Source organism: Mytilus edulis, chromosome 6 (assembly GCF_963676685.1).
Source record: "Mytilus edulis chromosome 6, xbMytEdul2.2, whole genome shotgun sequence".
Taxonomy (NCBI): domain Eukaryota; kingdom Metazoa; phylum Mollusca; class Bivalvia; order Mytilida; family Mytilidae; genus Mytilus; species Mytilus edulis.
The window spans coordinates 67,443,627-67,515,715 of NC_092349.1; the positions used below are offsets into that span (position 1 = coordinate 67,443,627).

Here is a 72,089-nt window from a genome sequence, read left to right on the forward strand (position 1 = left end):
TTTAGAGTTTTAACCGTTGTTATTCAATTTTGATTATTACATTAAAACGTTTGAATTAAATATAAACTTTGGAAGCAGTGACACTAATGTTATGAAAAGGAAACCTGCATTAACCATCACATGGATTTTAAATGGAGAAATATCAAAAGCGACTTTCTATAAGAATTGTATTACCAGTGTAAATGTCAAGAGGATATCAAAATAAATCTATGACGTACTTATATTAAACTGGATGTGTACCGATTGCTATTCTTGTCTAGGAAAACAAAGCTATTTGAATAATTTGAAATTTGGCTTTGAAATAACTTTCAGCAACTACAAGTACTCTTAGTGATCACCCATTTAACCTCCATTTAACCTCCAAAGGAGAATATGAAGGTTTTTTTATTTTGTAAAACCTTTTTTGTGCGCAAAACGCTAACATTTTTTTTTCCGACGCTATCAAATTGGTTTTTTTTTCAAAATCTAACTCCAAAAGGTCAGGGGAAAATCTGGATTCAGAATATATTTTTTGTTATCTGCTTTTCCACAATATTTTTTTCATCAAATGAGGGATCAAAATATATTTAGGAAAAAACATACCTCATCCCTGTTTCATGGTGAAAGATCGTTCCCTTATATCGTAAATGTGTGTCTTTTGTCTTTTGTCTCTGTTAATTGTTAATTAGGACTTTTTAATTTTCTGCTCTTATTTTGTGATGTTGCACCATTCTTCTAGTTAAAAAGAGAGTTAAGATAAAGGTAAAAAAAAATAACCAAATTACAACAAAACTCGAATTAGACACCAACATAAAAAACAAAACCAAAACATGTAAAAACAAGGCTATTATATTACTGCAATATTTTCATCATGCCAAGGTTTTTATGAAGCAAATAGGTTGGAGGACAAGTTGGCCATCCTGCACAACATTCATATTTATTTGGTGTTTACTTTTTATTTTAGGATTAAATATCAATGTTATAAGAAAATACGACAAGTATTTCTTTGTGTGTCCCTTTGGGACGACTCTGAAGACGAGAAATAGAGTTCATTCATACTTTCCAAGGAAAAAGCTAAGAGCTTATTAATGTTCGATTTTTTAAATATGAAAACTTAGATCCAGATGTAGATCTTAACTTTCCATTGATTTGATAAATTTCAAATTTCGTGATGAGATCACATCATTTTTGCGCCAACTGTATACTATATGTACATATTATTAGTTTGAAAAAAAAATGCAAGATAAGAGTCATGAATATATTCTGTCATTCTGGTAACTAATTGGTCCCTCTGGTATCTTTCGTCCCTCTGTTACATCTAGGGAAAAAAAATACATTAATTGACATGGATTTACCAAAATTACTAAAAATCACATCTTTCTTATTGAATGAATCATTTCCCTTAGAATTTTATTATGATAACATGAGGGAAAACAGAAATACCAAATTTATGAGTTAAGCAAAAACCAAAAACACATATATCATGTATAGAAAACGTTTCCTTCACATATCGAATCAGATTGTATGACCCACCAAATAGAAATAAAGTGTTCAGTAAAAACATCTGTAGGTACCCCCAAAAAAGGGAATTAGCAACCTCGAACTGGTACCAGTTCGAGCAAGATAGTTAACCATTTTTTTAGGCCAGCCGATATCCTTTTTCAGACTTTTGGTGAACAATTACCATTATGTTTTTTTGGAATTCCCATTCCTTTTTCACACTGTGGAATTGCTATGAGAATATTACACCAAATGCCAGCTTCCTCTAATATTTTGTTCTAATTGTCAATCCTTAGTTTATCTATACATTTTGATGCGTAAGTTCACAGTTCTCTGTTTCAATTTCTTGTTCATTTGAACGAAAACAAAACAAAAAAATTATATGTTCCATAATGATCTTCACCATTTGTTTTACATGAACCACAAATAACATGTTCTGTAGATTTACAAATAGGACATGACTATACACTTGACGCTGGCTTTTTAAAATAAACAAATAATACATGTAAAGTTATAGCTATAATGGGAATCTTGATATTATTAATTTTGAAGTCTTCAACTTTATCTGAAACCCTGTGTTTAAAAGCTAAACTTTTTCATCTGGCAAGGAATATGAAAGTAAAATGATAATTTGTCTATACTTTTTTTTAATAAACAAAGGATCCTTAAATTATTCACTATCCCTGAAATTATATTAGGGAATTTGTAGAATAATTATTAAAATGTTCAGTGATTATGTAAAATCACTGGTCATTTTCAGGGATTATATATAATTACTAATGATTTTAGTGATTCTACATATTCCCTGAAAAATCAGGGATTCTACATAATCCCTGATTATACAAATTCACTGTGACATATATACTGAATACTATATACAGGTAAGATAAAAGCCAGACATCACAGTGAGTTGGGTCTATATAGCTATTTATCACGTTGGAAACCCTTAATCAAATATCCAGAATAGACTGTGTATTCTTAATTATATGTGCAATTTTATTAATAATCAAATTATTTTTAACAACAACTTACATGACATTTAATAAACCACATTTAAGAAACATACAATTTTAAATACGACTTGGTAGAATCAGCTGATCTCGTTATATTTTATCATAACATTTTGTAGCACACAAGGGATGCATCAAGAAACCGTCAATAAAATAATGTCATTGAGTCCTGCGAGAATATGTTGACTATACATGGACTACAAATATACTTTAATTCGCAATTTCTTAATTGTACAATAACTAAACGTTTCATTTGCAAGACTAGGAGAATAAATTAACACAATTGGGTTTTTTTACAGCACTTTCATTACTAGTGACACTTTCCTTCCTTGATATTTAAGAACTTTAAAGCAAGAGTAACAAATAATGTGTTGGTAAATTAATAATTATGTCTTCATTTTAATCTGTGCGATGCACATATACTATATAAGCATATTTAGAAGTCAAAGAGTAGGTAGGTAGATAGTCCCCATAGGTAAAATGCTCCATACATATGCTGAGGATGATGAAGAAGAATTATTGAGGCGACATATGTTAATTTCATTCAACATTAATATTGAAAATTCAAAGTATCGGCAAACAGGAAGTGATGATTTAGACAGGTATATAAAAAAGTGCTCATAGATTTCAAGTAATAACCTTCACTCTCTGCTGTCAAAATGTGCAGTCGGTCTGTTTGATCTCTCTAGAGAAGGATGTGACTGAAGCACTTGCTGAACGAACGGACGAGCTTATTGCAAATTAGCACCAACTTTGATTATGTACTACTTTAACAAATTTTAAAAGTGTACGACATTACTATTGAGTAATACCAAACTTCACTGAATTCGCATATATTATTCAGTAGTATACACGATTCGTAAATATATCCATCCGTTTGTACTGATACTGACATAATATGTACATGCGATATCAATTACAGGGTTGCAAATTATCGTAATTAAGTCAGATCTTCTTAAAGCACATTGATGTTTCCTTTCAAAAGGAAAAACACTGGCATGATGTAATTTCTGTGCAGACGCTGCGTTTTTTATGAACCGTTACAAAAGTCAATTAGTTCCGTTTGACAATAACTCCATCTATTCAAACTTCGTTAACCCTCTCAGTCAAATAGTTTCATTCACAAAACTATAGACTTGGACGTGTTTTGGTAATATAAATATTGCAAGAGTATTTATTTTCTGTTAACAACAGGGAACTCCTACACAGCTTATTTGTTTAATCGTTGTTTTTCAATTTTGATTATGATACATGTAATTACAATATTTGGAAAATATTAAGCTATTCATGGTGTTAAATATAAAAAAAAAAGCAATAACTAAGAAATACGAAAACACAAAAATGTATTAGTGGTAAAGCAGCAAATATAAATTTTCTTTGGGTGTACTCATCAAGGGTTCAACGAACGAACGTAGTCATCTTCTGCTCTTGGAGCAAATCCGCAACAGTTAGACCACAATGTCATGCTAATAGAATACGAATGAAATACTAATACGTCATAAAGAGTAATAGTTTTAAAAATAGAAGGGAGAAGTGTAATCTTGTCACAAATATTGTTTGACAGGCTGAATCCCATTGATTTAAATATCATACTGACTTCTTCAAATAATAAAATACCACTAGAAACCTATTCTACAAATTTATAAAAGCATATGTCCCACGGCTCTAGTGTTAGATGAAAACAATGAACGGACATTTATATATCAGAAATCAAGTCAGACATACATCAATAATACAGAATATTTCTTGTTTGTTATGTATCGGTCAGCATCTCGTATGGTCATTTGAAACACATACAACATAACAGATTTCAACTAATTGATTTCCATTACATTACTAAATAGTTCATTTTCCAACAAACACGAGGGAATTCCTGGAACTATCAACCAGATTTATGTTAATTAAAACCGTTTCCGTGTATTTAATACAATAATTTCAATAATGCTAGCAGTATTATGAGTACAGTGTTTAAATAAAACAAAAATACCATGAAATTGAAAACTTATTGATGTAGAGAGCAGCGATGAACAAACTTGACAAGCAATACAATCAATCTGACAGAGGCTTCTACACATAATGACTCAATTACATCTAGTGGTGTTCACTGTAAATTGTCTGGTAAGTTATTTTTTGTTTTGTCATAATTTTAGATATATGTTATGCTTTCTGTAAGTATTATTTTTTAATCTAAAACTAGAAAACTTTTTAAATTGTGTATTGTTGCATCGCTTATTTACCTTTACATACTCTGAAAAGGGACAATACATGTACAATGTTTTGTTCAGTTGTAATAATAGGTTGGTCTTTTCAAAAATTATCCTACCGACGTAATTATACTTTTCTTCGACCATTCCCATTTAGTTTTAAACAAAAAAATGTAGTGTTTAAGATGCTTTACGATTTTTAGGTAAAATGATGAGCTGTAAAAATATAAGATTAATCATAAATTGAAGAACGACGGACACACATTTGACCAAATTGAAAAATTGAAAATAATTTCTCGATCCAAATATGTCATTACAGTCATATTTATAAAACAATTAGCGTTTTCGCAATACAAATTCACTTAAACTGTGGTAAACTAATTGAATGTTCGTGTGTCTTACTGTCTGTCCAACATCTCTGTATGTCTGTCATTTTGCTCATGACAATTTGAAATACGACAACTCGTATTGAGTTCTAGCTGCGGACCGTAGATTTTATGGATCTTATGATATATATTTTTACAATTTGAAGATCAAAGATTCCTAACATTCATATCCCATTCAACAAATGGACTATTATAACGGACCTATTATTTATATTTTTTATCCAGATTGCCGCTTCGATTTTTACGATGTTTGTCTCTAGTTGTATTTGAAGAAAAAATGTCTTCGTGTTTGTGTTTCTTTCGTTCTTTTAATTTCTCTTTTTCTTGACTTCCACTTAGATTTGTATTTTGATCCTTTTGAACTGGTTATGCTGTGGTGAGCTCTGACGTGCAGGTCCAAAAAGTATAAGAACCCATATCCTGTCATTTGTTGCTTGGCTATAACTTCTTCCTTTCTGGATAAAAAAAAATGAATTAACAAATCGAAATATCCGTCAAATTATTTTCATGTAAAACTAAAAACCCCAGATTTCAAACGTAATCAAGAATTCAGAGCTCGAAGTGATTTTTTTTAACGACATATTCAAATTTTTGTGTTTATCAAAAAATATTTTCAATAAATTTCTACAAATCATGTATGCATACTTAAATTTTCTCAACCCCACATCCTGTTTTTTTCGGCTGAAACGTGCACCATTTCTTCCTAAAATCACATATACTTCACATAAAGGCAACAGTAGTATACCGCGCGCTGTTCGAAATTCATAAATCGATAGAGAAAAAACAAATCCGGGCTACAAACTAAAACTGAGGGAAACGTATCAAATATGAGATAACTACGACACAACAGAAACACAACACTAAAATGTAACACACACACAGAAACGAACTAAAATGAAACAATAGCCATTTTCCTGACTAAGTACAGGGCATTTTAAAATACTCTATTGTTTCAGGGAGTATTGTAATATATACCTCTCTCTATAAGTAAATGGTGAGCAGATATGCTACATCTTGTAAGACTTCGTTCTGATCTTTTATAGTATTTAATCATTGCTTTAATCATGTTTAAATAGAATGGCAGTCTCCTAACTCATTTAACACTGCAAAGTTAGTACATTTTATAGCTAAATATACAGAATTTGGTTTGAGTTTTTTTTTAGCAGAGTAAATATTGTTAAATACAAAAACTATCCCAGGTAGACATTGGGTTAAAGGCACCCCATATCTTAGATGGCTTGATGGTATGATCAAAAACATGCATGCTTGTTTTGAATGAAGGATGCAATGATAAATATTACATGTAATCAAATCACTACAAACCAGTAAAAGTATGAAATGGCCCATATCTTTACTCAACTGTACAAATTTATACTCGACTCGACCAGTCTGAATTGGTCTGAATTTTACTTGATGTTATTCGACCCCAATCTTAACTATACGGTCCGAGACCACAATTGTCGTCCCTTGATTTTCGTGATTTTTTTCGTGATTTTCGTTGTTCACGAATATAGTCCCTAGTGTTTACAGTGGGTTACTTTCTATTAATTTTTATACCCCTTCCAAATTTATTTCCCCATGTTTAATGCTTCAAATTGCAAGAAGGGGTGTGAAATTACACTTTAAAGAAATTTGGGTCCCGAATTTTTAAGGAAAGAAGTGATTAGGTCCAGCTGAAAAAGGTTAAAAATTAGCACTTCGGAAGCTGTCAAAAGATTTCAAGACGCCCTAAACATAAAATTGTCAATATGTTGAGTTAGAGCCGATGAAGTTTAGAACTTTGATATAATGTGTCCCAAAAGTAGTACAACACACTGTAAAATATCATTGAGAAAGTGCAGGTGGGAATTTTTTTGTTTTCATTTTATATGTTCTAAAAGAAATGCACTACGAAATAATTGTGGTCTCGGACCATACGCTACCATGTACTTGATCCTTATCTTTCCTATTGAAAATAGTCTGAACTATAATATATTACTCGACCAGTCTGAAACAGTCTTAACCCATTGTCGACTAATACTTGACCAGTTCTCGACCTATTTTTTCAGTCTGAACCATACTCGGTCAAAGGTCGGAACAATACTCGACCAGTCAGAATCATACTTAACCAAATGACCGCAATTATTTATTTTTTTTAATTCTGACTGTTAAAATAACTTACAATTGACATGACAAAAGCCACAATAAAACAGATGTTTTACAACACTCGTAAATTTCGGTTTAACGATCAAACCGTATTCTGTTGTCATAAAATTAGTTTGTCATATCTAAAGCTTAGGTAAATGCTTCGATTACATACACTTTTTAGAAGTGTTTACACTGTAATCATAAAACTAAATTGCAATGAAATCACGATTATTCTATTTTACTGCGGAAAGTATCGAAAAAAAACACCATCTAAATGGCGATAGATTGAAAAGTTATAAAATTAAAACGCAAACGTAGATTTTCAATAAGGGGAACAAATAAGCTAACGGATAAATCAAAATTGCCGGTAATCGTCAGAAAATAAAGTTACCATTTATTTATTCAGATGAAGAAAAAAATATAACTGTGTTTGTGGCATAAAGAAAAGGTGTGGATTTCCTTTGCATTTTGTAATAATTTGTACGCTTTAAGGTATTGTGTCACACACAAAAGAGGTTAATACCTTATAACTCCTTAACCATGAATATGAATGTTTTAATCTGCAGACAAATATAACTTCTAAAACTTTATATAAGGTGTCGCAATATTGTTTTTTCATATTGTTAATTTAACGTCAACACAGCGCTTTTTACGGTTTTGCAAAGATTGTAATTCTAAAGAGAAATCTTGTCTCAATATGCGAGTTTGGATTCAAGATTCAAATGGACTCGCCTTAGTGAGAACCCTGGGCTTTTTAAGCTGCCATTCTGGAAGTTAAATGCGTTTTGTTGTTATATTAATGTGTATACATCATAGCATAACCATAATCTATTGCTAGAAGTGACGCGGATGAAAATGTTTAACAGATATGCTTACCTCTGGGGGACTGCTTCCTATAATCGAGTTGATAGAATGTGCCGCTGGAAAAGAGGGTCGAAAGATACCAGAGTGACAGTCAAACTCATAAATCGACAATAAACTGACAACGCCGTTGCTAAAAATGAAAGGACATGTCACTTTTTCCTGAAAATATGTGATAAGGTGAGGGGGAAATATCAGAAATATGTGATAATGTCAATTAAGTTTCCAATATTTTTTATATGAAGATCTCTGTATTTCCCCAGCCGTGAGAGTGGCCGTAAGTAAACAATAGGTGAACTGAATTTTAATGTGCGTATTGTTATGCGTTTACTTTTCTACATTGGCTAGAGGTTTAGAGGAAGGGTTGAGATCTCATAAACATGTTTAACCCCGCCGCATTTTTGCGCCTGTCCCAAGTCAGTAGCCTCTGGCCTTTGTTAGTCTTGTATTATTTTTAATTTTAGTTTCTTGTGTACAATTTGGACTTTATTCTCAATTTTATTTAGTATGGCGGTCATTATCACTGAACTAGTGTATATATATATATATGTTTAGGGGTCAGCTAAAGGACCCCTCCGGGTGCGGGAATTTCTCGCTCCATTGAAGACCAGCTGTTGGTGACCTTCTGCTGTTGTCTGTTCTATGGTCGGGTTGTTGTCTCTTTGACACATTCCCCATTTCCATTCTCAATTTTAGATAAGAAATGTTAGTCTTAGATCTGATCTCCGACCAAAGGTGATATTTTTTCGATTGTGCCGGAATGTGATTATTCTCGGAAATATGGGATAAGGTTACAATTTGTCCTATGCAATATCTGAAAAGGCATACATTTCAAAATAAAAAAAAATTAAAGAATGCGATAAACAGCAGATCCCCCTATCAATTAATTTTCGTCCCAACGAGATGCTTACAAATTGGCAAATTACGGTTCGCTTGCTCTCACCAGCTCCACGTCAAATAAATCGAAAAAGGAAAAAACAAATATGGCATTCATTTCTACTAAATAATTGAAGCAATAGATATAAACATTATCTCATTCCGGTTAATTTCATGAGCGTGCTAATTTTGTTTAAAATGATAAATGGAGACATTTATTATCTTTTAGATCTAACGTTTGTAGAGGCTATCGAGATCGGGTATTTTCATTAATGAGCCTAACAATAGTTAACATTGCAGAAATTTGTGAGCAAATATTGAAAAATCTATAAAACGAACATAAATATTTGATATTTATTGAATTTCTCATCAAAACATACTAAAACAATGCAAATATGAAACTATTGTTATTGTTTATGATTTGAAATGATGTATCCTAGATTAATTTACTAGACAGTTGGATTAAAAGTAACGCGTAATATAACATAGTCAGCTGGGAATCAGTACTTCGTAATTTCCTCTAAAGGATGCTACGCTTTTCTATCAATTTCAATGTACAAAGCTAGCCGTAATTATAACGTTTTGCATTATCATTACTGAACTATTTGCAATCAATTTTTAAGGAAATCATACACCAGCGCAGGGATGTTATAAATTACACGTGGGCTATAAATAAAATTTCATTATTGTTTCTCATGTTAATGTTCCATTGTATAAAATTCCCGTAAACAATCTGCGTTTTAGATGAGTACTGGAGCATATCGATACATCAAGACACAAAAGCATGAATTTGAAAACTTTTGGTTTATTGCTTCAGTTCACAGTTTGCTTGGTAAGACTACTATTTTAGTAATTTATAATTAAAGTACTTTTTTATGTACTGATAATAGAACCAAGTAGTTCTGTCAACGTAATTAGGGGTGAGTTATTACAGAATTTCTGTTAGAATGATCATTTTGGATCTGACCTTAAATGTTAATTGCCTAGTGACGGAATTCTATTAGATTTTGACAGAAATGTTACATTATAGAAATATATGTACAAGAACCTATCGTAAATTGTGTCATTAATGAATATTGACGGTCCTATATTCTTTTCGTTTCTTTCCCAGAGGCTTGATGACAACAATATAACTAATAGTTAAACAAAATCAATTATGTTTCCGAAAAAAAGATACATATAGTTTAACTTCAACCATGTCATATTATTTCAATGTTTATTTCACTCATAATTATGTTTCAACAGTTTAAACAAGTAACATTACTTTGCACACGATGATTATATTGATTAATTGTTGTTTGCTTAATGTCTAGTAGCAGATAGTTCACTCATGTACCGAAAGACACGACAGTGTAAGACATTTTGGTATTTAAAACCGTTTACATTGGTACAAATAATGAAATAATAATATACAGTATTTAACAAGATAAGAGGACATGTAGTTCCTATAACAGGATCCGTCTATAAAAGATTTTTCAAAGACGGTCAAAGCCAAAACCCGCGTTGTGTTTTATCAAAAAAGTTTAAAAGGTCAACTTGATAGTACAAAGTACAAAATATATAGCACTTAGGACCCGAAATTTCAATCTGAATATCTCTAGTCAGTGTATTAATCTATAATAAAGTACTAGCTCATATAGAATCTGATTTATTATCATGCAGATCAAGCAGTGGATTTTTTTTTAATTTTTGGTTTTAACTCACATATACATGTATCTCAAAGAAAAATGTGTCTTGTTGTCTCCTTTGGGCTAATCCTCACCAGACAAGAAACAAAGCGGGTGGTATTTAGTGATGGGAGAGTCTACCTCTGTCTCGCTTTTGTATTCGTACTAGACTGCACCTGAAACGCTTCACAGAAATAAGAAAATACTATAACACAATCTTCTTTTGCATTTTTTTCTTTTTATAGTTTGGGGTTTAAAATTTACTTTGAAATGACATTGACACTGTCATATTTGCATTCATCCGTTTACATAAAGCACATTTGTATCCACTCAGATTTTTAACCATACTATGCCATTGTTAATCTTTTGATTTGTTATTCGTCCATTTATTGTTATGGGTTCCTCTTACCAAAAATCATAAACCTTGACATTGCTTTGTTTAAAGGTACATGAATTCACTTTGTATTTTAATTCACAGCTTTTCGAGAACCACATATCCTAATCAAAATTTGTTAACGCTATATATATCTCTCAGAATCTTCACAATACAATGTCATTTTGCACATCTAATTTTATTTTGTATCTAAGTCTATTTATTGTTACCCTTATCAAAGCATCGCCTTTGCAAAGGGGCAATGGATCTGAGTACATCTAAAGAAGATATTGCGTTCCTTTTGGAGGCATGCACAGATCTCTTTTGCGTTTCAACACAGCTAGCTTACATAAACTAGGTCGGGACCTTTCTAAAATATCTTATTATACGGTATATGAGTTTTTCCCATCGTCGAAGGCCAGACGTTGACATATTATGGCTTTTATCTTGTACATTTAGCCCTTGTGAAAAGATCACATTGTGTTTTATAGACTATCAGCAACATCTCCATACTTATATAAAGTTCTATTAATTTAGTGTGATTGTAACATTAGAAAGCAGTGGATACTATTGAGTGTTTGATCTTTGTTTAATAAAATATTGCGTCAAGCTCTTACATTTATCGACAAATGTTTGTTTGATTACGAGTATTTACATTGTTAAAACGTAAATATATTTCTGAATTATATGACGTAGAACGGTTCTATTTAATTTAAAAAAAAAAAGAGTCTGCGTTTGTTTTTGCAAATAAACGAAATTGAAGTTCAAATTTATATATTTGAAGCCTCTGGCTATGCGGTGAAATCAATACTGTGTGATGTTAAATAACTGTAATTTGTTTCGCTGTGATCATGATGACATTTTTAAAATCAATTATACACTGTAATGTTAGCGAAATGTAGTACACTCCGGTTTTTCTAATAATAGCAAAATAATAGCAAAATATAGCAAAATATGTGCAAACCAAACTTTTCTTGGAACAGGTTGTTATCACACATTTGGTCTATATCCTTTTATACGCCCGTCAAAATTTTGACGGGACGTATTATGGTATACAACTGTCCGGTGTCCGTCCGTCTGTCCGTATGTCCGTCCGTATATGTATGTCCGTCTGTCTGTCCGGCGTAAACATGTCGCACCGTAACTTGAGAACGACGTATCCAAATTTTATGAAACTTAATTTAGTTGTTTCTTATGATGGTCAAATGATCTGTATACTTTTTGGTGAAAATAAAATTAAAACTTTTTGAGTTACGGCACTTTGTAACTAAAACAGGGGTTGGGTTTTTTCACATGTCGCACTGTATCTCAAAAACGATTTTTGATTATTGCTTAAAACTTTACACACTTCTTAGTTATATTAATCCTATGATCTGCATACTTTTTGGTGATGATTCAAAATTTCATATTTTAATAATTGAGTATTTTGTAAAAAAAGGGGGAGGTTTTTTTTACATTTCGCGCCATATCTCAAAAATGATTATGGTTATTGCTTAAAAATTTACACACTTCTTTGTTATATCAATCTAAAGATCTGTATACTTTTTGGTGATGATTAAAAATTTTGTTTTTGAGTTATTGAGTATTTTGTATAAAAGGGGGAGGGTTTTTTTTCATGTCGCGCCGTATCTCAAAAATGATTTATGGTTATTGCTTAAAACTTTACACACTTCTTTGTTATATTAATCTAAAGATCTGTATACTTTTTGGTTTTGATTCAAAATTTTATTTTAGTGATATTTAGTTTTTTTGTTTTTTTTTTTAAAGAGAGGGGGTTTCACATTTCCAGCCGTATCTCAAAAACAATATATGGTTATTGCTTAAAACTTTCTCAAAAACTATTTATGATTATTGCATTAAACTTCCGTACCAGACGTCGGGCGTATCATGCGCTCATGGCGCAGCTGTTTATTTTTTTTATTTATATCAAAGAACATATTTAGTACTCGTATAATGTAATTTGTTATACAGCCTTTCTCGTGTCAAATGAAAAATATTAAAAATGAAAACAGCAGTTATTATAAATTTCAAGCAAAGTGAACTTCTGTATTTATGTGTATCAAGTACGTTTAAACTCGAACATTGGAAAGCCATTGGCCTATAGACCGAAACAGTGGAACAGCTGTAGGCCTATATGACCAAAAAGGACATAAAATAATAGCGAAATCCAACTAAGGTCTCTTTGCATTTCGAGTTTGAAATTTGCATTTCGAAAATTAATATCTCGATCACATTCTATTTAGATGTAACTATTAATTATTTAAGCTAGTTTTTATTAAAGAATACTAGTAGATTACCTTAGCCATATTTGGCACAACTTTTTGAAATTTTGGGACCTCAATGCTCTTCAACTTTGTATACGTACTTGTTTGGCTTTGTAAATATTTTGATCTGAGCGTTTATGATGTAGACGAAACGTGCGTCTGGCGTATTAAATTGTAATCCTGGTACCTTTGATGACTATTTATTTCAAAGTCAAATTAATACCGTACTTTCAATTCGTTAATATATGGAAAAGAAAACCAATATTGACTTATTATAAATGATTTTCCCCTGTCTTTTACTACACTGTCTCTCATAATGTCTGTAATATTGCACTGATAACTGATATATCGGTTTAATATCATTATTTGTAATACAGCATCGTTAATGGGCAGACGTAAATAAGAGCTATCATTTGTAATGTGCTGTCAATCTTCGACCATTTCTTTATATAAGTTCCCGCGACCATCAAGATAAGTTAACGGGGTGTATCAGATTTTGCAACATTACGTCTAAATCAAATATCACAGGACGTTAACCAAACTGACCAATCAATCAGCAAATATAACTTGATATAATTTTAAAATTAAGATGTACAACAAATCTACCGACCATCCTGGTATTTATTTAGGGAGATATTTCAGTAGAATTGGTAAAATGTGTGTTTACTTAGATCAAAATATTTGCATGGTTGAATTAAGTGTTGTTTAATAAAGATTATCTGACCAGTTGTGAGTCTATCAAAATTTGACTTTACATTATATTATTTTTACTTCAGGAAATAGAAACCAGCATTGAAAACTTTCTTAGTAATGTTATCAGTTAATGCTTAAATATAAAATCGAATTGATTGCCGCTTTGATTACATATTCAAACATTTAGTCCAAAAACAAACTCAATAACAAACACTCCACCCTTCAAGGGTATTTAAAGAAGTGTGAAATTAATAATCAATGTCTCAGCATATGTACATACAAGTCAAAATATGACTAGGATAATTTCGTGAATTGTCGTTTCTTAAAATTGCAGTTTCCGCCTTTGTCGTTTTACATCGTGATATCTAACGTTACGTCGATTCGAGTTTCAACTAAAATTGATCAACGTTTTATTCAACCTATTACAATCCTCTCAGTTTTTAATTATTCTGTCAGTATGTCGTCGATGAATAAATTGCTGTTGTTCGTATTGTATTACAAACCAGTGATAATAGCTATAAGTCTCCGAGGAAATTAAAGTATAATCAGCGTATACGCAATAGTTATTGCATAAGTTTGCCACTTCCCGGATATCGTCCGCTAACAAAGACCGAACTTCCTGTTTACAAAAATTGACGATCGTCATGTACGTTCATCTGTACTTTTCAGTAATGAAAGGAAAACAAATTGCAGCATCGTATGAATGGTACATCTGTACTGATTTAAGCACAATGGCATGCATTTTACTTATTGCTAAATGTTATTGTATGAATAATGTGCTGTACTAAAATAACGTCAATTCATTAACAATATTGCTTAATATATTGAAAAAGAAAATATCATTAATTTTGTTCACATTTGCTCAAATTTGCTATTTTCCTTTATAAGGAACCGGGTCAGTTTTAACACAAAACGATGTTAACGCATGCAAGGTAAAGCAAAACAACAAATATCAATTAACTAGAAATTAATTAATTCATTCGTTTTCTTTTTTTTTTTTAGTTTCAGACATTTATCAATGGACAACAGTATAAAGGTAAGCATTGTTTCAACGTGAATTTGAAAGAAAAGAGAAAATAGAACAAGAAAATAAGAACAAAAATGTCAAAATGCTTGTTATTTTTATATAGCTATCAGGTTTTTGTTAAGTATAATAAACGGAAAGAACCATGTCATTTTATTAACAAGGATGTACATGTCATGACGTCTATTGCAAAGGTGCAACCGGTACATACATTATATACCCCTTTTCTCATAATACAAATGTTCCTTCTACCTTCAGAAACTCAAGTTTTTCTGTGAAAGCGATTACTAGTCTAATCGGGGCATATAAATGTACATGTCGCAAGCCGTGAACCCCATCATGTTATATCTTATTCAGTGTTTATTCTAAGGGGATTCACAAGATTGTTTCTCTGGTTACTCTCATACAGTTTACTGTCATCAGAGACTTTTAAAAAAATAAGTAAGCATATGTCAGTTGCAAAGACCGCATGTTGACCTCTAGTTGACTTTTTGTCTCGTTGACATATAGATAATATCCTTATATCTTGTTTCTTTCATACAAAAACAAAACACCTCTTCAACTATAAACTACATCAGTATCAATATATCTCACAATATATATGTGATGTATAGTGCCTGAATAAATCTCTAGTTATCAGATCAACAATTGTCAAGTGCTCGAAAACCAACTGTCATCTACAAAGTATGACCTTGATTATCACCTTTCGTGTTACTTGTTCATTTATTCCTTGACTAATAATAACAGCCTAACAGGTCACTTGTCATTATGTTATATCGGATTACAATACACAAGAGAGCTTGACGATAATACATAGACCGTTTTACAAAGTTGTACGAATGTACTGTTATATATAAAGCTCTTTATCATGTGTTGAAACATATACATAGAATGTTCTGTTTTTTGTGTTTCTAACATGTATTTCTTGGAAGCATCAACGCCAAAACAGGGGGGAGAGAAGAAAATAACAACTGTAATAGCTAGGGTATTGTCTCAAGGTTTCGTGGTCTTAATTTTAAACAATTGAATAATTCATAAACTGACATTTAATATATTTAAAATCTATCGTCCACATGTAAATAATTCCTAGAAATAATTATTTAAAGTTGTTTCCTGAACGATGCTACCCAAATGAATGCATTCTTGTTCTATATCACTAAGCCTCTATTTAATATAAACTGATCGGGTTTAAATTCTATACTATGCAAAAATGTATTCACTCATGTTAGGTTGGATGAATAGAGCAATAGATTTGCATATTTGTAGTTTGCAGAGAATGCACTATTATAGATACATCAAATTCCAAGAGGTAATCGTCCTTTTAAAAATTCATCTTCCGATGTGGAATTTTATTCATTTAAAAATTGTTAAGCTATTTTTAAGCTATTGTTTATCCCGTGTTTAGTGTTCACTTTATGTTTTTCCACACCCTTTGCTTGAATATACAAACTCAGTGAACTTTTTGAATAGCTATTATGTATTCTATATAGGGAGCTATATCATTTGGTTTTTATATTTTTATAGAAGGGGAGTGGGAGGGGATAGGATGAAATTTTAAAAAAGTCGGTGAGTAAAAAAAAAAGGCAAAACGACAATTTAAAATTCAAATGGTAGCTCCCTAAGCTTCTACTCGATGAATTTATAACATAAGACAATAGCGTTTAATACTGATTTTGGATCTGTTGTAGAATGTGGCGGCAAGCCAGCAGATATCATGTTTGCTCTGGATTCGTCTGCCAGCATTCCGTTCAAGGATTTCCAGAAAGAAATAAACTTTACACAGAACTTAATAAAGATATTTGATATTGGCTCAGACAAAACTCGAGTTGGGCTTGTCACATTTAGGTACGTTTTTAATTTTTCAAATACAATATATTGATTGAAATAATATACCTGTTATTTTGTTCAAATAAAAACAGGAAGTTATTGGGTTACGTATAACAGATTACATCGATTTGAATGTGTACATAATATAAAAAAAAAAGGTAACTTAATTAAAACTATGGCTTACATAACATGTTTCATACAAGAAATCTGCATTGTGTCTCAAATGAATAAAACAGACGTCACATATCTTTGCTCAGTTACTGAAATTATGATATAATATAAAAAGAAGATGTGGTATGATTGCAAATGAGACAACTCTCCACAAGAGACCAAAATGACACAGCAATTAACAACTATAGGTCACCATACGGCATTCAACAATGAGCAAAGCCCATACCGCATAGTCAGCTATAAAAGGCCCCAAAATGACAATGTTAAACAATTCAAACTAGAAAACTAAAGAAAAAAAATATCACTTAAGCCCTGGTATTGCTCCAAAGGCAAACAAACATGATGCCTAATTATTTTACAATCTGCCTTCGTCACATATTTTTAAAAAAAATACCTGCGTTATCTGAAATCAAGCTCAAAGGACTTTGAAACAGATACGAATTTATGTCGTCCTACATTGTATATGGGTGGTTGTTCTGTATAGAGCGTGCGTGTGTCACCATACAGCAATGTTACGTTAAGATAAAGTAAATATTTCGGCGACTTAATCTTGACCTGTAAATGACAAATTTGAATTAATATTTCCAGATAACTGTACATGTATTGCATTTACTGATTGATTGTTGTTGGTTAATGTCTAGAAATATTTCATGCATGTTCAGGACGAGTATTTTATTTTTTGAGAAATGTACTTACTTTGATAGGATTTCTATAAAAGCCGAATACGGCCATTTAGATCATTCACTTTTTTAATTTTTTTTAATAAATAACTTGAATAATTCTGAGCATGGCCTAGCTTAAACCTTTCTTTGGATTGAGCTATTGAAAGTTGGCGGAATATAATGACTAACCTCACTACGATCACCTTCACAAATTAATGACCAATACAAGGTCTATGTCTCAACTCAATAGCTTTATTAGCTACTTTCTCCGTCTTAGATCTTTAGACACTAAGGCAGCAACCATTTGATTTTCTGGGGGGGGCTATGGTTTTTTTTGGAAAAAAAAGTTTGTTTCCAGTTTTTGGAGAAAAAAATAATTTGTTTTTAATTCTGAGATAAAGAAAATTGTTTGTTTCACCCTCAGCTGCCACTATTTGTAATGCTAAAATTGAAAGAAAAAAAATGTTTTCGACTTGTCGCGAAAAAAATAGATTGTTTTTCGCCACAGGTGAAAAAAAAAATTTGTCCAGAAAAAAAAAAAAACCATAGCCCCCCCCCCCCCCCCCCCCCCCCCCGAAAATAAAATGATTGCTGCCTAAAACGATTATATCTGATATCCTAGTTTGACATTTGTACTGAAAACGGATGATAGTTGATGTATCTTTAGCAGGGAAAGTTTACGATGCATCCGGGCTCGCTCCATCTAAGTTCTTATGATTTCCTCCTATTGTGCTATCTTGTGTTTGAGGGAGGTCAAGACATCTATAGGTCTTAGTTATACAATAATGAATATTTTATTGTGTTTCCGCTTCTCGCTTTCCCTGTTTTTCCTAATTAGGCATACACCAAATAACAAACGGTTGTTAAAACAATATTATTCCATGTCGTTTTTTATTATCAATACAAGGAGATAGGAAGAAAAGGACAATGAGATAAAAACCTAAATAACACGAAAAAAAGACATCTAGAGGTCAATATAGTTACAGTCTTCATCAACAGGCAATAGACAGGTTGTCTATTCTGTGTAATATTGAAGTTTGGGTTTTTGCAATATTAACGGCCAAAGTTATGTATGATCATCAATTAACATATAGACCATCTCGCTGGAGTTGACTTTAAAAGTAACAAAATTAATGTATTTCAAAATTCCGTCAGAAAACAGTCACCTTACTCGGAGAAATTGTTCTGACTTGAAGCCAAACATGCTTGTTATTGCTCCTTCAAAATACAAAGTATCTTTTGGTCTGTTTTAAAGAGCATGTGATATTTTGAAATTATAAATATCTTCAAATTTGTAGTACAACAGTTGTCCCAGTACTCCGTGTGGGAGAGTTTGAAACTAAAGCCGAGATATTAGAAAAGACAAACGGGATACAGTTTCAAGGAGGAAACACCAATACTGCAGAAGCTCTTAGTTACATTCGACAGAAAGGTTTCAAGGCCACCGATTCTAAGGATCGACCGAAGATAGCCATTATATTGACCGATGGTCAGTCAAATAACGTAGTTCGGACAATAACAGAAGCTGCAAAGGCAAAGACAGATGGAATAACCGTATTTGTCATTGGAATCGGGTCACAGGTTTGTAATTATCTCAGATATCTGTTTTATATGTAACAATAATAGTTTCTAAAACTTTGAATTTTTGAAATACTAAGGTTTTTCTACCTCAGGAATAGATTATCTTAGCTGTATTTGGCAAAACTTTTTGGAATGTTTGGTCCTCAATGCTCTTCAACTTCGTACTTTATTTGGCCTTTTTGAACATTTTTTTATTCGAGCGTCACTGATAAGTCTTTAGTAGACGAAACGCGCAAGTATGAAATTTCAATCCTGATATCTATGATGAGTTTATTTTCTACTATTTCTAATCTGTATGAAGGTCTAGACGGGGTCTATATATATTTAAATCTGTAGAAATTAGAACAAAAAAGTAAATAAAAAATGCAGGATAATATTGTTCTAAAATTAAGGAATAAATGAAAAAATAAACTAAAAATATCAAAAAGTAGTAAAATAAAGGACCAACCTCCAAGCCCTTCTGTATGTGTTTGTGATATGTACTTTTCGATATGTTCTACGCATATTTTTAGAAACTCTTTCATTTGAGGTACAAACTTTCCTGCGATTTTGACCTATTCATGAATCAACATTTATTAAAAAAACCTGTAAGATAATTTAGTTTTATATAATTAAAAGACCAGAACCAGAACTGTTGGTTATTAAGGGGTTGGAGCTGATAATTGCGCAATCTTGAGTTACTGCCATACAACATGGGTTGTTTTTATATGACATGAAAACAAATGACTTAATCAAATTATAAGTATTACGGTCAATTAAAGATCAGCATGAATATACATCGCATGTTAACTACTGTAAATATTTAGCAATGAGTTATACGATTACCTCTCTAGAAACATGGGCTTTCTAAATTATTGCCTGTTGTATATATATCCTAGTATACTCACACAGCCTTTATGTCTATATTTTCGTTGATGGTCATACTGCATTTCAACTGTTGCGTTTCTCATATATTCTTGGCTTTTAAAGTTTTAGCTTCAGGCGTTCCTAATGGAGGTAAATCTAGAAAGGAGCCTCCTGGACACATGAAATTGATGAAGCGTTGTTTTTTTTAGGTGGATGAACAGGAGTTGGAAGCTATTGCAACCAAACCATTGTCACATTATATGTTAAAGATTGGAAACTTTGATGCATTGGACTCAATCAAAGATGAGCTGGCGATAAAGGCATGTGAAGGTAAATGATTGTAATTGTATCACATGTTTATCAACGATTAGATCGCAGTAATGAGAATAAGCCTCGATACGATTTTATATTTAACGATACCTACAAACTGCAGGCATCTTGTTTCTTTAAGTACACGTGGATGTGAGACATGCGCTACTGAGGCAGCAACACTAGCGTTAAAAAATAACAATAGGTTTATAGGAGTAAATATCCGACTTCAACTACATGTACAGAAATGTGTATATTCTGATTTCCAAGGTCTTTTAATCGTCTAAATAATTTAAAAAGAAACCATCAATGATCTACTCATGTCTTTTACTCATTTTAATTCGAAATGTCACATTAAAGTGTTGCATAACTCTACAGGGAGTAAACTCTGTAAAAATCAACTTAACGTTTTAACCAAATTCTATTATTAAGGAAAACTTACTTCTAAATGATCAAAAGTAGTGTTCGTGAAACTGCAATATATCCAACGATTTTTTTTCTGATAGAGTGTTGTTCAAGATTCACCATTGAAAAGAACTATGCATCAATTTAATGTCAATAAAACTTCGCTATATGTTTCTGGAGGTACTTTTCTCAGTTGCTTTGGATTTTGTAGACAATGCATTATAAGTTAACAATTTGTAAAAGTATGATCAATAAAATCTTCATAAAACGCATAACACTGACATTATATTGTTTCTAGTTGTACCCGTTACACCAGCGCCACCTACCGAACCCATGATGAATGATGACGACGTACTGTATGGAGAAGGAAGTAAGTTGTTTTATTTTGTTAAAACTTGTAAAGGAACTGTATGGTGTAAAAACCTATGCAGTACAGTCATTTTGTAGTACCTTTAGTAGAAACTTTTTTGTATTAAAGCAAACCTCAAACTGATGAATGAAAACCCATTTTACTTAAGAGTGTTATATACACTTAGAATTTAAAAGTATTCCATCAAGTATATAACAGAACCTTTGTCTCATGTCCGAAATTCAATGTAGTGTGAAGTTTTATAAGTCTAACACAAAATAATTACAATGTTAATCTTTTTGTTATGTAGCATGTTCTCCTGCCAAACCTATGAGCATTGCGTACGCTGTGGATACGTCATCAATTGGTGCGGAAAATGCGTACTTCGTAATGGTCCTAATAAATAGAATCGCATCGAGGCTCCGAATGGACAAGCAACAAATCAGCTTGAGTGTACTGACAAGTTCTTGTGGCCTCCAATCACAAGATGGCGGTCTTATCGACCATGTCCATGACCAGAAATCTTTACAGAACAGTCTTGACACAATGACATCAGCCTCGTTTCAAAGTATACTGCGAGATATGAGACAGAAAATCCAATCGGACAAAGGAATAAAGGTCGGTTTCATCTTTCTCAGTCGACCACTGAGCAAGGAAGAATTCCACAAGTCTGAACTGGAATCCAGGAGGGCTAAGTTTAAGAAGATTCACATATTCGTAGTTGGGATTGGATCACGATTGGATGAATCGCAAGCTGTTGGTTTGACTGTAGAAAAGAATCATTACATGCATACAGATTCGTATGATACCCTGTACGAGTTGGAAGGGCCTATCTTGTACCGCATATGTAAACTAAATTAACATCTAAATTGGAGATAGGATACATTAAAATTCCAAGACTTACTGATGCTTAAATAAACGGTATACAAATATTATGTAAAGATAATCCATCAAAAGAGTGACATTTGTAGCTTGGGACAGTAGTTTTTTTTTATTTCTGTTCACTCGCGAAGACCCTAGCTTGGGAGTGTGGTGTACATACAAATTTTATTGAATGAAATGAATAAAAAAAAGATTATTTGTGATAATAAAACAAAAATAAAATCGCAGCTACACCGAAAGACTTGGTGCTGTTTCTGTATTTATTGTTCTATTGAATTTTATTTAAAGATGACATTTACCTCCTATAGTAAAATGGCCCTTGAGATCTGGCATTTCAACTAATGAGGCACCAAATGAATTTGAAAAAAAAACATTCGTTACATAAGGATCAGTGGAAACAAAATATTTATAATCCAGATTAAAACCAAAAAATTAAATACCGCTGACACTATTTAAAATATCTAGTACAATGTACTACCGATTTTTAAGAAAACATTATAAATATGAATATTGCATTGTACGCTGAATTGAAGACGCTATTTCACTAATAAAACATTGCAGAAAGACATATATCATCCATCTGGATACTGTATTCTGTTTAACGATTCAACCATTAAATTAATGTTATTTCTTCTAAATACCAATACCAATCGAACATTTTAGAAATCATGGGCCCAGTTTTCAAGTTGGTCCAAATCAGGATCTAAAATTATTATATTAAGTATTGTGCAATAGCAAGTCTTTTCAATTGCACAGTATTGCGCAATGGCAAGAAATATCTAATTGCACAATATTGTGAAATAGCAAATTTTTTTTAATTAGAGTTATCTTTCTTTGTCCAGAATAGCAATTAATATTCGTCTTTGTAAATTGTAAATTGTACATAGATTAATCAATTTGTGGAGAAAAAAAACCAGTGACATTCCAATTGTTACCAGGAACAGTATTTGAGCTCACACTACCAAGAATAGCTTCGTAGTTGTTTTTCTGTTTTGTTTTACTACATGTACAAATGTTAATGTACCTTCTAAGGATTTAGACCCAAAAGTCTGACTGGGGTTTATGGCATACCTTATTTCTCTTGACATGTAGAAACACCCTTGGAAAAAAGGTGACGAGTTATTGCGGGATGTATTACAATACGCAGCTACGTCCGGTCAGAATGGCAAAGTCAGATCTGATGTATCATGTAGTATCATTTTCCCTACTCGTTGATGAAGCCTTGCACCAACTACTTTATTTTTTAATGTAGGATGCAACTTGCCACATATCGTTATTTTCCAATGACTATCAACCTTTCCCTCCCTTAACCCCGGTCTACCAGCTTTGCACAACAAAGCTGTATTTGTTCATCTTAAATTCACATGAAATATTTGCCAATGGACGGAACGGCTTTCATCAGCCAAGAACAGCTATTTAAAAGAACACATAATAATACATGTAAAATGTACAAATTTAGCATTTATTTGAACAGCATGATTTCATTAATTGCATTTAAATTATATAAAAAAAGAAGATGTGGTATGATTGCCATTAAGACAACTCTCCACAAGAGACAAAAATGACACAGAAATTAACAATTATAGGTCACAATCAGTTCTTTTTAACACTCAATGAACAAATTAAAGACACAATAGGTGTCTTCTCATTTAATAGGAAACTTCAATTCAGAATAAAGGATTTAAATCAGTAAGTATCTTTTTGCTTCTATTGGTCGGTTCCTGTCATCAAACTGTGTTGTTCATCGCTAGATGTTTCGGATGTAAGATCATTTGTGCGTGCAAGAACTTTGGCTACAAATAGATAAAGCAAACGTGTATACACATAAATTTTTTAAATATAATTCAAATAGATCGTTAAAGGCAAATTGCATTATGTTTTATTGTGACGTCACGATATTAATCTTTACTTAATTTTGAAGATTTTACACGGACCTACATATGTTTATTGTATGGTCTTATGTTTTTTTTAAGTAGATATGATCACTATGTTTATATTAATTGAAAAGGTAAAAAACTAACATGGTAACTCTAGCTAAAGGTTTATTCGATAGAAAAGCAGTCAAAGCAAGTCTGAATCGTTCCAAAGTTTAAAATATGTTTAATCTAGCATAACAATACATGATATAACTACTTTATATTTGACAGACTGAACTTAAATCAGGGGCGAAAGATACCAAAGGGACTGTCAAACTCATAGATCGAAAATACTCTGACAACGCCATGGCTAACAAAGGAAAAGAAAAACAGACAAATAATAGTACACAAGACACAACGTAGAAAAATATAGACTAAGCAACACGAACCCCACCAAAAACTGGGGGTTATATCAGGTGCTTCGGAAGGGTAAGCAAATCTTGCTCCACATGAGGCACCGGGTGGTTCGTGGTAAAATAAGACAGCTATATGCCAAGTATTATCCACTGCTCAAGTCTTAAAACTTGCACATCAGGATATTGTACAATGCTTTTTAATTTTTACCATAATGTCATTTTCCCTAATTTTAAAACTTACTTTCCCGCCAACTATCTTCTCTTTCATATACATTCCGGTCATCGAGTTGTCGTCCTTACTCTTGAAGATCGTTGTGTTGGTCATTACTTTGGTCCCATTTACGGTTTTGATCTACAACAAAATGTTTAATATTCACAACATTTATTTGGTGCTGCCTATACGATATGGGTATTGTTGAACAGTTCATTGTTGAAGGCCGTATGTCGTATGACGACCAATAGCTTTTTCACATCTCCAGTCATGGATGTTTTAAACGCACGCACAAAGCGGCATAACTACGGACGCGTATTAGCGCCACACATTTTATTTTTCTTTCTATGTTTGCGTTAAAACGCAAACATAGGCGATATAACGCAAACCTTTGAATCTTAAATAAGAAATAAGATAAAACAAATGTTTGCGTTATATATCGCAAAGTTTTGCGTTATCACGCATAGGTTTGCATTAAAACGCAAATGTTTGCGTTATAACACACGCATTTGCGATATAACGCAAATGTTTGCATTATATCGCAAATGTTTGCGTTATAGGTTTGCGTTATATCGCAAATGTTTGCGTTATAACGCAAACATTTGCGTTTTAATGCAAACCTATGCGTTATAACGCAAAACTTTGCGATATAACGCAAACATTAGTTTTATCTTATTTCTTTTTTTAAGATTCAAAGGAAACAGTAGTTATTAATGGAGGAGGCTGTATATATTAAAATTTATCACCTTTGTAGTCATTGAAAAGTAAAATGCTTTAATAATTAGATCATATCAATGACTAATAATGAGCAGAATAATATAATAAGATGTGGTATGAGTGCCAATAAGAAAACTCTCCATCTAAGTCACTATTCGTGAAAGTAAACCATCATAGGCCGAATTACGGTCTTCAACACGGAGCATTGGCTCACACTGAACAACAAACTATAAAGGTCCCCAAAAACGATATCCATGTTACTACCAGTATATAGATATTACAAAGAAAATTGAGTAAATTGAAGTTATACCTAAGAAAAAAACCAACCTGCTAATATAGCTATAACCGAATTTAAATATACTTCCAAAGTAAGCTCTCGTTTAAGAACTGTGTAAAGTAGGTTAGATTCAAACAAGCTACCCTTTGGCAATAAATGTATAGAATGAAGATGTGTTATTAATAAAATTATGATCTCTCTATTCAAATTGCTACCCAAGCATCTTAAAAATACTTCATTATATTGAAATGAAAATTCAATGACTTTCTATCAAAGAATCTTGATCATATTCTGAGATTTAAAAAAAAATGTTTCCTTATTAATAATTCATTTTAAAGCAGAAAGATAATTTTGTCTATTTGACTTGGAGGTTTCACAATTGTATGACATTATTTTTTATCTTTCAATTTAAATATGACTATATACTAAACTATATCTATGTTCTTGTTAAATAATACACTTTTCTGATGCAAACATCAGTCTTAATTAATGTATAATTGCACTTCAAGTATTCCATTATTCCTATGCATATTTATTATAATGACTTGGTCTTGTATGTATGTTTCTTTTTTTATCTACTAGTAAATCACATCCGAAATGGTAGATCATAAGTAAATATTTTTTGAGACATAATTTTCTTATACTTAGCCAGAATGAAGATTTTAATATGCTCTTTTCAAAAATATAATAAAAAGAAGGGGTCACCGTGCTATTTTTCAAGCTATGAGTCGTTGAAAATTGCTTAAATTTGGTTAGATTGTTCATGGAAAAACACATTTGTGTGCATAAAAAAAATCTATGAGATAGAATTTTGAAATAAATTGTGAAAAGATAGGTTTTGTAATATGTTTTAAGAAAATAAAAAGAAAAAATGGTGTCACCGAACTTGTTTTCTTGTTACAAGTAAAAAGAAAAAAAATCCCTATCTGTCCAGTATAATTTTTTTACTAATAGAGTTATCTTCCCTTAAATGGCTCTTTTGAAAAAAATGATTCTAAAAGCAAGAAAAATGATATTTGTTTAAACATTTTGGATTATACAATAAATTGCCAAGTTTTCTTTATATTTGTGAACAGTCTATAACCATTAAATTGCAAATCTGTCTTCAAATTTGCAGATTTAGGCAAATAACTAGACCGATTTTTTACTGTGATTGTTCAATCAAAGATGGCGGTATACCATGAATCTACCTTAATGAATAATTGAAATCAAGATATTTGCGTTATAATCAATATCTACTTCATAAGAAATTTGCAAATATGCTTACAGACGGCCACCAGAACAGAAGACGAGGAGTGTTGCCTGGGGTATTTAACATAGGTACATGTATATATGCCAGTGCTCTCATAGTACTATGCGTAGGCACGTTTTTTTTTTTGTATTTAACTTTAGACAATTCCACCAACAGTATAATATTGTATCAATAGCAATTTTTTTAGCAGTTCATGATATTTAACGGAGAAGATTCGCATTTCGAAAATGTATGTCTTATCAGTGATGCTCGAGACCTGTTCAGTTGAACATCAAAAACTTTAATATACTATAAAATTTAGAATGGAAATTGGGAATGTGCCAAAGAGACAACAACCCGACCAAAGAAAAAAACAACAGCGGAAGGTCATAAACAGGTCTTCAATGTAGCGAGAAATTCCCGCACCCGGAGGCGTCCTTCAGCTGGCCCATAAACAAATATATACTGGTTCAGTGATAATGATCGCCATACTAATTTCCAAATTGTACACAAGAAACTAAAATTAAAATAATACAAGACTAACAAAGGCCAGAGGCTCCTGACTTGGGACATGCGCAAAAATGCGGTTGGGTTAAACATGTTTGTGAGATTTCAACCCTCCCCTATACCTTTAGCCAAATTAATGTAGAAAAGTAAACGCATAACAATACGCACATTAAAATTCAGTTCAAAAGAAGTCCGAGTCTGATGTCAGAGGATGTTACCAAAGAAAATAAACAAAATGACAATAATATACATAAATAACAACAGACTACTAGCAGTTAACTGACATGCCAGCTCCAAACTTCAATTAAATTGACTGAAAGATTATGATTTCATCATATGAACTTCCCGTTAGGGGTTTAGTATCATACCATCATAACATATATGAGAAGAACATAACCCGTGTCATGCCAACAACTGGTTTTTTAATAAATGTGTTTAGTTCCGATGCAAAGACCCTATAAGTGAGTCAATATTAACGCCAAAATATGCAATCTTTAATGACCTTAGTATACAAACGTGTAAGGCCTGATCCAGCTCTAAAATATCCGAATTAAAGCCAAAACCGGACAAGGAACCCGAGCTCAGCATGAGGACGATACATAAGTTAATGAAACATCATTTTCAAAATCTGTATACATTGTAAAACAAGTTTTAATAAATCAATATCCGTGCTTTCAAGTCAGTACCAAAGTGTGTTAATCGTATTTATCTACAGGCGAAAACTTACGTCTGAGAAAGATTTGTTATAATTATCTGGATATTGGTCCAATATCGTATTGATGTGGTTCGAAGACTTCATTTGATCTTGCAGTGTCTCGCTTATTTCTTTGCTTATATTCGACATAACCAGAGGGATGACTGTTAAATTTCTATCACCGTCTTTCAGTAAATTCAGGAAATCTACAATTGTAAACAAAAATTCATTAGTTTCTGAGATTTTTTGAAGATTTTTGCATTTTTAAAAGTTGTTCATATACATTGTGTATACGTGAAGCCGTATTTTTTTCTTCTCTAGCACACCACACTCATATACGTATACATGCAATTAAGACCGGGTAGAGCATGAAGAACTCAGCTTGATTCTTAGATATTTCCGTACATGACATATATCACATAAATACTTGGTAATTATTTTTTTTGTAATTTAAATAATGTTACATTTTACATATATACATATTTAGAAATACAATGTTGAATGTACTGAATTTGTTTGAGCTGAACTTTCTTAGATACAGTTTGATACATCAAATTGAATCTTCTACATTTTGGGATGTGATTTTTTAACACTTTTTTACACCAAAAAGACCACGTTTTAATTTTCAAACGTCTCGGAATCAACCTGTTGGATTATTTTAAAAGAACAATCAATGCTATTAATAAGTAAAATCATTTCCAACAAAAGCATAGAAATATAACAATATCCATCGATCTAAGTTTTTCAATTGAACATGTCTTAAAATTCTTTTCAAATTATATTTTGCATTGCACAAGATCTTTCTGTCTACTTTGAATAAAAGTCTCCGATATTACAGCATTGTAGAACTGAATGATTTCATAATCATAGCAAAATTTATTTATTACTCAGTGGTCACGGGCTTTCAGTGACTGCGAGCATTCTGCTTACCCTTCCGGAGCACCCCAGTTTTTTTATCGGGTTCGTGTTGCTTAATCTTTGTTTTTCTATGTTGTGTTGTTTGTACTATTGTTTGTCTGTTTATCTTTTGATTTTGTAGCCATGGCGTTGTCAGTTTATTTTTGATCTATGAGTTTTAATGTTCCTCTGGCATCTTTCGCCTCTCTAGATCTTTTATAATTGTTTTTTCTTTGATTGTGTTTGTGCTGAACATCTTACTTGTTTAGACTTTTTTGTTTGTAATTAAATATTTAATTCATTAACGATTTTGTCCTATTATGCCGATCATTTACACTCATTTCATTAAATGCATCACTTGACTGCCACATTTTCAAGGAATGGGACTACTGACTTAGGTATGCAAATTACCTACGTTGACGTCACACCATCTGACTCAATCCAGTTTCTCGGTCTCCGTATTAAAAACGTCTTATATTTGACTACCTGTAGGGTTCTACCAAAATTAGTACCCTACACCCCGTAAAAAATATGTAATATTTCCAAATTTCAATAAAACTTTTTTAGATAATGAAAAAAAACGTTGTTTTCGCGTTACACTTTGTACCCGAATTTCCATAAAACTCGCCCAATTCGGACCAAGACCGGGGATAAATTCGTTATCTACGTTCATATCCGTAGATATGGATATTTTAACACCCTTCAGTACCCTGTACACCCTTCTGCTACGTTTCATGGTGTACTGGGGTACTTCATGGTGTTAAAATATCCATATCTACGGATATGAACGTAGATAACTTATAATATACACAGAGTTAAAAAAAAAAAATTAAAATAATATCTAAATCTAAGCAGGATTGGCGAAGAACTTACCCGATAAAAAACCAAACGGATTTTTAGAAAGATCGTCGATTTGGTATCTGTTGATATTGGCTCCAAAACTTAGTAATATAAATGAAACAAACGTGACGAAAAAGAACATATTCGAAAAAGATAAATCCATGTGTATACGAAAAATTATATAAATGATATCATACTAAATATCAGGACATATGTTACATCTTTAATATACTTACAAAATGGGGATCGACTTATAGATCAATATTATATATAAACACGACGTGTTCACTAACTGCGTAAATTCTTTTCCGATTGCAAAATGCGTTTAATTCATTTTTTTTAAGTATCGAATAATGATTTGTATAATTGTAATTCAGTGGTTGTCGTTTGTTTATGTGTTACATATTTGTTTTTCGTTCATTTTTTTTATATAAATAAGGCCGTTTGTTTTCTCGTTTGAATTGTTTTACATTGTCATTTCAGGGCTTTTTATAGCTGACTATGCGTTATGGCCTTTGCTCATTGTTGAAGGCCGTACGGTGACCTATAGTTGTTAATGTCTGTGTTAATTTGGTATCTTGTGGAGACTTGTCTAATTGGCAATTATACCACATCTTCTTTTTTACATTTACACATTTTATGTTTAATGATAATAGCATAGATATTGTAGAAAAATATACATATCTGGGACTAGTGTTAAATGAATATTTGAATTATATAGATATGGCAAAAGCTGTTGCTAAGTCTGCCAGTAGGGCATTAGGTTTGTTAATTGCCAAAAGTAAAGCTAATGGTGGTTTTGAGTTTTCAATTTTTACAAAACTTTTTGATACACTGGTTATGTCAGTTATTGAATATGGTGCCTCAATATGGGGAGCTAGGGAGTTTACATGTATTAATGCAATTAAAAATAGAGCCATGAGATTTTTTATGGGTGTTGGTAAATATACCCCAAATTTATCATTATATGGAGATACGGGCTGGATGCCATGTATTATTAAACAATGGTCATGTATTTTTAGAAATTGGTCAAGATTTTTAAAAATGAATGATACCAGACTTAATAAAAAAGTGTTTTTATGGGCAAATAGAATATGTAACAGTAAAATTAAAAACTGGAATTTTAGAGTTCATAGTAAATTTAGAGAACTTAATATTGAAAATTTTTGTAATATAAACTGTACTTTTAGTAAAAATGATATTAAGAATATTGAAAGTAATGTTTTTGATATGTACAAGAGAAAATGGTGTAATGATTTAAACACAAATGATCGCAGTAAATTGCGTACATATAGATTATTTAAACAAGAATATTATAAAGAACATTATTCAAGTGTTCATATGCCAGGAAAATATAAAAGCGCCTTTGCTAAATTTCGATGTGGTGTGGCGCCGATTAGAATAGAAACAGGCAGATATGAAGGGGTTTTAAGTGAAAATAGATTTTGTTTTAATGATTCATGTATACAACAGAAACTCATTGAAGATGAGAAACATGTTTTACTTAAATGCCCTTTATATTCACAGGCAAGACAAGAGGTTTTTACTAGAGCAGTTTCTTTTAATATTGATTTTTTAGACTTAAATGATGATGAAAAATTTATATTTTTATTAACAAATAAAAATTTATGCTTTTATTCGGCCAAAATCTGCCATGATATTTTAATTCAAAGGAAGAATGTTTTATATAGATAAAAAATGTTTTATATTTTTATCGAGCTGTCCTTTTTTATGTAAAAGTCTCTCATAACTCTTTTGAGAGTGGCTCTCGAATGTTTTTAAGATTGTTTTGTACTTTTAATTAAAACATGTTGTATATATATATTGGTTCATGTTTGTATTGTACATGTAGAGAGGTGAGACTATAATAAAATATTTGATTTGATTTATGATTTGCATTAATTTAATCATTAATGTCTCATAACTTATGCTATAGATATTAACCGTGCGTGTATCGGGGCTTATATGTATATACTAGTAATCAAAAGTATCGATAAACACGTTTGAACTCCAACTTATCTGATAATTTATTGATCCTTTTACGTGGTTCTCAAATAGAAGTTCAAAAAGTTCACGGACGTCGGATCCAAAATGTAGTAAATTCGATATAAAATCTTTCTAGCATACATTTATGTCTCAACAGAAAAGAAAAGCAGCAGTTTGATATATTTTAAGATGGACGATAAAAAAAAATTCCACAATATACATAATGAAGTCAACATTTTTAAAATAACTTTCTAGATTATGTTTGAAACTTTTTTATTTTTATTTTATATTTTTTTTTATCTTTTTTTCATTTTATACAATATACTTTCCCAGTATCCAAATAATTGTTTTGTACCTTACTTTGAAATGTTTTCACTGAAAAACGTATTTTCCGGAATTTCCCGAGTATCGCCGGAATGCCGGCATGTAATAACGTTACGGAAGGGCATGTGATAAATATCAGAGCATGTGATAAATTTTTCATATCGTCCCGCTAAACACCATTTCGGATGATATAGAATTCACGTTAATTTAATGCTATTATCATATGGTAAAAAAGATATGTTATTGTCTCTAAGTATATGATAATGATTATTACAACACAGTTGTCCCATATGTGGCCACAATCTGATAAAGATAATCCATGATTGCCAAGTTGAAACTGATTGGAATTCTGTTGTTTTAAACTCAAAACTTTCATTTCTGGTTTTACCAGTATACGTATATATGAGTCACGGTGGGTATGGTTGTCCTGCGAGAGAACGTACTGTGCTGGTGATTTGGTCCTGTCAGGTGCTGGTGGGTCCTGATTCTGTGCTGGTGGTTTGTTTACATTGTATCAGAACGGCAATAAAACGACTGTTTTGTTGCTTAATGTTTCTTTGATGCGTCATAAGTACTATGCAAAGTATATTACAACAATATTATATTGCAAAAGTCGTACAAGTTCGTTAAACGGAATTGTCCTGACGCTGTGCTGGTGATAAGAAAAACGGTCCTGGTACTGTGCTCCAATGTCCTGGTTCTGTGCTGGTGATAAGAAAAACGGTCCTGGTACTGTGCTCCAATGTCCTGGTTCTGTGTGTTTATATTTTAGTTAAAAGAAGCATATATTCAAGATCATTGATGCTGCATTGTTATTGACGAATTAACTGTTGTCTGCTTTCTTGAAATTGACATTGTTGTGAATCTGTTTACTGTTATTATGAGAGAAAAATACACCTATTTTTTTTTTTTTTTTTTTAAATTAACTGTAATTTTATTTATTGGCCTGTTGATGGAACCCTTCTTGCCCCTTTTAAGCTAAGAAAATATGTTAACGATTTTCGGGATTACGATCATTTTGCAAGATTACCAAAATACGTTGTAATTTATACATTACTTATATAATGCAGATGATGTGGTATGTTTGTTGTCAATGGAAAATTTTCCATAAGAAACCAAAGAAAGTATGTGTTAACAACCATACGTCATCGTACGACCTTCAACAATAACCGATAAAATAAAAATGTAAAAGGTTTTGCATAAAAATGGAGAGCAAAAATATAGAACAAAGGACTTACTGAGCGTTTGAATCATATGTCTTTAACAGCTTTAAACACATTTGTTTGTGAACAATTGAGTGCTGACTATAAGAATGACAATAGTATTTCGGGTTTGCTTGTTTTGGGGTTTTTTTTCGGGGATGGGGGATAAGTTAAAGCGAGGTTACAGTGAAAGTTTTAAACTTGGAATAGTTTCCCGTAAGATTTAAAAGTTGTATTTTAAAAGAAAAATGTATCTTATAGCTTGCTGTATCTGTAAGATATTTTCAACATTTTTTTTTGTCTGAAGGGTTATCAGGTATTTTTTTTCGAAAACCTAGTACACACTAACAAAACTAAGATTTCTTAGCTTTTTCATTTCAAAATTCCAAAATAGCTTGTTAGCTAAACCGTGAGGTCATTGTTAGGTAAGGTAAAGTACCCTCCTTTCGAAGTAGTCTGGTCCTACAGACAGAAAGATGTGTCATTTGTCGGACTAGTCTACTCTTAAAGTAGGGTAGTTTACATAACTTACACTGACTTTTCTGTTCAGCAAGAAAGATAACCAAAGTAATCCCTTTGTCTACACACTCATTGAAATTGGCTGTAATATTGCAAAAGTTCAAGCGATTGGGGCAAACTTACCGAGTAAAAAAAATCAAAATGTCTATCTACCTTGCACATTTTAGAAAATTCAGATCAGATAACGAAACTGGGTTCAGCAACATTTATAAGCAATTTAAGATTTTGACCCTCACAGTTTCCATTCACCACAAATATTCTCGTTACAACGAATCATTAAATACAAAAATACGAGTTGCAGCCTTTGGTTATCTATTTTAAAATAATTGTATACGAATAAAGTTATGAAAGGCAGCAGGGTCACCTGGGTGAGGAGTCCATGTCATCTGAAATAAATGCTAAGCATATATCTAGATAGCGACAGATAACCATGACATTAAAAAACTCTCTTCTTTTCGATTTTTTTCGAACAAATTGACACATAAAATGAATTATATAGTATTGTGGAATTTTTAACTTGTGTTCAATTCATTGGTTACACCTTTTACTAGAATAACAATCCTGTCAAGTATGAGCTGGGTAAAATATTTCAAAAAAGAAGATGGAAATGTGAAAGTTTCGGTGCGTCAGGTGCAACAGCATACGAACAGCTAACATGCCTCGTCAGGGTGGAAGCTAAAAAGTCCACGAAAATTTGATTTAAAACCTTTATTCGTTCCAACAAAGTTAATGATATTTTGTTGAGGATTTAACCATCTACGACAACAAGATTTTTTTTTTTAGAATTTACAGCTCTTCTATAAATACATGCAAAGCAAACCTTGATTAAATTGCTTGCTATGATTGTTTGGATGGTTGTAAACGACAGGTAAGTAGTATGTTTACTATATACTAGAATTTGTTTGTACAATAAACATTAACTTCAATTCCTGTCAGTTTGTATTTGTCCAATCAAATCCCAGTATGTATTGAAACTCCGCCTACCTATTGTTTGAAAATATCCTTGGAGCAAACATAGCAAGCAAGTCAATCAAAGTTATTTTTTGCATGCTTTTGAAGAAGAGTTTTACTATATAATGCAAAGAAGCGTTTAAGTCTTTCGCCAAAAAATACTATCAATTTCTTTTTGTCCTATGTAAACTTCCGTACCATTTCCTTCCATTCATGATCATTAAATTGAACTGTAAAATATGTCTTGGTACCTTCTTAATTCCTTTATAAGTCTTATGTAAACATAATTATGACAATAACTTTTGTGAGCACAAGATTCACTGCACACTTTTAATTAAAGTTCTGCTTAATCAAACATTAAAATGTGAACTTAAGTTTTGAGACTTTTTTAATCGACACGATTGGGACTTTTGCATATGAGAACATGGTTTATCTAGTAGTTGAAAATGCGGCTTTGAACTAGCTTTCAGTACCCTGTGAGCATTTGTTGTTCAATAATGTGTGTCTTTGTGTTATTATTCTTGTGATAAATTGCTGTGTTGCTACACCACTGTAACAATGAAGGAGGAAATGGGGGGGGGGGGGGGGGGTTGAGTAAGTGGGGAGGGGTATGCGGAGCGCTAACAAACATGTCTATACAGCATGGGCTTTGATCATTGTTGAAGCATCAATGTAAGGGGCATTTAATATCTTAATAAAACTATTTTTATTTCAGATAGTATATATTGTTATCTGATATTGGACGAAAGAGGTTGCCCTGTTATGTAATTGTGTAATATAAGTAACGATCATTTGAAAACACATATTAAACAGCCAAATGGATGCACAAGAGCTAAAATAGGAGTCATAGATCCTATTGTAACATTTGTTTCAAATATGAGCAACTTCTTATCCAAAATCACCAGCACCGTATCAGGACCCACCAGCACAATGACAGGACCCACCAGCACAGTATCAGGACATGAATAAATTGAAAAAATGCAAAATTTTAATAAATTGCAATGTTTTTTCACAAAATAGTTTTGTCGTGTGGATTGCGGTATAGAAAGCGGACTCTATGAGCATTTTTGTTTTATTTTTTCAGTTCGAGATTTTCTGAAAATGAGCATTTTTGTGTTACGCTTACTGAAACAGTTTAGAGGGTCAACTTTTTAATGCTTTACATATGAACCCATAAGAAACAAAATTGAAAAATCTCAACTGTTTTCTTCTATTTTTTATGAGTGAAAACGTCAAAAATCATCATTTTCGTCTTTGTTTACATTTTTTCATTGATCACCAGCACCCGTCAGGACCGAATCACCAGCACAGAACATTCTCTCGCAGGACAACCATACCCACCGTGTGAGTGTGTTGTGCTAGAGAAGAAAAACATACGGCTTCACGTAAACACAATGTGTATGAACAACTTTTAAAAGTGCAAAAATAATTTTGTTTTTCTTTACAATTGTAGATTTCCTGAATTAACTGAAAGACGGTGATAGAAATGTAGGTCATTCCTCTGGTTATGTCGAATATAAGCAAAGAAATAAGCGAGACACTTCAAGATCAAATGAAGTCTTCGAACCACATCAATACGATATTGGACCAATATCCAGATAATTATAACAAATCTTTCTCAGACGTAAGTTTTTGCGTATCTATAGACATATACGATTAACACACTTTGGTACTGACTTGAAAGCACGGATATTGTTTTCTTGACATGTACTTAATACAGATTTTTAAAATGATTTTAAATTAACTTATGTATCGTCCTCATGATTACATGGATTAGCTAGGGTTCCTTGTCCATTTTTCACTTTAATTCGGGTATTTTAGGGTTGGATCAGGCCTTACACGTTTGTATGTATTAAAGTTTTTGGTGTTCAACTAAACTGATCTCGAGCATCACTGATCAGACTTAAATTTTCGAAATGCAAATCTGGTACCGTTAAATATCAAGAACTGCTTAGCAATTGCTACTTATACAATATTATACTGATGGTGGAATTGTCTAAGAAGTTAAATACCAAAAAGTACCAACGCATAGTACTATGAGAGGACTGGTATATATACCGATGTTAAATACCCCAGGCAACATTTCTCGCCTTCTGTTCTGATGGCCATCTGTAAGCATATTTGCAAATTTCTTTAGAAGTAGATATATATTGATAACACAATGGCGTTTATCATTAATTTGAATATCAGAAGTTGAACATGTTCTGCTTGATATTTTTAAAAGTAATTATTGAGTTATGCCGCTTTGTGCGTACGTTTAAGACATCAATGACTGGAGATGTGAAAAAAACTATAATAGGTCATCTACGACATCCGGCCTTCAACAATGAACATTACCCATATCGTATAGGCACTCCCCAGCACACAATAACATATAAATGTGGTGAATATTAAGACATTTTGTTGTAGGTCAAAACCGTAAATGGGACAAAAGTAATGACCAAGTGAACACAACGATCTTCAAGAGTAAGGACGACAACTCCATGACCGGAATGTATATGAAAGAGAAGATAGTTGGCGGGAAAGTAAGTTTTAATATTAGGGAAAATGATATTATTGTAAAAATTAAAAAAACATTGTACAATATCATAATGTGCAAGTTTTAAGACTTGAGCAGTGCATCCTAATTAGTTTGCAGCTGTCTTATTTTAGCACGAACCACCAGGTGCCTCACGTGGAGCAAGATTTGCTTAAACTTCCGATGCACCTGATATAACCCCCAGTTTTTGGTGGGGTTCATGTTGCTTAGTCTATATTTTTCCACGTTGTATCTTGTGTAGTATTATTTGTCTGTTTGTCTTTTTCTTTGGTGGCCATGTCGTTGTCAGTTTATTTTCCATCTACGAGCTCGAGTTTGACAGTCCCTCTTGTATCTTTCGCCCCTCTTTTAAGTTCTGTCAAATATGAAAATAGATATATATCATGTATTATTATGCTAGATTAAAAATATTTAAATCTTTGGAATGATTCAGACTTGCTTTGACTGCTTTTCTAGCGAATACTTTTTAGCTGGAGTTACCCGGTTAGTTTTTGCCTTTTCAATTAATGTCATATGAAACGAGTGACTGGTGAAAAATAGTGTTTATTCAATTCTTGAACCAATGCAAGTATATATCATAAACTTAGTCTTCTGTGCACGATCTAATCATTTTTTGCGCAAACATATCTTATAGTCATTTTTTTTTCTCTCTGTCTGGTATTATGTGAAAACATAGCGGGTAATTAATTGTCGTAGTTCGAAGCCGTAGTTTACCGATTGTCACCTTATAGTAGACAATCAACGAAAAAGCATGGATATTGAGAACGTGTATAACATATTTAATCAGATAATAGTTTATTCTAATGCGTAGTGCGATCACCGGATTTTTACGAGAGGGTCACGCTAAAGTCACTTGCATACAGAAAATATGTCGGCGAATTGCTTCCTGGAAGCAAGCAATTAAAAAAAGTAAACTTCTTCTAAATGTGGACAAATCAAAGAATTTTCTCCAGAAAAAAGTATATATACATAAGTTTTATAATACTTTATTAAAGCACAAATTACACCCATAAGAGGGCCAAAGGCATGACAATTACATGTAATAACAACAATATAATGACGACATTAAAATTTACATAAAAAATAGAAATAAACCAAAACATTAAACACAACAAATGACCTCAAGTGCCCCCTGTCCTCAGTTCCATAGACTGTTTAATAAAGGAGCCTAAAGATTTCACTTGCTGACTAGTGGTTAGATTTAGTATATATTTCATTTTATTATGAGAAAAAATTTTGTATTGAGTTTTAAAATGATTAAAAAAGACAGAAATGGGATTCATTATCCAGAACTTTGCACTTATTACAAAGTCTTTGAGGACGTAGAATATTTTTATATCTTCCAGTTTCAATAACGAGGGAATGATCACTTATTCTAAATTCTAAATTTGCATATTAGTGTTCTTGTCTCAAGATTAGGGTAAAAAATAAGTCAGACCCGATATGAATTTTATTGACTCGATAAATTCCGTATTAGGACAATTGAACACTGTGTAACGAATTCATCCTGATTTTGTTTTTTTACATATTATTATTATAATATTCAAATTCAATTTGAGGACAATATCAATCAAATATATTATAGATACTTAATCTGAAACTGTGATTTAAAAAAAAATAGCACTATAAAGCAACTTAATTTTTTTTTATTAGGTCAATGGTATAAGCGAGATAATTCCAATTGACGTAATAAATAAGGGAGACAATTCCAATTGACGTAATAAATAAGGGAGATTATTACATTGGTTGCAATGAATTACATTGATTTCCCAGTTAGATAAAAACCGATAATTTCACATGTGAAATAAACGTGGTTATTTTACTCTCTGACGTCATACAACAATAGGCGTTGTCAGACGTCGATAACGTCGGATCAAAACAAATTGTCAATGCGTAGGAAAAAGATATAGTTCCTTACATTTTCTACATTAATTTCACAAAAAAAAGCCATTTACCAATGTAATAAAAAGAATAACTAATCGCCGTATTTGAATATCAAAAATATGACAACTTGTGACCGAACGCCGCTATGGATTAAACTCGTGCTGCGCACTCGTTTAATCCATGCGTCGTTCGGTCACGCGTTGTCTTATTTTTGATATTCAAATACGGCGATTAGTTATACTATAATAATTTCAATTGATTTCAATTGACGTGATAAAAAAATTGTACTGAAATTTATTAGGACAATATCAGCCAATCAAATTGCGAGAAATTACTCTGAATCAGGATAATACTATAAAAAATGAATTCAGCAAGATATAAAGAATTCTAAACCAGTGTGCTTGTAATTAAATTTTATATTTTGCAACTTTTTATGATGATGACCAATAACCATAGTCTTTGTCTTTTTACAGTTATTACAGTGAGTTGCAATTTATCACAATAAGAAGAAAATGTATCTAAGCTTCCCGGAAGACCTTCTTTTGATTCTGACATTATTAATAAATCATCTGCAAACATTAAACTTCCAATAACAGAACTTTTGAGAGTTAGCGTTTGACACTAATTTCTGGAGAATAAATTTGGAACATCATTTATATATTATAAGGGTTGGATTTAAAGAATCCCCTTGCCTAACTCCTCGGTTTATATCGAAGTGGTCAGAAAAACAATTGTTAAATTCAGTGCTTACATAGTCTTGGAATACAAACATTTAATAATATTAATCATTTTATTGCCAACTCCTGAAGACAAAAGTTTAGAAAAATAAAGCTTGACGCCACACAGAATCAAAAGCTTTGCGCAAGTCAATGAAGCATGCATACATTTTTCTCTTACCCAGATGTATGTTTTTATTTATTAAAGTTTTTAGTACAAACAAACTGTCAGTTGTACTAATTTTAGGTCGAAAACCAAATTGAAATTTACTAAATTTGCCTTCCATATAAATCATTTAAAACCGCACTAAATATTTTTGCTACACCATTTAAGAACTATGAAAACTATCCATTTAGTTATGAAAAACATATGCATCATTTTTTTTTTAATTTGAGGTTTCATTTGGCTTTAATATAAAAATAGGGATCATATCTACTCTAAAAAAAACACAAGACCATACAATAAATATATATAGGTCCGTGTAAAATACAACATAATGAAATGTGCCTTTTATGATCTATCTGAATTATATTTTAAAAATAAAATTGAGAATGGAAATCGGGAATGTGTTAAAGAGACAACATCCCGACCATAGAACAGACAACAGCAGAAGGTCACCAAAAATGTATGTATATACATGTTTGCTTTATCTATTTGTAGCCAAAGTTCTTGCATGCACAAATGATACTACATTTGAAACATCTAGCGATGAACAGTACAGTTTGATGACAGGAACCGACCAATAGAAGCAAAAAGATACTTACTGATTTACTTACTTCGTTCTATACTAAAGACTGATATTAAGCGAGAAGAAAACTATATATGATATAGCTTTGTTCATATAGAATGTAAAATGTAAATTTGGAACATCATTTATATATTATAAGGGTTGGATTTAAAGAATCCCCTTGCCTAACTCCTCGGTTTATATCGAAGTGGTCAGAAAAACAATTGTTAAATTCAGTGCTTACATAGTCTTGGAATACAAACATTTAATAATATTAATCATTTTATTGCCAACTCCTGAAGACAAAAGTTTAGAAAAATAAAGCTTGACGCCACACAGAATCAAAAGCTTTGCGCAAGTCAATGAAGCATGCATACATTTTTCTCTTACCCAGATGTATGTTTTTATTTATTAAAGTTTTTAGTACAAACAAACTGTCAGTTGTACTAATTTTAGGTCGAAAACCAAATTGAAATTTACTAAATTTGCCTTCCATATAAATCATTTAAAACCGCACTAAATATTTTTGCTACACCATTTAAGAACTATGAAAACTATCCATTTAGTTATGAAAAACATATGCATCATTTTTTTTTTAATTTGAGGTTTCATTTGGCTTTAATATAAAAATAGGGATCATATCTACTCTAAAAAAAAACACAAGACCATACAATAAATATATATAGGTCCGTGTAAAATACAACATAATGAAATGTGCCTTTTATGATCTATCTGAATTATATTTTAAAAATAAAATTGAGAATGGAAATCGGGAATGTGTTAAAGAGACAACATCCCGACCATAGAACAGACAACAGCAGAAGGTCACCAAAAATGTATGTATATACATGTTTGCTTTATCTATTTGTAGCCAAAGTTCTTGCATGCACAAATGATACTACATTTGAAACATCTAGCGATGAACAATACAGTTTGATGACAGGAACCGACCAATAGAAGCAAAAAGATACTTACTGATTTACTTACTTCGTTCTATACTAAAGACTGATATTAAGCGAGAAGAAAACTATATATGATATAGCTTTGTTCATATAGAATGTAAAAGGGGACTGATTGTGAATATGTATATTTGATTAATGAAATCATGCTGTTCAAATAAATGCTAAAGGAGTAGGTCCGGTTAGGGCCGATTTTGGCCTCAAATTTCAGGTTCATCTCACGAAAGATTTTGGACACTTTTTAAACACTTAAGTGTCTATTTCAATTGATTCGATTAGTTTATGTGAAAGTTTTTAACTGATTTAGTAATTAAAAAACGCTCTGATCCAAGCTAAAATATGAAAAATCTATCAAATATGCCAAAAAACGTCACTTTTCAGATGGTTTTTGTCAAAAATGAAAGTGGCCGCATCCGTGTTCATCCCCAACCTTTATATATGTTTTGTATTATCATCAAATACAACTTACATTTCAATATTATGAATGAACACGAATGCGGCCACTTTCATTTTAGACGGAAACCGTCTAAAAATTAACCAAAATGATCAAATTTTGAAGATTTCAGTAATTTAGCATGACTTAATGATGCTAGAACGCGATATTTGTGCATTGTATTGTCAAAAACAGCTCATATTTATGTAGCAGAAGCATTTTACTTTCCTAAATATAGCTTAAAGATTACATTTTCACAATTTTCTAAAACTGCTATATTTTGGGGCCAAAAAGGGGTCTTACTGAACCTACTCCTTTGTACATTTGACATGTATTATCATATGTTCTTTAAGAAAGCTGTTCTTGATAATGAAAGCTGCTTGATTGTCTATTGGCAAATATTTCATAAGATTTAAAGATGAAAACAAGTTAACAACAAATACAGCTTTGTTTTGCAAATTTGGTAGACGGAAGTGACGGAAATGTTAATAGTCACTGGAAAATTACGATATGTGAATAGGTGCAGGAGACCCACTTACAGAATCCTAAATAGTTGTTGCAAGTTAATTCAACGAGTATATTTGATTTTTTTGATTTTTGTTGTTTTAATGTCACTTTTAAGCACCGATTTTGGGCTATTTTTATTGGGTGAGGAAGCCGGAGAAACGAGAAGAGAAAATAATATTACACGATACATCAGATATAACTTCTAGGCCATTCCGATCGGACGTAGCTACATATGTACGTATCAATTAATACATCCCACAAAAGCTTTTGCCTTTTTACAAAGAATTTTGCTACATGTCAGGAGAAATAAAGTATGCTATTAACCGCAGTCAGCCTTTTTGGTCTAAATCATTTGAAGGTACATTGACATTGGTACATGTACTAAAACAGAAAAACAACTACAAAGCTATTCTTGGTGTTGTGAGCTCAAATTGTTGTTACTGGTAACAATTGGAACATCACTGGTTTTTTTCACAATTTGATTGGTTTATACATAATCTACAGTTTACAAGAACGAAAATTAAGAAGTAAGATCATTAATGGTTGATTCGTGGATCAGAATAATGTATCCAGATGGATGATAGGTCTTTCTGCGATATTTTACTGGTGAAATAGAGTCTCCAATTCAGCGTACAATGCAAGATTCATATTTATAATACTAAAATAACGAGGTCCAAATTGTCAGCCGTCATCACGTAAAAACGACGAATCACAGAATTAAACTTTATATTATAACTAATATAGTACAAAGGTGTAGATTAACAAATACACCACTCCAGGCCCTTTTGTTTTCCACGTAATTAATATTGCCAATAATTAAGAAGTTCCGAGTCGAGTCCGATACCGATACCAATAGTATATTCACCTGTTACCTATTACCTTATCTGTACGTTCCGCAGCTGACAGGCGCACCACCAAACGGTGTATTCAGGATTAATATGCTATATACACGGGTCATAATCACAGGGTTGTCATTACTAAATTGTCAAATTGCTACCTATTGTAGTATTTTAATCAGTAAGACTTTCTAAGATAACAATACGAATACTAAAAATCTGACTCAAAATAAGGCGTATAGGTACAGTTTTCAATTTGTTAGCGGGCATGACGTAAAACTGCGAATCAAGAATTCAACTTTATTCATAACTAATATAGGATAATGCTGTTGATTAAAAAATACTCCATTCCAGGACCTTTTGTTTTCCAAATAATTGATATTACCAATAATTGATAAGTTCCAGTTCGACGGGTTCAAACAGAAACATTTGAAAGCAGAGAAAACTGTGTATCTTATAATCGGCATGACTTTATCAGATGACAATACTAATACTAAAATAAGGCTTGCGCATAGTTATATACATTAATTCAGTCACGGACCCGCGATATCACGGGTGTGTTCTAGTTTATATAATGTTTCCTAGTTGTGGACTTAAATGTCAGTAGTACTAAATATTTTAAATAGTGTCTGCGGTATTAAATCTTTTTCTTTTAATCCTGATAATAAACATTTTGTTTCCATTGATCCTTATAATCGAATGTCTATTTTTTTCAAATTCATTGGGTGCCTCATTAGTTAAAATGTCAGATCCAAAAGGCCATTTTACTATAGGAGGTAAATTTCATCTTTAAATAAAATTTAATAGAACAATCAATACAGAAATAAAAATGTAGCAATAAGTCTTTCCGTGTGTTTTATTATTACAAATTATCTTTTTTTATTCATTTCATACCAATATAAAATCGGTGCTTACACCTCTTTCCCCTATAGAAACTTCGCGGTTCAACAGCAATAAAACCCAACTGCCCCTTTAAATGTCAGTTTGTAAAAGATGAACTTTACAATTTTCCCACGTGATACATAATAATCGTATAACGTTTATTAAAGCATCAGTAGTATATATAACAAAAGAAGATGTGGTATGATTGCAAATGACACAGCTCTCCACGAGTGACCAAATGATACAAAAATTAAGAACTATAGGTCAACGTACGGCCTTCAACAATGAGCAAAGCCCATACCGTATAGTCAGCTATAAAAAAAAACAAAGTGACAAATGGATGTAAAACAATTCAAACGAGAAAATTAACCGCCTAATTTATGTAAAATATGAACGAAAAACAATTATGTAACAAAACAATTGACAACCACTGAATTACAGACTCTTGACTTGGGAGAGGCACATACATAAAGACGGTGGTGGGTTAAACATGTTAGCGAGAGCCAGTCCGTCCCTTTAACCTTGGACAGTGGTATAATTGTATACAACATTAGGCAATCATACCACATCTTTTTATAAACTAGTGAAAACCTCGAGACATCGATCGAGTGACTGTCTCTATTGCAGCGAATAATATGCGACATGTATTTTGCTCATTGTTGAATCCGTATGGTGAACTGTTTTTGCTACTATCTATATATATGTGATTTCGACTCTGGCGGATAGTTGTCTCGATGGCAATAATACCACATCTCTTTTAGCTATTTTACGCACTACAAGAATTTTAGAAACAACCTCAAGAATCCCATCAAACACATATTGTTCAGAACGCCTATGTCACTGTATAACTCAATGTTTCAAAAAATATGTTTTATTTTGCGACAGACTAACAATGATGTCTAAGGCAAATATTGAACACGAGCCTAGTTTTATGAATGAACTATATATATAAGAAGATTTACACAATATAAACAATGGCAATCTTTTAGACTAGTGGGTGTTGTCTCAATGGCAATCATAGCTCAACTCCTGTTTTTATATCCTACAAATAGAATAAGATGTGGTATGAGTTTAAATGAGACAACTCTATATATCCAAGTAACAATGTGTTATTATTAAACCAGTTTATGCCAATGTTCGGCCTTCAACATGGAGTCTTACCTCACACCGAACAGCAAGCTATAAACGGTCAACCAACGGTTTAATTTATTAAAAAAAAATTGTTCCATTTTCATAAATTCACATGGCTACACGCATCCAAAAACATACCTGGTCATTTCAAAATAAATGGAATAGTTATAACAAAAAATAATTTGAATTCTAAATATTTATTTGATCAGTGAGTGACAATACCACTTAGTGTGTTCATCCTAAAATCTTTCAACCCCACATCGCGAGATAAAAATATTTTCTTGGGACGACTTTTATTCTTCTAGAATGAAAATGTAGATGGCAATTCTTTCCATTTTTTACAACACTGACAAATGAGGCACCTTTTCTATCTAAGTTGTAGAAAATGTCTTTTGCAGTTCTAAGGACGTTCCTGTATCCATCCCACCAATTTCCAACACGTTTTGTCTCGGCTACTGCTTTCATATTCTTCTCAGCTTTTGCTAAATTCATGACTGAATGACTCTTGTCCACACTAGCCACTGCTATGTTTCTTCCATTTTTCCTAAAATTGATGTGTCCTCCACCAACCCCTACCCAATGTTTGTCACCGCCCCATATGGGGTCATAGGCGAGAACAATCCAGTCCCGCCAGTAGTATTTCCCGCCAAGGAGATTAAATAGTCCAGTGGCAAATTGGCCATTTGTCTGACCACTGTTTGTAGCAGCGTATGCGCCAATATCCTTCCCGGATTGGGGGTGATAATTTACATTAGCGCACCGGTAGTCAATTTGCTCGAACTTCCCTTTCACTTCTTTTATTCTCTTTTCCCAATCAGATTTCATAAAATTTGCATTGTGGGTAAAGTTGTTAACAAAAAGATAGCCCAATTCAACTTTTACAGCTTGCAAGAGAAGTTGCATTACACCGAGTAGAAATACCTGTGTTTTTTTGCGGTCATTTTCGGTATACCGCAAAACGGAAGTACCAAGATCCTCTTGAAATGTACCTTGCTTTTGGACGATGGCTTGATACAATTTTGTACCACTATTCTGAAAATCACCTTCATAATTCGCAATAAAAATTGTCTTCCTGTTTTCAACAGCAACCTGCGGAACAGCATAAATATATTGAAACTCTCGCGACACAGCATTGATCCTTTGTTCTAGTTGCCCAAAATTGATTGCAACAATATTCCACTGAATCAATCGCTCGATATCGTTAAATCGATTATCCACTCTATCCAAACGATTGTCGATATTTTTCATCATATTTTTCATGAAAGCCAACTCCTCAGACTCTGATGGAATGAACGCCATGACGACCCCTATAAATGGACCTAATGCACCAAGGTAGGGACCAATACCTTTTGCGATCTTTGTTAAAGACGTTCTGAATTCCTTCTTTTCAAGCAGTTCCGCTATCCCTTTTGCAAGTTCAAGGCCAGCAGTAACTTGTTGTTTTTCATCCGGAGTCATGCTGTGGATAGGCGAGGAAAATAACATCAATAGAGTAACAAAGCAGGACCATTTAGATGCGAACTCTGAAAATTAATGATAAAAGTAAAATGATAATTTAATTAAATAAGTACATACAAATGGCGTATAGAATATTCACTAAATAACTAAAAATCAGCCAACTATATATATACTGTACAAAAATCAGGTACATAAATACATGGTTGCTTTTATGTTGAGCATATGATTATGTGAATATTTCTTTTTGTGCGACAGTTCATTTTGGTTCCTTTCCGTAGTCCGCGTTAAGACTATCAATAATAAGCAATAAAACATCTAAGTGCCGGGTGAAAATTGCAGGATTAAACAAATCTGTCATCTATAGTTGTTGCAAACTCCTATATCATTTGGTATAAGTGGAATGTTGACTCGTAGTTTTATAAGATTTTAGGTGAAACGCAAGAAAAAAAAAAGATGAAATATGAAATTAAAGGGCAACAACTCTAATATTGAGTGAGTAGATTGACAATTTCCGTTATTTGACTCATTTGAAGATCTCGTCTTGCTGATCAGTTTTATTTGAAGTTTCTCTATGTCTTTAATATTTTTGAAGATAATAGGCAAACTGAAAAAAGTAGTAAAATTCATTACTTAAGGACAACAACTCCTACAAGAAGTTGTCTGACACTTTTGACGTAAACAGATAATACTTTTAGCGCAACATTTTGCATATTCCTGCCCCTGACCGATTTTCTATTTTTAGCGGTTTTCAAATTAAACAAAACTACATTTTCCCCCTATGTTCTTGATTAATGATTGTGCACTGACATATGGAAACGTTTTGGTTAAAATTTGACTCGGTAGTTTCATAGATGATCTTTATATAAGTAAATGGACGACGACGACAGACGAAGGACTTCAAGTGATGGAAAAAGCTCGGCGAGTCTTGCTTTTCGTCCTGTTTCTAAAGCTCCGACGGTACAAGTAAATTTTATGTTATCCTACAATAGATATAGGAAGATGTGGTGTGAGTGCCAATGAGACAACTCTACATCCAAATAAGAATTTATAAAAGTAAACCATTATAGGTCAAGGTACGGCCTTCAACACGGAGCCTTGGCTCACACCGAACAGCAAGCTATAAAGGGCCCCAAAAAGTTAGTAATGTAAAACCATTCAAACGGGAAAAGCAACGGTCTAATCTATATAAAAATGTACATACATTGTAAATGATTCATTGTATATCAATAAAGCAAGTGTGAAAGACCACTTTCACCTGAAAATGACCAAAGGAAAACAATCAACGGTCAATTTTGTTCACATGATTTATTGACCATAAGGTTTTGTCTTTTTAACAAACTGTTATACTAACCATACCAATGTTCCTAACAAGTCATAAGTACATAAGAGCTCCAATTGTTTTGACGGCCTAAATTGTACTCCTGTATTAGGTAAAGTCCGACAATTTCGTCTTAACTGGCAGAGCTGGTGATTTAACTTTTATATATCTAGTATGCCAGGCATAATTAAGCAAATATAAATATGGACCAATTCAAGTACACCTTATATGGTGCTTCTAGGGTGTGCTCGACTTGAGTGACTGCACAAAGTATTTTGGAATGTAAAGGTTGTTTATGACTTTTGGTAACAATAAACACAAGCTAATCATGAACCTGGACGAACAATCGAATAATCTTATGTTTAAAATTTTATAACGAAATCTGTTTATATAAGTCTGTGGGTTTTCAGCAAAAATCTTGGATGTATTTTCCCCAAAATACCTGTTTGCTTTAAACGAAGTTTCCCTTTATAATATGTTAAAAAAGGCACATCTCTATTACAATCATTTATTATTTTTGATGTTTTGATTACATTACACTTTGAAATTCAATTGGATACAGAAGGGGGTCATAAGCCTCAATTAAAATATTCCGCAATTTTTTTTTATGTATAGTAACTCCAGATTTTTTTTTTGGTATAAAGATAACCATGATATTTGTCAATTCCTTCTGAAATGAAGATATGCCTTCTATTTGATCGACGAAAGATACAGTGGAGGATCCACAGGCGGGGGTCCGGGGGCTGAAACCCCACTTCTATTGACGATCAATGTATTTGAATGGGGACATATAGTAGGACCCCCTTTTATCCTGGGTTTGGACCCCCTTTAAAAAAATGACTGGATCTGCCCCTGATATGCCATTTCCACTATTCTATTACAGGGCCGTAACTACCTATAAGGCAGGGGAGGCAGTTCAGGGGAGGCAGTTTTTCTACACCAAATTTTTTTTTGAAGTAATAAATTGAAATATTGACAATATGTCCACCAAGAATTTGAATTTATAGTATAAACAACACAAGTTTACAGTTTTAACAGTGTTATCATGATACGTGATATATGTCATTTTCCGGATTTTTGATCGATAGTGACACGTTTCAGTATTTGTTTGTTTGGGTTTTTTTTTGTTCGTGTGGCCGTCCGTCTGTTATTCAGTATTCGTACGAGAACACATATTAAACTTTGCTTTTCGATAATTTTGAATAAAACATAACTATTCACATTTATTTAGGGACTCAATTAATCATAGGAAGTTCCCTTTGTATTGTGAATCTTTAATAATATCGGAAATTCGTTACCAGCTGAATCAGCAGTTGGGTCATTTTTTAACGTTTCCCGATCGGACGAGAACATTATGGTCAATGCCTTAGTAGTTAAACACTCCTATTCGTTGTAGCAGGGACTTTCTATATTAAGTATAATTATATATACTAGTATAGAAAGTCCCTGGTTGTAGTTATATACATGTTTGTTCAGAAAAGCGCTTCGGACGCAATAACTTATTAAACGTGTTGTTTTCCATTTTTTTTAGCCATTTTAAGGTTCATCTTAACAAATGGACAAATATGGCCGTATTTTCACCTCAAAAACTACTCTGTGTACAGACTTACCTGTGCTGTTTGGAAAGTTTTAAGGCCTAGCATCCACTAGATATTTAAAAGTTAAACGCATTTTGTGTTAAAGAAAGATAAAATATTTTTTGGTTTTTGCTAGGCATTTTTTTTCCTTTCTGCAGAAGGTGTAAAAATAAACAAACACCTGAATTACTTTGATACTGTCCACTTACTGACTCAGATGAACTCTTTAACTCACCTGTAGTTGTGAAGATACCTCTAGTCCATGTTAATTAAGGACAATCAAAACAATACAAACCGGGTTTTTACCTGAGGGAGCATCTCATAGTTGTACCACAACTTAGTTAATTTTCAGACCTTTTGCATGAAGGAAAAAAAATGCCCATCAAAATCCAAAAGAGATTTTATCTTTCTGAAACACAAAATGCATTTAACTTTATTATATCTAGTGGATGCCAGGCATTAAAACTTTTCCAACTTCACAGGTAAGTCTGTACTCAGAGTAATTTTTGGCATGTAAATACAGCCATATTTGTCCGTTTGTTATGATGAACCTTAATGAGGAAAACATCGGCGGGGGGGGGGGGGGGGAGGGGGCTCATTCGGCGGCCCCCAAACCCCTGCCTCCCCTGAATTCGAACCCTAGTTACGGCCCTGTATTATGACCCTATGTTAAGTATATTTTAGTACTTACCCAGTTTAATCTTAACCATTCTGTTATCTGTTTGCTTAGACCACTTTAAATTTCAAGCGTTCGTTGGTTCGCTTGCAATTAAAGCGTCTCTCCCAAATCAAATGGTTTTCCAATGTGAGATTGAATGTTAATAAAAGAATTACACAAAATAAACTTTTTCCCGCGTTTCAAATTCGTGCAGCATAAGTTCAAACCCGTTACATAACATAAGTTATGGGTTAAATTCGGGGCAATGGTAAATGTTTATAAAAAGAAATCAACAAATACGCTTGAGTAACTATCTGAATTAAACTTTTACTCATCTTAGAGAGGGAGCAATAGGGGATCCGTTATTTTAACATATTAAAAACACCTTGAATTTGACAAAAATAGTTAATAGCTGGTAACAGTTAGCACCAACTTTAACTGAGAAACATACATGTATATCAGGGGTGTAAAAAATTTAATAGCACTTAACAATCATATTGAAAAATCAAAAAATGTTAAGGCCACACCAAATAAATTTCCAGTTTTTCGGACACTTAACTTGAAAAATGGAAGCGAACGAGCGATTTTATTTTTTCTAAATTGAAATTTTGGCAGGCGAAAGGTTTTTTTTACTAGCGAGCGTTATTATTTTTTGAAATATGAAAAAAATAAAATTTATGAAAAACACTTTATGCAAGCGAGCGATTAGAAATTTGCACAGTTATTGATGCTTCATGTTTTCATATATCTCATATCCTAGTTCTTGTATTACCGTACTTTGCTTCTCAATTTGTTCTTTGACAACCTGTTGAATCTTTTCACAACATTTCCAAGTATAAAATGGTTAATGTATAGCAAAACCTACAACTTTGTGTAGTCTTATCAAATATATATGCTGCTAATCATGAAATGTGCAACAGCTTTGAGCAGATCGCAGACAATATTTCATATGGAATTTTGAATATTTCATAAGGTACAATGTTTTATATTACAGTCGCGCCTGCAAATATATTTATCTCTACCCTCGCCACGTTCTGTATGGAGCCTGTTATTGAATGGTTGTTGATTTTTTAATTGGTTGTTAAAGCCCCAGTCCCACTAGACCACGATCGCACCACGCTCACCGCGATCTAAATTAAATTCAGATCGTGGTGAGGTCGCGGTATGAGCGGCATGAAAATGTAAATTTTCGTTGCTTTCACGATGCTACTACGTCCTCATTACGCTTCTACAACAATCCCGCTACGATTATAACACGTTCTCACCGCGCTTATTCTGCGACCTCACTACGCTTATCAAGATCTTTCTACGCTGATCACGTTTTCACTACGACCATACCACGAGTTATCCGATTGCAACACGATCTTACCACGCTTCTACTGCGATTATAGCACGTTCTTACCACGATTACACTACGTTCAAACGCGATCTTACTGCGCTCTCAGCAATAACGTCAACATCGTGTCCCATATCAATACAGTATCATTCCTTCAGTTCTATTTCTGATTAATACGTAGATTTCTCGAAAAAAAAATACAGTAATGCCACCAAAATCTACTAGAACACGTGGGCGTGGTGTTAGGGTTGATGTAGAGGCAAATGGAGCTCTGATAGTAACGAATCTTGATCAAGTAGAGATGTCGGACCGACCAATCCGACCTAAATTACAACCTATTGCTGGTCCATAAAGCTGAAATGACGATATTTTATTGTACGATAGCAGATATGAAACAGATGTGTCAATAGATATAGGAAGATGTGGTATGAGTGTCAATGAGACAACTCTCAATCCAAGAAACAATTTTTAAATGAAACACCATTATAGGCCAAGATACGGCATTCAACACGGAGCTATGGCTTACACCGAAAAAGATATAAAAGGCCCCAAAAATTACTAGTGTAAAACCATTCAAACGGGAAAACCAACGGTCTAATCTATACGAAAACAAGAAGCATTGTTGAGCCATTAGAGAAAATGGACAAGAAGTCCCTATTACATGCAGACAAACAAAACCTGGAGAGAATTAATATATTTTATGGGAAAATGACAATGAGAATAATGGTCGTAGTATGAACGTAGTCAGGTCGTAAGAAGAGCGTGATGAGGACGACAAGGGCATGCTAGAATCGTACTATGGTCGTGAACAGCGTGGTATAGTCGTAGTGGAAGCGTAGTTTGGTCGTGGTGAGAACGTGATGGTCGTAGTGAGGTCGTAATAACGTCGCAATGAGATCGTTACGCAGTTTCTCCGAATAGAATCACGCTTTCGCTACGCTCTCACTACGATGGCACAGCGACCTTTGCGATCTTACTACGATATTAGTGCGCTCTCACTACGCTTCTACTACGACCTGATTTCGCCACGACCGCACCACGATTGTTTTGAACATGTACAAAGTTTGCCACGCTCATCAAGATCTTGAAGACCTCACCACGACCGTGATACGACCTTACTGCGATCTACACGATCGTACCACGATCATTAAAATTTGCATTTTTTTCACAGATCGTAGTGCGATCGTGGCCTAGTGGGACTGGGGTATTATCATATTTGTTTTTTAACAATTGTTTTGTAATTTGTTCTTTAGTAGTCTTGTTGCACCACTGATTTCCAAGTTTACGTGGAAGGGTTGGACGTCCTCTAACTTGTAAAAGCCACCAACACTATGTATGTGCCTGGTTCTCAATATTATGGATCCTGTAATTTAGTGGTTGTCGTGTGTAGCTATCTGTGAATCGTATCTGTTTTTTATTTATGGTCTTATACATACATTACGAGGTTTGTTTTCTCGTTTGAATTGTTTTACATTTGTCATATCAAGGTCATAAGGGGCTATTATAGTTTCTTATGTGTCATGGGTTTTGCTCATTGTTGAAATTCACACGGTGACCTATGTAGTTGCCAACAATCTACTTTATTTCGTTTCTGATGGAGAGGTATCTCATTGACAATCATAGCTCAAACTATTTTTATACGAGCCATTCAAAATGTCTGTGTTTTTTTAATTTTATAATGTACATTACAATGCCAAGCAATTCTTGAGAGATATAGGAAGATGTGGAATGATTGCCAATGAGACAACTCTCCATCCAAGTAACAATTTATGAAAGTAAACCATTATAGGTCAATGTACGGGATTCAACACGGAGCCTTGGCTCAAACCAAATCACAAGCTATAAAGGGCCCACAAAATTACTAGTGTAAAACCATTCAAACGGGAAAACCAGCTGTCTAATCTATAAAAAAAAAAAAACGAGAAATGAGAAACACTTATGAACCTCATCAACAAACGACAACTAGTGAACATCAGATTTTAAGTAAATTTTCGTCGTTTTACTGCCACCATAATCATGCTATTCAATTATGAGCAAGAAGAAAAATTCCGCATTATGTGAAAGATTTGAAGTTCAAATTGATTCATACTCCATTTTTGTGTACATAATGCCTGTATGGAATCAACATGCTAGTCAGAGTAAATTATGATAATGATTCTTGAATAAAAACCTCCTTGACCTATAATGGTTTAATATTATAAATTATTTCTTGGATGGAGAGTTGTCTCATTGGCATTCATACCACTTCTTCTGTAATCTATAATGGTCTAAATTAAAACGGGTGTTACTATAGACAGAATGTACGATGTATTATTTTCTATCTAAGAATGATTTCCGGTTTAAACTAAGTATGTAGGTAAAAAAGTACTGAACATGTTAAGTACAAAATGTAAGTTTTTATTATAATAACTTTTTAAAAATATCATTCAACTGCATCTTGTAGATTTATGTCTATAGATTTACAAGTTTCTTCAGCATCACCATATGATTCTTCGTCACTACTGTGTGTTTCAACAGTGCCACCTTCTCCAAGATCTCGTTCGTCTACAGTACCACCTTCTCCGAGATCTCGTTCTATTACAGTATCATCTGTTGCTTCAGAGCTTGCGTCTGTTTCAGGGTTAGAAAGTCTATGTAACACGGCAAATCCTGATAATGGTCTGTGGTAATCAACGTTTTCATGTTCGGACGGCGGAAGAACGGCGGGATATTCTGGCGGTAAATCGTATGTTACTGATTTGAGAGGCGATGGAGGACGAGGTGGTTTTTCTTGTTTGCCTTTGGTTCTAAATTTGAAATCGTTAAGTTCTTTAGCACTGTGACGAATGTTACTATTATAAACTACATCATTGAATCCAGAAAAGTCAACTTCCCATCTCCCATTACCAGCATCGAATTGTTCTATGCGATCAAAACGATGACCCCAGAGAAGTTCACATGGCAAATATGATGATCTTGCTTGACAATATTCTCCAGTTGATTCTAATGTTCCCTCTGCATAAATTATAATTTCATACTTTTCATTTGTCAAGTCTGAAGGACGAATGTTCCATAAGGGACTACTTTCGGTAATTTTATGACTAAGAACCATTGGCCACATGAGAACAATTTTGTCGCCCATGTCGTTGGCCTCGAACTCTAGACTATGGAGATACAAAGGATAAGTCTTCCCCTCTTCTGTAACTCGTTTCTTCACTAATACACCGTGCACTTTTGCATCTACTAAATGGCTTTGTCTCATGTCACCAATCCGTACCTGTAAAATTAAAGAAAGTTTAAGATTTAAAAAAGATAAAAACATGAAATAATTATGCATGTATACATTTAATTTTTTTTTGTTTTTTTACTTTTAATTATTCTATTTATTTTAATGTAGTGTTTATCTTATTGCTTATATTTAACCCCGGCGATAGTATTTTCATGTTGTCTGAATTTGTCTGGTTATAAACTGCTTGATTTGTTTTATACCTGTGATCTATGCCAATAATGTATCTGATGAACGACTCGAAAGCTGATGAATTTGTAATAAAATTATCAGTTAAATCAGAATATATAACATTCTATGTAGAAAGGGAGATAACTTACTATTTATTATACCAAAACATATTACAATTTGTTATATTCCGGCTTTCTTTTTGTGCAAATGATTCATGGCTTGTGATTGTTAAACGCACTTAGTTGCAATAATATCAGCTAAAGTTTTAACAAATGAACAGGTTAACAAATAGTTTTTTATTATGTGAAATAAACGGACAGTGAAGATAAAGAGAAGAACGAGTTCGATATTTATCGCACAATTCACCAGAAGCACCCGTAAATTACTAATGGTATTGGTTTTCAGAACAAAGAAGTCCGATAGCAATATAATTTGATAGATAATAAAACATGCACATGTTGCAAAAGCATATTAAAAAAGAATAGATAGTCAGGTCTTACTGCTACTAACTTGTCAATCAATAATTTTTCATATATATTTTTTATTGTTCTAGGAAGATAAGGTACAGATTTTGACACATTCCACTTTCAAGCACAAGAATGGTATTAAATATATACATCACTGAAATATGGCGCTTTGATCAATTTAGTCAAATACAAATGTAGGAAAAATGTAAAACCATCTTCCTTTAAATGTTTGGAGTAGAGTATATATAAGCAGTTAAAGAGTTCCCTTGTCTTAAGTTCCATGCTCGTAATTAATTTCATAATTCATTCAACCCAGTTTTGTATTTAAACAACTTCAATTCAAAAAATGGTACAGTTTTACTATATTCACAAGTGTATTCATATTAAACGTAATTTTCTTTGTTTAATCATCAATTCTGAGATTTTTTTTGTCTTTTTTAACCAATTTCACTCTGAATTATTTTTGTTAATACAAGAAGCTACATTTCTACTATAAATACTCACTTGTAAACAAAGGACGCCATCTTCGTGGTTTACGCAAGCATGCTTGCTGAACATCAATGTCTTCCCACGTCTCTTGGGCTGGGCAAACTTCATGAACATGAACCCAAGCAGAATGTTTTCTAAAAATATCCCAACAGTTACTTGTAGAAAAGTTAATAAAAGGGTCCCTTCACAGTCCGTGTTAGGGTAGGCAAACCCGTATCCTATAGTTGTCTGTGTTTCTATAGAGAACAAGAAAGCGTTTCCAAAATCGTGAACGCCATCTACACACGACTTCCAGTCCGGATCGTTCACATGATCGAAATCACCATGGTTATGCATCAACCAATACCAGAAAACAGCAAACATGAAATATGAAGCTAAATATACATTAAAAAGTATAGCAATAGCATATCGCCATTTTAAGTCAATTAGTGTTACATATAAGTCTTGTAGGAAACGAGTTCTTCTGTTTTTAATACCGCTGTACTTAACACGATAGTGACCACTTTTCTGAACAAGTGCTTGCCGTTTCTTTTCTTTATCCCAAATACCAACTTTCAATTTCTTCTTCATGTAATTTACAAACGGCCATCTACTTTTTTGATAATCTTCAGGCTCATCGCTAAAAAGAAACATAGCGCCTAACTCTTCGGATTTAGAGACCATCTTTGGTATCGTGATTCCTTATTGAAAATGATAAGTTTTTATTTCTATTTTATATTTAACGGTAATTTTCTTTGTCTTGAAGCAATCAAGCAAACAAACATTACTGATTGTATAATTAATCAATTGTTGAAGTAATTTAGTTTTTCCCCATTACTTGCTCAATTTGACAGTTATTGGACATTGTTTTACAAAGATTAAGCAACCGCGTATGATATATATGCGCAAAAAAAACGCACTGATCGAAAAGAAATAAAGAAAAACACCTATATCGAATATTGTCTCGCGGCATCGGGACAAACAAAGAACTTGTTAAATTATTTCATTTTTATTGTTATTATTTTGTACTTCAGCTGTCAAATGCATAAAAATTAAAATGATTAATTTATTTTATATGTTTTTTACAGAAATAGTTGTTTTTAGTAAATAAACTGGTTTTCAGAAGTACTTTTAGTGCTCTTGGTTATAATTTTTATTTTATTCTGTTTTACAAGCCGGCATTATTAAAGTAACTATGCATAATTTAAAAAAACTTATCCAAATGAATTAGAATGTGTTTTATATATCTATTTACAAGTTTGAAATATAAAATCTCATAATCTGTTTTTTTCTTCTTCTTTTTTTTTGAGTTAGTCCCAAAAGTTGTGACCGAAACATTGTTTTTTTTATTAATCATCATATAAACGATTTTATTTAAAATAAACACCGTGCTTGTTAGCAAGTACAACCTTATTTTATTTTTATTTTTTAATTTAAAAATGGTTAATATGAAATGATGAAAGTTTAATGCTCAAGGACCAACGGATACTATTTCAGCTTTTAAATCAAGAAAGAAAATATAGTGATAAACTAGAATATTAGAATACGAAGTTGGTGAATGATTTTCAATGAGACAGCTATCCACCTGAATCAAAGGTCATAAAACTCATATTGGTCACCGTACGGCCTTTAACAATGAGTAAAGTCCATATCGTATAGTCAGCTATTAAAGGCTTCGAAATGACAAATTCATTTCGGAAAACCAAAAGCCTGATTTATTTAATAAAAAAGCAATGAACGAAATAGAATTTACATAATAACCAACACCTACATGCAAAAACATAAAAAGCTACTACGCAATTATCTAGATCTTGCATCAGACAGAAAAAGACACACAAAGAACGAACAAAACATTGTCAAGACAACTCGGAATGTTGCAGGCTATTAATTAAAACATATACAAGATCTTCTGCATTGGACTACATGCATGTAAGGCAGATTATATTTAAAAGGTTTATTTAAGCTTGATTTCACTTGTAATAAGCATATATATCGATCAAATCAGTTAGAATAGCTAAAAAAACTCGAATTTAAAGTATAAAAATAAGAAGATAATGGTCTTGCGGTCATAAAACTTTCGAGCATGCTCAATTGTTGTACTCCGACTCAAGAATCAACCAATCAAAATACTGGATTTTGTGTTTCGAGCACTTATTTTGTACTCAGAGTACTGAGTAAAGTTTTATGACCTAGAGCCATGGTATATGATTGCCGATGAGACCACTTTTTACCAGACCAAATGACTCAGATTAATCAGTTAATTTGGGGGTCACCATACGACTGCTTCATGTATGAATAAAACCTGAACTGTATATTAGACTCTAAAAAAATAGATACAAAAAATGAATGTCCACACGCCTTGAAATTTCATTTTTTTCAATTTTCATAATTTCATTGGTGACAGTTTAATGTTTTTGCCGGTCCAGTGGTTTATGTTTGAGCTAAATTCTAATTAAAGAGACGAAAGATACTAAGGAGTTCGAAACCTTCAAAACTCAAAGTCCACTGAAAACCGGGAGTGACCTGAGGTACTCTGAATGGGTAGCAGTTTTTTCTTCACATGCGGTACTCGACATGTTGGTAAAGCAAGTACAAAATGATAAGTCGCAAGCGGTGATATCACAGTAGAAAAAAGAGGACTGGATTGTGTTAACGACAATTGGAACATATCTGTAATTGTCTTCAGTTGTTGTCGTTTGTTAGTGTGGTTCATTTGGTTTTTTTTTCGTTTCTCGTTTTTTCAAACTAGTCATGTTGGGGCCCTTTAGAGATTGCTGTTCGGTGTGAGCCAAGGCTCCGTGTTGAGGATCGTACATTGACCTATTATGGTTGACTTTTACAAATTGTGACTTGGATGGAGAGTTGTCTCATTTGCAACAGTACCACATGCTCTTATACATGTATCTATTATCTGTGATACAGATATTCCGCAACGTTCAACCAATTAGTGATGTCGCTCTTCAAGGCGTGAAGATGAGCTATAACGTTACGAGATTAACAACAAACAAGCCAGGTTAGGTGTTAAGTGTTCCTTGAAAATACACAGTTCAAAGAAAGATACGGGTTTTTGGATAGTGTCATATGCATACCGAATACGTAATAATTTTTGTTTTATTTGACCGTAATCTATATAAAGCTCAATATACCTTCTACATTTCAGGAAATCATTCTACTGCGATATGCAATGAAAGTGCTTTTTTCTCTCTGCAATAACCTTTGTCAAGTCTCTTATCACACAAAAGTTTGTAAAATGGAGTTAAAAGATACCAAAGGGATCGATATTCAAACTCATTAGATAGAACCCGTGCAAGGGCTGTATAGCCAGCAAACTTCCATTTGTAGATAGAAACAAACTGAAAATCACATGGTAAAGAAAACCCAGAAAAACGGCTAATTGTCAAACATACAAAACACAACATTGAGCTCTAGGGACTGAGCAATATAAATCTAACTAATAAACTTGGAGTGATACTAGTTGTTCATGAAGGATGAGCAGATTCTGATCCTAATACACGAAAGTACAAAAAGTAAGTGATACATCTAAATCGGTATGTCACATTCGAGGACAGATGACAGGAATGTAGTAACGACAATCAGAGCATATCGGTCATCATGTGTGAATCTGGGGCCGTGTCAACGAACCTGTCCTAGAACTAAGATATGTCTTGGGATGGTCTTAGGACATGTCTTAGTCCTAAGACGGGTTAACGAAAGTCTCCTAAAATAAGATACGTCCTAAATTTGGTCCTAAAGTTAGGATATAAAAATAGGTGTCTTAGGATTGTCCTAAAGGTTATATCGTCCTAAAACGTAATAAAATCAACAAATATGGCATAAATACTAATATACTAATGTAATATTAAACTATCATTAGATAAAATTAATAAAATTAATAAAACAAAATCATGTTTGTTAAAAATTTAATTGTATTACATTAAATTATTTCGTGCTGCCTTTTTTAAGCCTAAACAATACTATCATCATAAGCAACACATTTTAAATAATTTAAATATGGGAAAAAGTTGACCTCTTTTCTCTTTACATAATCCTGATTCGGTACATAGAATGAAACCGAGTGGACCTAAGGACAAAACTAGTTTATGTACTAAAATTGCAGCACGAATATCACAAAGTTTTGTGACCATTTACTTTTATTTTCATTTATATCTTTTATCATATTTAATAACGTATTTATTGGTATTCCGTAAAAACTTCAACTTTTATTTTGCGTTAATTGTTTTCCATATAAGAGACATTCTCCCTCTCTTTACATATAGGTACTAAAATACAATTCAATCTATGTCATAGCAATCTCTACATATATTTTCTATTAAATAAATGTGTTAGGACTGTCCTAAGACATCTTTGTTTTACATCCTAAGACATGTCTCAGACACGTCCTAATACCATCATAAATAATGTCCCAAGACCTATATTAGGACATATCCTAGGATACTTTCATTTACACGGCCCCAGATATTCTTTAACGGTTACATTCATTCTAATATGAGAAGTTGTAGAGACCACTAAATCATAAAGGTGTTATCCAAGTTAGTTGAAGCTTAAGCTTTGCAAGAGGAATTTAAAACTTAAGCTGTACCAAATTACTTACGTTTATGACCAGAAAAAAATACGGACACATGTTTTTTTTATGTACGCCGATACCAAAGCACTGGCTTCTGGGCGGATAGTACTTTCGGGTATTGCTTGCTATGCAACTGTGGTACCGTCCCAACAGTAAAAAGTGCACAAAAACTCTAACTTAATATGACAGTCATTAAAGTTCCAATTATGTTTCTTTGGTTAGATTGTCACAAATAAGGCGAAATCTTCTGGAGAAAGATCTTAAGCTCTCTGATTTCTTGTGAAACCTTCTGTTAATTGTCCAGTTTACGATCTCCAGTCTTTTCTTTGAAGTTTGTGGTACCTTTTGATAACTATTAAAGAAGCCTGAAGGACTGTCGATATTCACTCATATTTCGATAAGTGCCTTCCTATTAAGGCTATTTAATATCCTCATTTTAGAACTATTTAAATCACTTGGTCAAAATGAAAAATTAAAAAAAAAGTAATATGTTAGATTAAAAATACGCTTCGAAAAAAAAAACAATTCTTCAAACCATGACGCTATTTTTGGGTTAAAATTTCCGATTATTTTTTTATTTAAAAAAAAACAAAATTTGTAGTTGGAAGACAATTTATTTTAGTTTTACTTTTTGGCTGTGATGCTTTCATACAAGAATGGTGAGAAATCTGCATAATTATTATCAACATTTTTCTTCATTTTCATTAATAAGCCTCATATTTTGACGATATTATGACTGATTATATTATTTAAACCTTGTCAACTTCATTTTTATTTCTTGATGCAGAACCCTCACGAGAACACATTTGCAAGTACTTTCGAAACAAAAAGATGTAGAAACACAATACTTTCGATGATCACACATTTTGAAAAAAAAAATCCATGAATTTTAAAAATTTACAGTACTATTGTAATTGATTTTTTTTTATTTATTTATTCGATGATAATCATTACCACAAAACCACAGAGGCAGTCATAGAAAAATTATTTTATAATCAATTTTGTAAATCATGTGTTACCATTCATAATGTAATGACCTTATAACGATCTTAATATCAATAAAAAAAAGAAAAGTTGTTTTAGACCCCACTCCCCCTTTTGAGAATTCCTGGATACGCCCTGACTTCTTATCTTTTTAAATGTATGAAATGGAGGCTGAAAACATTAACTTATAATAGTTTATAGCAGCATGTAAAATATAGGAAGTTGAAAATATGTCATGCAAACCAGATCGTAGAAAATACGTTGTTTTGTTTATAGGGACCGAAACACTTACACAAGCAATAAAAACAAATAGAAAGCAAACCCGAAGAAAATCAAAAGACAAAAAATACACCTTTATATATATTCACTTGCATACAATACGCGTCAGGATGAACACTGAATTATCACACTTGCCCTTGTTTATATTAACATATATAATATACCAAGACAAACAACCATTATACAACGATTAGTTTGTATATTTGAGAAGAAGAAAAATCACATTCAAACTTTTTTTTTAGCAGGTAAAGCAACAACCAAAACTGTAGATTAAAAAAAAAACTAGGTATATATGCCCTGAGAAAACAAACTATGTAAGTTCAAGGCTATTTTCCAACTAAATAGTATGTTTATTAGAAAAGAATATTATATAGCAGTGACCTTGTATTTATACGGTGGGATTAGAAACGATATTCACAACAGTATACATGCAGACTTCTGCATATATTTCCACATTTAACCAACATTTTATTATTGACATCAATCAACCATAAGACATTGATAATTATTAAGACATTTATGATTCGTATCGTTATAATCATCTAAAGTATATATTGTTGTCAAGATGTTACCAAAGGCCATGTGTGGTTTACAAGTTCTAGTAGACTAAGTTTAGCTCTTTGTTTCGAATACATAATCTAACAAATAATGAGGATTTGGTTTATTAAGTTCCTATCTTATAAACCGTGTAGAAAATAAATTAAATTCCATGCAATGATTCATTTTTAAAATAGCTTACGAAAACGGGTTTTTATTATTTTAAAAATAGTACAAGTACATGCAAACTTGGTTTGATTTTGTTTTGAAAAATCCGAAAATAAAAAAAATTCCGTTTTCATGTTTTGTCATAAAAAAACATCGGATACTTATTTAACATGTCCTTACCAATATTTTAGGTACAAGTAAAGATTGTATTTTGTTATATGTGTATGCCCCCCTGGAGACCCAATTTGGAATATAGATATATTTTACCTTATATTTATATGTACATGTATGCCACTTCATTGCAACGTTTTGATTTGTATTCTACTTTTGTTGTTAGTTTTGTAAAGCAAAGTTGGCCGTAGACTATTTTGGCTGTTCTTTTTATGTTCAGTGTTTGTTTTAGCATGGTGCTTCTAGACTTGTATGCACAGTATATGTCATAACTGATGTGAAATTTTCAAGAAATAAGAACACCAGCTTTTTCCGTAGCAAAAAGGGTGAGGAAACAAAATACATACTAGCCGAAAAGCACCAATACAAAAAAAGACATTGTTTAACATTTTGCCATTTCATACCTTTTATAGCTTGCTATGCTATATGGATTTTGCTCATTGTTGAAGGCGTTGATAACACAAGTGTATATGGAAGGATAAACGAATGTATGAACAGAATGCAATGGACAAATAAAATATTTATAATAGACCTAGTTCCGGGAGGGAAAACATAAATTTATAAAACAAAAACAAGGTTATATCGTTGGTCTTGTTAAGACAAATACGTTTAAATTGCACTTTATGTATCAGAAATTTGTAAGAAAAGCACCTAAATCAGCTAGATTTCAATCCAGATATTCCGATATAATCCCCTTAATACTGAATAAAATCAAAACAGACGGTTCCTACACACAACTTTGTTCATAAATATTTCGAGTGTTTGCAACTAGATATAAATAGATAGAATCAATGCAGAAGCATCCGTGCGTCTGAATATGTTGAGAAATTTCAAAATGAACAGTCAAACGCTTGTAATCATATGCTTGGCACATATATAAGAGTAGGCTGATGTACAAAATCGAAACGTTAGTTGTCTCATTTGAGTATTTTACATTTGTCATTTCATTTATTTTATAGATACATCTAACTATCCAGTTTAGGATTTGCTCATTGTTCAAGGCCGTACGGTACATTATAACTGTTTGCTATTAAGTCATGTGGTCTGTTGTTTGGTATGTTTCATTGGCAATCATACCACATCTTCTTAGTTTTATAGTAATTCTCCCGAATATAAAAATCGACTTGAACATGCTAGGAATCATCACGTTTTTAGTAACTTGTAATTCTAGACAATTTCATCCGTGTAGAAGACTTAACGATGGAACCTTACATGATATTTCTGTATAGACGAATTACTATCATAACAATTTTCTTTTATCTACCGACCGTTTCTTGAACTAGCTTGCTAGCCAATACAAATTTATGTTTATATGATTTCGAAGTTCATCCCGGAAGTGTATAGACATGGGCAGTTTTACAGAGTATCGATCTAAATGAACACAACGTTTAGGGAAAAAAACACCTTGCATTGCATTGTCCGCAATACTATTTGCACAGAGTTTGTACGGTGCACATAGTGCCTTGTCATTGGACTATAACGGTCATGACCTTATGCATGGAAATCCCCAAATATATAAATATACTAATAGCTTTCTTATTTTCTTATTATTAATATCACAATATTAAAAACAAAGATATTTTTGTTATAAAAAAAACCATTCTTATTAATCCAGATAGCGTAATACTAAATATAAACCATTATGTATAAATCAATTTTTCAGTTGAATGCTGTATTGTTGTCAATGACACCATCCATGTATTAGTATAGCATATAGGAGAGAAACTTTTATAAACAAGGTATTCATCGTATCAATTACAAAAAAAAACTAAATAACAAAAATACCGAACTCCAAGGAAAATTCAAAACGAAAAGTCCTTTGAAAATATCAAATGGCAAAATATAGTGCTCAAACACACCAATCGAACGGAAAACAACTGTAACATCCAAATGTTGTTTTCACTAACATTAGGAACAGTTTTGCATCATTTTATCATAAGTTTTTGTTTTCCAAAAAAAAAAAACCTGTGATGAGTTGTATTTTCTTTTTAAATTAACAACACGCACTTGTTTAAATTAAAATTTGAAATACCTTTTGTGTGTTCTACATTTTTATAGTAAACAATTTGGTTTCTATTTGACAGATAACCTTACATGTACAATCAATCTTAATGTACAAATGTATAAACCACTAATTCATTTTATACAGAGTTTTTTTTAACCATTAACACAAAGTAATTTCTTGTTGTGAATTATGTCAATAAATTTTTATTTTTATTTCATCGTGTATTCCTTTGTGTTATCTTCATCTGACGTTTAGCGCATTTTTTTCATTCTGTGTTTTTTCCCCAATCTAAGTGGACTGCCATCAAGTTGATATTTCGTGGGAAGCCGGAAGGGTAGGATTTTTCTTAACGTGGATTTACAAGTGAGAGGTATAAAAGCCATAAAACAAAGTTTAATCCAACGTTTTCCTTTAAAAATGCCTGAACCAATTCAGAAATATGACAGTTGTTGTCCATTCGTGTGAAGTGTTTTAATTTTTTAATTTGCCATTTGATTATTGGGCCTTTCCGTTTTGAATTTTCTTCGGAGTTCAGTATTTTTGTGATTTTACCTTTTACTAAAAAAAATTCATGTGATGCTACGCATGCGAAATCATGTTCCGCATCCGAAAATTTATTTCCACTTTTGTACACAATTTTATCCTGCATTTTGTGTCGCAGAATATTTATTCAATACTTTCTTGTGCAAAGTGACTTATTTGTATGTCTTACTCCATGTATCATGAATTTTATTTTATTCTTGGGACACCAACTTTCGTGGATTTCGAGAGTTGAGGTAAACCACGAATTTAAATCATGTTCAACACTGTATAAATTTTGTAATGGCTTGAATACACGAAATGAAGTGACCATATAAAATAAATGTCTTCAACAATCGACAAAAATTGGTACCTACGAAAATTAATGATTCCACAGTATTTATGAATTTTTAGTTGATTTGAATGAATGAATGAGTTCATTTGCAAATAAATATACCAAAACATATCATTCAAATATGACACATTCATGAACTATTTGCCACTGGACGATTAGCAAACAATCAGGGTCAATCAATGTTGATAATAATTTGACATCTCACTTTTTTCATGCAGTCTACAGATCATTTAGCTTTATATCAAAGTTTTCTTTGAAGCTTTTAAAAAAATTGTGTAGTTTATATTTATCTGGCCACAAACAGTAGTGTTTTGGTAAACATTACAAACAAAAGTTTATACTGCATGTATGTGTTAAGCGATGATCATTTTGCTGTAGCGTATTTGACTTTATATACAAAAAAAATGTCATATTTTACGTTAATTTACAATTTTATATTGGTACATAATTGCATGTATGCTTTTTTTCATATGCCATCTTTATCGGGTTCGAAAAAGCCTTCAAATATATGACAAATAATCCAAACACGTGTCCAGTGACTGGTAACATAATTGCATTCCGATACCTTTTATGTTTCAGAATGTGAAAGAAGCTAATTTGTAGGAATTATTATGTTCGTTATTAGATGTCAGATTTTAGGCCGAGTTATGTTTGCAACAATAAAGGTGCGAAGTGTCCAACGTCGTTTTTGACATTTATGGTCTTATTTATCGATGATACCCTTGACCACTGTCAATCATAAAAATACATTTGGTCCTCATCAAAGGAAAGGAATTACTCATAATGATGTGGTGGTCATGACGTTACCCTTTTCATGTATATCAATTATGGAAATATTTCATGCATTTCATATTTAAATGACCGATATAACAACAAGTTTTTCAATACATTATCAGGGGTGGGATTAAGAAGAGAGATCAAAGAAAATAATTAAAAAAATGTCAAGATTTTTAGGACATTTAATTGTTAGGTATAAAATCGTCTGAAAATTGTTCGCCTCGCTCAACTTGGCAGTTTAAATTCAATTACCGGAAATGACCACCCTTTCATATATTCTGCAGCAGGCCCTGACTGTGTACCATATAAATTCAAAACTCAAATTGTTATTTGAAGGTTTTTGAATACTAGTACCCTTCTGAAAATTATCCTGAAACCTGCATCTTAACACCCGTAGTAGCAGTTTAAAAACAAGGGTATATGTGGTATGGATTGCCAATTAGACAACTATCCACCAACATTCAAAAGACGTGGTTGTTTGCAACTCTAGGAAAAAATGTTACTACGTATAGTCCTATTCTTTTGCATACATGTATTAAAAAATCTTATGTTGCTGTGATATTATTGATTTAAATCAAGATTGAACGATGTTTTGAAAATGGTCCTGGTGTAAAATTAATTCAGGGGGAAATGGAAGTACAGTACTGCCTCTAAAGATAATGAAGGAATCTCAGTTCAAACTCCATCAAGCAATGCAACCTAAGGGAACAACCATTAAACAAGTGGGGTTTATGTTTTTTTTAGTCAGATTTCTTTTCCAAAGATATCAATCAAATTAATATTTTTAATTAAACGCTAGAAGGTATGGTGAATATGCCCTCCGAATATTTTTTTTGGCATTTGCCTGACCAAAATATTTTTTTTTTATCAAATTGAGGAACACATTTTTCAATTAGAAAAAAAACACACCACTATCATAAATAAATAGTTTTAAACTAAACTAATAGTGGCTTGACAGGGATGTCCTTTCTTTACCCGTCTGTACATATAATGCGCAAATTTTGTTTCCTGCTTTTATGTTAATACGAAGCAAACATGTAACTAGTGTGAATCCAATGTTCTGTGTTCATGCTTGGCAATACATCAGAGCACCTCCAGTCTCTTATTGAATTTGCTCCAGTTATATTAGCGAAAGTCACATAATTATTTTGTGAAACTTGATATATCTGTTTAGTGGTCGAGTGGACAGCGCGCCAGGCATAGTGCAAGGCGATTTGGTGCCACGATATTATTAGTATCATGAGTTCGAATCCTGGCCAGGGAAGAACAAAGTTTAACATTTGCCTCCGCAAATTAACAGATATTACGTTGCTGGGCTAAAATTCAGACGAATTAGAAAAACAATATTTTTATCAAACGAATAGCAATATGTTGTTTTACAGAAATATATGTGTACAGTTTTGTTAGAAGACTTGTAATGTCTTAATTATACATAATATAATTTATATTTGAAGGATTTAATTACTCTTTCTTTTATCAATGGTTTTTATTACCAACACTGTATTTTCCATTAGAAGTAAATACAAGTCTATCATTTTAACAAAGAATACTAAACAAAAATAAATTATTTAATTATATTATACACTTGTTACAAGTTTGATTGATCGTTGTGAATAAATAATAAAGTTGTAAAACTTTTTTTGCATATCAAATTTATTATTTATTATATTTATTATACATATGATGATATGATAGGCACATTAAAAATAGGATGCAGAGAAAAAAATGAAAGTGAATTTTAGCATGTACGTTTTATGTTTTATAATTATCTCGAATTTGAAACATTTTATTTGTCAATTCGTGATGTACAGTTGCATATCATATTAATATACACAAAATAGGCAAACTAGAGATATAATGGAGAGAAAATAATGAAAGTCAATTTTAGCTTGTACGTTCAATGTTTTATAACTTTCATAAATATAAAAAAAAAAATATTTGTCAATTCAATGCAGTTGCATATCATATTTTTTATAATTATTATACACAAAATAGGCAAACTAAAGATATACTAGAGAGGAAAAAAGGTAGTCAATTTTAGCATGAACGTTCTATGTTTTATAGTTATCATGAATTTGAAATATTTTATTTGTCAATTCGTGATGTCCAAATGTGAGAATAAAACACATATCAGTAATTCTTCTTCACTTGTTTTTTGCCTGGAGGTAACGAGCATATCATAGAGGCACATTAAGATCATTAATGCGTTTAATGTTACATTTTTTTCCAGCGATCATCAATCAATCATTTTGAACATCAATGAAATAATGTTTTGTGAACAATTAGATGTTAAACAAGTATTGCTGACAGCCCAGATCGATTTTCATAAATTAGCATTGTTTTCCAGCTAACGAATCAAAATGCTTCTTTTCTCATAAATTTACGTCAGAGTTATTTTTGGGGCATAAAAAACATTTTCTGATATTCGTGTATACCATAAGAACATTCAGTTCGAAGAGTACTATGTAAAAGGACACACAATATAATTCGCAATATATCTACAAACATGGCTTCCGACAAAAAACAGCTTCCAAAAAATGGCGATGAAACAACTGAAACAACTTACGACTTCGACCCTAAGACTGGTGTTACTATGAAAAGACGACCTTCCGTAAAAACCGTGGAATTTCCGGGAGAAAGTAAAGATTCTTCAACCAAAATGAGAAATGGCTATCAGCTTGGAAGACCATCACTGGTCAAGAAAACTGGACAATACCGTGTTGGATATAGAGGTATAAAAGGAAGTAAGCGAAAAGGTTATTTCCGTGATTTGTATCAAACTCTTATTGATATAAAATGGCGATGGGCTGCACTTATATTTTGCCTGACATTTTTCTTTGTGTATTTAATGTTTGCAATTTTCTGGTATTTACTGAGTTATTCCCATGGTGATTTCGATAATCTTGATAATCCGGCATGGTCACCATGTGTTATTAGGATGAAAAGCTTTGCCGATGCACTACTTTTTTCAATTGAAACACAAACTACAATCGGATATGGAACATTTTATCCGGATACAAAATGTGGCGGAAGCATCCCTCTGGTATTTATCCAGATCACAATAGGCTTTTTGCTTGAGACATTACTGGTAGGGTTCATATTGGTGAAGGTTGCACGTCCAAAATACAGACGATACACTCTTATGTTCAGTGATACTATGTGTATATGTGTAGAAGATGGCGAACTTTGTTTACAAATAAGAGTAGGTGACATCAGAAAAAGCCATTTGATTGACGCTTCCGTCTATGGTATTTATGTAGGTGAAAAGATTTCCGAAGAAGGATTCGTTTATCCGTTATACCAGAAACAAATGGAATTTGAAGTAAACGGAATGGATGACCGAATGTTTCTCATGTGGCCGATGGTTATAAGTCATAAAATTAATGAAGACAGTCCTTTGTATGACATGCAGTTTGAAGAAATGTTAGCGAACACATTCGAAATCATTATTGTATTAGAAGGCACAATTGAGTCCACTGGTGAAATTTGTCAAGCTAGAACGTCTTATTCTTCCAAAGATATACAATGGGGCTGTCGTTTTTCTAATCTTATGGACTTCGATCTTGAAACTGGCCAGTGGCGGGCAGATTTTGCTCTTTTCAACCAAGTTGACCCCAGTCCGACTCCTAAATGCAGCGGGAAAGAATCTGCAGTTATATATCGTGGAACAGGAATATTTGGACAAGAAAAAGCAGAGAATTTGACCAGAAAAGCAGTCAGCCATTATGATATTCGCCTTGAAAAGACGCCTGAAAACTTCGCCATATAAATTAAAATAAGGTAAATACTTACTTTGGGTGTAATGCCTATACTATTCATATTGACCAGGATAGGTTTTGCCCTTTTATTTACTAACTGTGGCTTTAAATTATTTAATTACATATATTTATATGTAAATACCTTTAAATTTTACATTTTACACAGGCTCTGTAATACTGATTTAACTTCTTGTTTGGTACAGTCTAACCGAACTAAAAAATGCATGTTATATAGCTTGTCTCTCTAACATAATAACATTTAGAAATTCTAAATGCATGTAATTTAGCTTGTCTCTCTAACATAATAACATTTAGAAAGTCTTAAATATGCTCCCTCTATATTAAGCTGGTTCTAGGCTGACTACTATACTTTGTTTGTTTGAGTGTAGCGTAATACAAGCGGATTCCAGTTTATCTCTATATACCACTCTAACAAAATAACATTTGGAATTTAGTGCATACGTACTCTCTTGTCTATAGTCCTTCATAAAGTATCATTTTGATTGTGTTTATTATTGTGTCCGTTTCTGCAATTGTAGAAATGAAGGAATTGTAGAAAACGACACAATATTGAATGCATTTCTCATCAACGATGGACGTGAATGTACCAGTTATCGGACCTGTTTACCTCTCATAATTTTTATTATAATATATGCTGTCTTCTGTAACTTACTTCTTACTATTGTACATATCTGTCTTCTTTAATTTCTATATCTATATATTCACAATTCTATTGACATCTAGCTTATACTATATATAAAAAAACTCATTAACAATCAAATATTTATCTTTTGATCTAAATTATTTATTTTTACAAAAAAGTTGTTTCCCTTTGTCAGCATTGTCCAACTTTTTAACCAATCAGAATGGGTATATTGGTTTGGGTATATTTTACTCAATGTGGAGATCCCTATGAAAAAGCTGAAAAATAAACCAGTCTCTTCACAAATTGCTTGCTGTAAATTGGAAATTAATAATAATTTTAAAAAAATCCAAATCATAAGAAGGCTTTTAGAAATCATGCCGAAACAGTATACAAATTACATATTATCATACCATAAAACCTTTAAAGTTTCCTTCTCAAAATTGTTAAAAAAAAATCTGAACACATTTATGCACTATTATATATATGTATATTTTGTAAGCGATATTTTTTAGAATGAATCTCTCATTTATTTTCGATCTAGACGGTTGAATTTGTCATAATTTAATGTTTAAATACATAAATATTGCGCACTTATTACATTCTTATCAGTGTTTTTTTCCCCAAGCCAATTCAATTTGCAATAAATGCAGTTTATTTCAATGTAATTATTAATTATATATTTTTTTTAATTTCAGAATTCTGTCTACAAAGAAGATGCTGTACAAAAGTAACTTTCTGACGGGAGGCCATGTCTCGTAAAGTTTTGATATTTATTGACTTTGAAATAGTCTCGTGTCTTATGCATAATATTCCAAGTCCCTGTAAAAATGCTGTATATATGTCCAGCTTATAACATTCCAAGTCCCTATACAAATGCTGTAAATATCCAGCTTATCATTCCAAGTCCCTGTATAAATGCTGTATATATCCAGCTTATCATTAATTCCAGTCCCTTTATAAATGCTGTAAATATCAAGCTTCTACAAGTATATATTCGTCTACAAATAAAACTTATATGTGACGTAATTGTCTTCGTGTGTTATTTTATACCAAAATCCTATACAGATATCTATAATTTTCAAAAATGTTATTTTCTCATATACTTGGCATTAATTTGATAGCCGGTTTGCGTATGTGTAACGAGCGGACGTAAACTAGCCTTAAATACAACATCTTCGCTAGCCAAGAGTCACTAGAGGAGGGCTGGATCATAACCCTTGACTAGCAGAGCTGTAAATACATGACGCATTGAATAGCTCATAAAACTATATGCGGTATCAGGTGATCGGGTGTATATGGGGATACCAGTATTCGTATATCGGTGGAATATCATGATACAAAGCTTAAA

At 32.4% G+C, this 72,089-nt stretch overlaps 3 protein-coding genes, 1 long non-coding RNA gene and 1 pseudogene across 7 annotated transcripts; 3 read left to right on the plus strand and 2 right to left on the minus strand.

Moving 5' to 3' along the window:
- The first annotated feature begins 4,346 nt into the window (after positions 1-4,346).
- Positions 4,347-22,235, plus strand: LOC139528207 (cartilage matrix protein-like). 2 transcript variants are annotated; one of them, XM_071324088.1, is made up of 7 exons: positions 4,347-4,607; positions 14,943-14,976; positions 16,653-16,809; positions 18,923-19,205; positions 20,261-20,381; positions 21,064-21,135; positions 21,425-22,235. In XM_071324088.1, the coding sequence occupies exons 1-7, from the start codon at positions 4,566-4,568 to the stop codon at positions 21,973-21,975; spliced, it is 1,260 nt and encodes a 419-aa protein (XP_071180189.1). In that variant the 5' UTR covers positions 4,347-4,565; the 3' UTR covers positions 21,976-22,235. The 2 variants fall into 2 exon arrangements, with proteins under 2 accessions (XP_071180189.1, XP_071180188.1); XM_071324087.1 differs by lacking the exon at positions 4,347-4,607 and adding an exon at positions 9,642-9,775.
- A 1,204-nt stretch (positions 22,236-23,439) lies between these two features.
- On the minus strand, positions 23,440-50,503 carry LOC139528208 (uncharacterized). Of its 3 annotated transcripts, none has more exons than XM_071324092.1 (4): positions 50,284-50,503; positions 27,939-28,111; positions 24,510-24,620; positions 23,440-23,789 (listed from the first exon to the last, which is right to left on the minus strand). In XM_071324092.1, exons 1-4 carry the CDS (start codon positions 50,300-50,302, stop codon positions 23,724-23,726), a joined length of 369 nt encoding a protein of 122 aa, XP_071180193.1. In that variant the 5' UTR covers positions 50,303-50,503; the 3' UTR covers positions 23,440-23,723. The 3 variants fall into 3 exon arrangements, with proteins under 3 accessions (XP_071180193.1, XP_071180192.1, XP_071180190.1); XM_071324091.1 differs by lacking the exon at positions 50,284-50,503 and adding an exon at positions 29,676-29,883; XM_071324089.1 differs by lacking the exons at positions 23,440-23,789; positions 24,510-24,620; positions 27,939-28,111 and adding an exon at positions 45,421-46,762 and having other exon boundaries at positions 50,284-50,486.
- LOC139528209 (uncharacterized) lies at positions 36,089-40,537 on the plus strand. Its single transcript, XR_011665545.1, has 3 exons — positions 36,089-36,248; positions 37,034-37,149; positions 40,425-40,537. It is a non-coding gene; the product is annotated as an uncharacterized lncRNA (long non-coding RNA).
- A 3,474-nt stretch (positions 50,504-53,977) lies between the features above and the next one.
- LOC139528212 (G protein-activated inward rectifier potassium channel 4-like) lies at positions 53,978-57,032 on the minus strand. Its single transcript, XM_071324093.1, has 2 exons — positions 55,994-57,032; positions 53,978-54,842 (listed from the first exon to the last, which is right to left on the minus strand). The coding sequence occupies exons 1-2, from the start codon at positions 56,639-56,641 to the stop codon at positions 54,009-54,011; spliced, it is 1,482 nt and encodes a 493-aa protein (XP_071180194.1). The 5' UTR covers positions 56,642-57,032; the 3' UTR covers positions 53,978-54,008.
- An 11,739-nt stretch (positions 57,033-68,771) lies between these two features.
- LOC139528210 (G protein-activated inward rectifier potassium channel 3 pseudogene) lies at positions 68,772-71,762 on the plus strand (annotated as a pseudogene).
- The last annotated feature ends 327 nt before the right edge of the window (positions 71,763-72,089 follow it).

Excerpts from the sequence above, each read along its gene's own strand:
- LOC139528207 (XM_071324087.1), top strand. The coding sequence starts at position 9,728 with ATGAATTTGAAAACTTTTGGTTTATTGCTTCAGTTCACAGTTTGCTTG. Across the intron at positions 9,776-14,942 it reads TTCAGTTCACAGTTTGCTTG|TTTCAGACATTTATCAATGG; the intron begins GTAAGACTACTA and ends TTTTTTTTTTAG. Across the intron at positions 19,206-20,260 it reads TCATTGGAATCGGGTCACAG|GTGGATGAACAGGAGTTGGA; the intron begins GTTTGTAATTAT and ends TGTTTTTTTTAG.
- LOC139528212 (XM_071324093.1), bottom strand. The coding sequence starts at position 56,641 with ATGGTCTCTAAATCCGAAGAGTTAGGCGCTATGTTTCTTTTTAGCGAT. Across the intron at positions 54,843-55,993 it reads ATGGCGTCCTTTGTTTACAA|GTACGGATTGGTGACATGAG; the intron begins GTGAGTATTTAT and ends TTAATTTTACAG.